Source organism: Limanda limanda, chromosome 13, assembly GCF_963576545.1.
Source record: "Limanda limanda chromosome 13, fLimLim1.1, whole genome shotgun sequence".
NCBI lineage: Eukaryota > Metazoa > Chordata > Actinopteri > Pleuronectiformes > Pleuronectidae > Limanda > Limanda limanda.
In genome coordinates this window covers 18,172,433-18,241,151 of record NC_083648.1, presented here as the reverse complement: position 1 = coordinate 18,241,151, position 68,719 = coordinate 18,172,433, and the positions used below count along the sequence as shown (strand labels likewise).

Below are 68,719 nucleotides of genomic sequence, written 5' to 3'. Positions count from 1 at the left end.
GCTCTCTCCCTGTCCCACCGGTGCTGTTTGCCTGTCCCACTCCCAGGGCTTTGAGTGTAAGTATCCTGAGATCAGGGTCAGTTGTGGCACTCATCCTATTTTAGAAAAAATATATATATATATAACTTTGAGTCAAAAAGAGTCGGTGAGGATGGCACAGAAGAGGTTCCATGCTACAACTAAGATACTGTGTACAGCCTCAGTTGCTATTCCTGCTTGTGGCACGTGAAAAGAGGATCTATGATAAACATGTAAGCTTTTTATTACACCGGTCTATTCCTGTGTTTCCTCTGAAGGGACTGTCTGCAGTGTGCAAACCCTTCACAGCACTCGCTGGTGCAGGCACTGATTAATTAGAGGGAGGCTGATTACAGCAGGGAACAGAGTCTAGGCAGGAAACCTTCACAGGATTCCTCTAAGACGTGGTAATCCCCACTCAGATTAGGTCTGCCGCCACATGTCTGTGGAAGTTCATGATGACAGCACGTCTTCCTGGAGGTGTCACATGTCCACAGAGAGACGAGGAGCAGAGCTGCCTGTCCAAGCTGGTGAAGCAGTTTCCAAACAATCTCTTTTGTCTGTTGTGCTTCAGTTTAAAGGCTATTTTCTGATTTAGCTCTGTGTGTTGACTGATTACGTATTTTTTCTCGTTGGTTTGAAGTGGGCAGTACTCAGAAGGTACAATGCAATGTAACATTCTTCCAATCACTAATATAGACGCAGCAATGTGTGCAACTATTAATCTATTAATCTATTTTCTATGTTACATGGATTGTCGATTTTGTCATGATGATTTAATGTTCATAATAACTCATCCTTATCCCCTAAAAATCTTATCTCTGTTGATCGCCAACTTTTTTTCTCTCACCTGCTGCTGGAGGGGGGGTTTACAGTTTTGTGTGAATAAACTTGTTCAGATATGAAACCAAATTTTCAAAGGGCTTAATGCTCCGCAGGGAGAGCTATCGCAGTTAGGACACTATGTCTTGGAACTGGAATGAATAAAATGACTGGGAAAGCTACATTAAATGCTAGAATTTAGTTTTTGCTCCTCAACTATCTTCTATTTCTTTCCTTCAGGTTTGGCTAATGTGACATTTCGGGCTGACAGCACAGTTTTGCAGTTCCAGAGCAACGGAAAGATTAGACGCAGCCTCACCAGTGTGTTCCTCAGCCTCCGCACAAGACAGTCCGCTGCCACCATACTGCGTGCACAAAGGGGCTCGGACCACCTCATCGTGTCCCTCCAGGACTCTCATTTAGTCATGGAGATCAAGGCTGGGGACGACCAGGTAACCGTTCAAAGCCAGGGTGCAATCAGTGATGGAGCGTGGCGCACAGTGGAGCTCAGCAAGACACTCCCAACCTCCAGGTGGATCATGGAGGTGGATGGGAGCCAGAAGCAGCCAAGCATGTCCCAAACAGCCGCGGGGAATCTGGATTTCCTCAGGGAGGGAGCAGACATTTTTCTCGGGGGACTCGTGGGACTGGATGCCGGAGTGAACTTCTCTGGCTGTGTGGGCTCTGTGGAGATCGGAGGCCTTCTTCTCCCTTTCTACCTGGACACGGCGTTGAACCTGCCCAGGCCCCAGGAGGAGCAGTTTGTGAGGGTGAAGGTAAACGCTGACCCGCAACTGGGCTGCTGGGGAGCCAGTGTGTGTGCATCCAGCCCTTGTCAGAACCAGGGCGTGTGCGAGGATGTCTTTGACCTGCACCACTGCACCTGCCCCTCCGAGTGGACAGGGCCGCTGTGTGAACAGTCGACAGACAATTGCATCTCCGGCCCCTGCATCCATGGCCACTGCACCAACTCCCCCGGGGGGTTCGAGTGTGTGTGTGAGCTCGGTTACAGCGGCGAACAATGTGAGTTTGAAGTGGACATGTGTGAAAACAACAACTGCAGCAAAGGTGCCACTTGCCTCAAAGGCTTCCAGAGCTACGCTTGCCTCTGCCCTCAAAATCGGACAGGCCTATACTGCGAGTGAGTTGGTTAACACTTCATTAATATCTCTCTCACACCAAAACTCACAGCTAATCACACCTATAAGAAGCTAACAAGTTCTGAGTTGTACTGATTTACATATTTCTCTCCTACAGTAGCAGTGTTCCTGAAATCCCATGGTACATCGAGACATATCCGTGAGTGCTTCTACATTAAAGGCCAAAAATAAACATATTTCTCCATTATTTCATCAAATTAACAATATATTTACTTTAACCAAAGTGGAGGGTATTGATATTTCCATGTTGTGTTCAGACTTCCTCAGCTGCCTACATCTACATGCATGGGTTCAAGATGGAAGTACAGCTGCTATAATGGAGGGAACTGCTCTGAAGTGGAAAACACCTGTTACTGCCTGCCTGGTTTCACGGGACAGTGGTAGGACATGTTTAATTGTTTTTAATCTGCAGGGACAGGACCCCACGGCCCGACACGGGGTCATTAGGTATTAATTAATTTTTAAGACTTTATTATTGATTTAACTGCATGTGATATATATCTTTTAAATTAATTTAACTGAAATAATTAACAATGCATTAAATACTTAGATACTTAAAAGTTCAGTGTGTAAGATTGAAGTTAAAGGGATCTATTGTCAGAAATTGAATGTAAATAATCCAAGTGATGTTTCACTAATGTGTTTCATCTAAATTGTACAAATTGTCATTTTCTTAACCCTAGAATGGGTCCTTTATATTTACATACTTTATATTTACATCCAGAGGATTACCAGTAGCCCAAACTAGACAAATTAAACACCTTTTGAGTTTTTATGACAACTGCAGACAGAGTCTCCTTTGTGTTGGAAGGGGGCTGAGGTGAGAGGTATTCAGCTGCAAAAGGCAACTTTACCACTAGATGTCACTAAATTCTACACACTGAACCTTTAAGAATCTTTGGACCTATAATTTGGATCATCAGCCAGAAAATGCTCCCAAATCCTTCACTGGGCCACTGCTTAAAGCTTCTATTGTCAATAGGTTAATATTAAACTAAATAAGTGGATCGAGCAGCTATGTGTCATGTGAAAGGTTTGTTTGACTTGGTGAACCAGGTAAAAATATGATTCCCCTCAACTCTACAGAGCATTTTACTGTCTTTCAGCTCATTCTTTTGGTTTTACGACCAATAACTTCCCTCTCTCGGTTCACTCTCCATTTTCATTTTTAGTCAAGCTTGAAAAGCTAATAGCCCGGTTCCAAATTGCAGGTAAAGTTAGCAAACAACCTTGTTTTTAGAACAAATATTCCCCTCTAGAGTTGGTGGAGCCTACAAATTGAGCTACAAAATGTGAATGTTAGATGATTATTCGTAAGTTAGCCACAATTACAAAATTACAAATGAAATAGTTTCTTTGTGTCATAAGCTACTGCTTGCATAATCTTTCTCCTCTCCTCCGTCCTTCCAGGTGTCAGAAGGATGTGGATGAATGTGCCTCGTACCCGTGCATGAACGGAGGCTTCTGTGTCAACTACATGAACAGTTTTGAGTGTGTGTGTGACATGAATTACTCAGGGATACACTGCCAAATGGACGTCAGCGACTTCTACCTGTACCTCTTCCTGGGCGTGTGGCAGAACTTGTTCCAGTTGGTGTCCTACCTCTTGATTCGCATGGACGATGAGCCGGAAGTCGAGTGGATATTCCACTTCAATGAATAGCCCCTTCCTCGTCGTATTTGACACATCATGAGAGAGGGTCAAATTGGAGCGCGCTTGAATTTTTCATGTGATCATACACACAGCACAACAAAGCTTTTCAAGATAGGGAACAGAGAAACCACAAGCTTTCTCAGGAGAAGCTGCTTCTTCTATGATTCACAGTTTGTTTTCATACATTTTTCTCACTTCCTTTGGGCAGACACGTGTCCACATAGACATTATGAACGAATATATACAACTACCTAGTCTCAGTGGTGAAGTCAAGCTCCTCTCTATTATGGCTTCTTGTGATTTAGGTGGATTAAAGATTTATCTACATTAAATTTCCTCCTGGTTATTTCGGCATTAACAAGATAAAAAACTAAGTGTATAATTTCCCCAGGAACTTGTTCCCTTAGCACGAGAGGTTGTTGGTACCATGTTACCTCTTATTAGATAAATTGAGATTCTCTGAGCTCAGTTCTATAAACGCCAGGAAACAGAAGTTGAGTTTGGACCAGAGGAGACAAGGAACTGTTGCAGTAATTATACATTATGTGTGGAACTGTATTTAAGTAAGTCTAGTGCACTGACAGGGTCACTGATAGAAATCTGTCTGTTGAGAACAGATGTATTTGGGGATGAATATTATATTTTGTACCATATTTATCAAAGTACATTAATGTATATTATCTGGTTCTCATACTGAAAACCACTTTAGAGTTTTTTGTGCCTTAAAATGTTCACATTTTCCAGGATAACTGTTTTATAAGTAGTGATTATTTAACAACTGTTCGGGTGGTTTCTTTTTTACCAATCTTTATTCAATTGTCAGTCAGATGGAGAGAAGGAAGTATTCATTTCACATTCTGATTTTGTAGTGCTTTCACTCAAAACCCTGGGCTTGCACTCAAATATAACCAGCTTGTACTCACATTGGCTCTGTGCTCAAACTGTGCGAATTAGATTGTAATAAATCTAAGCACAAGCAGGGTATATTTAAGTGAGTGCAAGGTTTTGAGTCAAAGCATTAATAAATCTGAATAAGACCTGCTCTCAAACTGAACGACCACACTCTTAAATAAAGATATGAAAGAAAACCCATATTCAGGGTCAGACTAACATAGTTATAATGTGCTGGAGATAAACAAAACCTGTCTATAGCCACAATGTTGTATATGTATAAATATGTATGTAATCTAGAATATATCAATAAAATACATTCTGACTGCAGAGCATACAGCGCATGATTTTGAATGAAAACTTTAAAAAAAATCTTTGTCAACGTCTACTTTAATTTCAAACTCACATTTCAATTATGCAACAAACAAAAACAATGATTTTCTTTAAAATATACCTCTCTAGTTTCTATTTAGTCATGATACTAACAGGAAAACCTGATGCAAAACATCTCAAACCACAAGTCAATAAATTTGGACTTTAAAAATGTGCAAATAAGGTTTAAACATTAAATAATCAACACAAGACATGAACCAAAACCGATGAGCGCCACCTCAGCAGGCAGACAAGTCAATAAGGCTCTGTTGGTGCACTGTAGATGTGTAAACTCCAGGAACAATAACAGCTTTTCTTTCCTTAAATAACATTCCCGAATAAATATCGATCATTTTACTACAAAAATCAAATATCATGGTTTAGCATGAACAGCGCACCACATACAATAGTGACCATCTCCTGCAGGGGGCACTCACAGTGCTGTACTGTAAGCTGGTAGTGAAGCCCTACACAGACTAGAGTATGTGGAACGCTGATTTCAAACCTGAATTAAAAGCAGCACACATTATTATCATTATTATCAGCAATAAACACATGAATACACACGTCCGCAAGACCCTCGTCAGCCCTCCTCATGGAGTTTACAGTCACACAGCTCTTTGTAGATCCTCTTACGTATCTTTGGTATGTCCTCCTGGGAAAACCGCAGGGCTTTTGTGAGAGCAAGGCATCTGGAGTACTGAAATGGAAATCAAGTAATTAGTGAAGAGATAAAATTAAAAAGAAGAATGATTAAATTCGTGAGTACTAAGCAGGTAGAGCTGTTACCTCCAGGACAAAGACTCCACAGTCGTTTTCGTTGGTCTGTTGTGGGACATTCTGTGAGGGACAGCAGGGGGAGACAAAACATCATGTCAGGGAATCTCCAGCAGGAAGAAGAAGCTTAAGAGATAGTTTGATGCCTCCGCTGCCATCAACGTTTAAGTACCTCATCAAACGACACTGACCAACCGTTTTCAAAAGCTGTTAGCTGCTTCTCCTTTGCTTCTGCCATCAAGTATTTCAGGATGTTCTATTATTAGCAGAGCACAAAGAAATACACTTTTATAGATAAGGACTCATTACTTTAGAAGTAATCAGCTCAAATGTTCATGTATATATTGTTAAAGGGACCCAAAAAATCATCAAATTACCCTTGCAACCTTCTGGAGTGCCAGCCCTTGAGAGTCATAAAGGCAAATTTTCTTTTTGACAAAGTCAGCAGTCACCAGACACCAGTGAACCTCCAGGTGGATCGGTACCAAGAGCAAACGCTTCGAAAACAAATCCACCTGTGAAAGGGAGACAGGAAAGAGATAAAGCTACTCACTCTTCTTTTCCTCTCTTTATTTCTTCATGTCATCTAATTTCATGAAGACTTGTATTATTACCTTCGCCAAGACGCACGTGTTTTAATCCCTGTCTTCTCGTTTGTTGGATTTTAAGCAAGATTTCTCAAAAGACTGGACAGATTTCCACGAAACTTGGTGGAAGGATGTGATGTGAGTCACAGAAGGACCCATTAAGTTTAGGTGCAGATCCCAGAGAATAATTCATGGATCTTGATGATAAAAATCAGGCACATTTAGGGAACTGATATCTATGAGTGTATTTAATTTTGTGCAGCTTGTTTGAATTTAAGGAGACCGTTCGACCTAGGCATGTGCTCTACTTTGGTCTTGGATTTTAATCTACATCACAAACACTGATAAATGACCACATTAGACCTGACCTGCTTTGTCCATCTCTTCACACCATCGTATCCTTTAGTCATGAGCTGTCGGTGGAAGAAGCTGTTGAGGAAATGGACCTGTGAGCGGAGAAAGATTAAGGTTACAAAAAGTATCATTATAAAACAGATTTAATGTTTATACAGGCACACGTGTTTTTGATGGTACATTAACTTATTCTAGCAAGATTAGGACAGAAAACATAAAAAAGGACCAGAAAAAATGCACAATTGTTACTGTGTTAAGGTTCTCTATGTTATGCATAGAGTTCTAAAGAATAGGTAAAATATCTGATTGTGTCTAACTTGTAGTGAAATATATTTACTGAAGGAAAAGACAGCAGTTCACTGCCCAAGACTTGGCACTGAGCCAGATAAACCGTTTCCCCCCTGGTAGTTGTTTTTGTATCAAAGGAAGTTAACTACAAGAAAGTAAGCTGATAAGGGATATTATAGTAAGTGCGTAACAGCCACCTGATGCTACGATTTTAGAAGAAAAGAAACATTCAGCATCCTCACATCATTAGATTACCTTGTGATTGGCAGATTCCACAATCAATTCTCCATACATGTTCATGACCTTTAGCAGAAACAAAAATTTATGATTTCATATAGTTAAAAGCAAAGGTTTGACCACTTCCAGGTAAATGACAAATGACCATTTAGTGTTGGATTCTAACCTGGTCATTGAGCCAGTTCTGATCTGCCAGAGTCGACAAATCGTCCAGTGTCAGTGTGTGTTTCTTGTAGACCACCTGGAAGGAGGGGATGGGTTTCTGAACAATTGCACTTCTGTATTTGGTGACCTCCGAGAAGACGACATTTTTCCTGCAGGGACATGAAAGCATTAAATAACTGGGCCGAAAATTGTATCCATTCCAGATACAAAGGTTTTACATGCTGTAATGTTCAGCAGCTTCTCTTTTCAGCCTCTATCTGAAACACTTGGCTTTAGCTCCTGTCTCTTTAAGGCCCCTCTTTCTGATAAAGCCTGTTGTCTGTTGAGATTAGTCAACTGCTTCCAATGTGTCATACACACAAGGTGAATTACGTTCCATAGCTTCCTGAATGAGGGCAGAGCAGGATGGGACACACACAGAATCAGTTGTGTGGTCTGTCATCCGTTACCCATTTAATTTACTTGCATTCAATGCTGGCCGCCTAACTCACTGGCAGCCAGGCAGCCTCTCTTTTGTGGGGCGGTTTATTATTTTCATATCGGACACCAAATACTAACGACTGGTTTGACAAGGCTAATATCAGAATCATTATAATAAATACTTACTGTCTCATAATAAGTATAAAATGTATTAATCATGTCAAGAGACAGAATCCCACGAGTCAATGGGACTCAAGATTAAGATTTATGACAGATTTACCTGTCACTGAAATTTGTGTTAAACTTCCTCTTCAGGTGTCTCAACACGTCGCTCTTCTGAAGTGGAATCAAACTTCCATATATTCTGTAAAACTCATCGAGGAACTCTGGAGAAACAGGGAAACACTCAGTAATGTCAAACAGCTGTGAAAACAAAAACATTAACCTAAAAGTTAAGGTTAAAAAAAATGATAAAAGTGATTAAAAAAAAAAGTACCATGTATGTCCTTCGCCAGGGCTTTAAAGCTGACATTGGTTTGAGACGCCTTTTTACAGGTGATTCTGTCCTCAGTATGTGAGTCTGAAGCCTTTCCCTGACCTGGAGTGACAGTGGTACATTGTCCTGATGTGCCCCCCCTCATCCCCTCACGTGCCTCTGTCCTCAGCGGGGGCTTGACTGTGCGGGGGGGTTTCGAAGGCTCTGCAGTTACACAACACCGTCCAGAGGTCTCTCTTCTTTGAGACGACACAGTTTGAGTGAATGGAGCTCCAGGAGCATTTGTGTCCGTGACCCGGTTCTGAAACGAGCTGGAAGTGAATAAAGTTTCTGACAGACCGACCGGTTCAGGTGGCTTCAGCGGACAGTTCGGCCCTATGAGCATCTCCTCTGAAGCTTCAGTATCACAACACACAAGTGGTGAAACTGCCGCTGAAGTCCTGTCTCGAGAACTGTCGGAGTTTACTGTGTGGTACATTGGAAGTTTCCTTGTCATTTTCAGTGATTGAGCCTTTGAGTTGAAGCAGGGTCCATTGCTGATCCCGCAAGCTCTTCTTTTTGCTCGGAAAATCCCCGAACGGCATTTCTCTCTCCGCTTCCTCCACATCCAGAGCTGTACTTTAAAAAACAAGCGTCTCTTGGCTCGTCTGGACAGATGAGAAACTCCCTTGACTGAAGACATGAACCGCTTCCGTCTCTTGAGGTACTTGGCTCTGCTCCTGCGGCTCTCTGTTCGGTGCATCTGGCAGATAGTGATGAGTGGTCACACGAGAACATGGAGGTGCGGGTATCATAGGCAGCAGAGCTGAATCTAGATTTTATTTTTATCTCCTTTGTGATAAAGGCACGCTCAGTCTCAAGGCCATGGTCAACTGACTCTAATGTTTCAAGAGTCACTTTCCCTTCATACTCCACTTAGTTGTCTCTGTATTCACATCCACTTCTGGTGAGGTGCTCAGCCTGAACACCTGCTGCAATAAAGAACAGAGGTGTTGTTACATTTAGTGCACAGCTTTACATTGTGGAATACAGCAGATAACTAGACAAGTAATATGTAACTGTGTACAATTACTTGTGTAATGAGATATTTTCAGCTCCTCTCGTGTTTGTTTCAGCCACAATCATTAGAACGATCGCCAGAGACTATAAGAGCAAAAGGCCTGGAGCAGTGGCTCCATCTGAAATGAAGAAGTTTAACTGTTACTTGAAATAAAGGATTCTATACGACTGTAGTTTTACTGTTACTTGAAATAAAGGATTCTATACGACTGTAGTTTTACTGTTACTTGAAATGAAGTATTTTTATATCACTGTTGCTTAACTGTTACTTGAAATTAAGAAGTATTTCATATCACTGTAGTATTACTGTTACTAGAAATTAAGAAGTAGTTCATATCGCTGTAGTTTTACTGTTACTTGAAATTAAGTATTTGATATCCCTGTAATTACATTGTTGCTTGAAATTAAGTATTTTATATCCCTGTTATTTTACTGTTACTTGAAAGGAAGCATTTATATATCCCTGTTATTGTTTATGTTCACGGTCACTTAACAATAACCACACACGTTGTAGAAGGATCCAATAGAAAGGAGACCTGTATCAACCCTGATGTGTTTTAAACCTTGACTGCAGTGGTGTGTATCAGTGTGACCCTTCACCACGTGTCTCACACACAGCTCAGTGGTTATTCCTCCTCCTGTCACAGCTCAGACATCTCATGGTCTGTGGATCTTCTCGACACGTGTTAGCATCAGTCACAGAGTCCTCGCTACAGCAGCTAGCTCAGCTAATGTTTACTGACACAACACACACACACACACACACACACAGACACACACACACAGACAGCTCGGTCTCACCGTCAGCGCCTCGGCTCGTGTCTGCGCCTCCGCTCCGAGCAGCTGTTCTCTGAGGAGACTCCTCCATGTTCACACCCGGGAGAAGGAATCTGCTTCTTATTCACTCATGTCTGCGCGCTTCACCTGCAGCACACTGCTCAGCATGTACACAATGCACGGCTCTCTGTGTCGCAGGTATAATGCGTCACCCCGCAGCCGACCAATCACATTTCACTAAGAACGAGGGGTTCAGGTCAGAAGCTCAGAAGGAGCAACACCCTTATACTACTATTAATACTAATCTTCATTCTAATGCAAACACAGATACTAACCCATATACTAATACTAATACTTGTACTAATATTAATCCTTATACAAATGCTAACCCTTATATTGACATTTATACTAATACTAATACTAGTACTAAACCTAATACTAACCCTTATACTAATACTAACACAAATACTAATCCTAATATTTGTGCTATTGTTAATCCTTATACAAATACTAACCCTTATATTGACATTTAAACTAATACTTATACTAGTACTCAACCTAATACTACTACTTACACAAATACTAACCCTTATACTTATACTAATATTTGTACGTATATTAATCCTTATACAAATACTAACTCTTATATTCACATGTATACTAATACTAGTACTAAACCTAATATTAACCCTTATACTAAAACTAACACAAATACTAACCTGTATAGTAATACTAATATTTGTATTATTATTAATCCTTATACTAATATTAACCCCTATATTGACCTCTATACTAGCACATTGCATATTGCACATTGTCCTCCTGTTTTGCATTTTGCATTTTATTTTACTTTTTACTTTACTTTTTATATCTTTAATATCTTTTTATTTTATATATTGTTTTTTTCTTATGTGTAGTACTTATTATGTTTTAATGTTTTATGTTCATTGTATGCACCTTTGACGAAAGCAAATTCCAGGTAGGTGAAAACCTACTTGGCAATAAATACATTGGTGACAGGTGACAGGTCACCAGCTAATCACAGGACCAACACACAGAAACAATCAACCACTCACTTGAATTAACCTGCATGTCTTTGGACTGTGGAAGGAAGCCGGAGTTGCAACCCAGACAGAGGGGGAACATGCAAACTCCACACAGAAAGTCCCTGGGCAAACAAGGACTGGAACCAGCAACCCATTGCAACGACCAGGGCGTGTGAGATGGAAATGAATCAAATCTGTTTCCCCATGTCAGTGTTAAACATCTACTTCAGGTGTCTCAATGCTTCATTTCCTGTAACTTCCATATGTTCAGTAGCCTGACGTTTTCATACTCATAATTCTATTCAGAATATGAGTCTGAGACCGCTCTATTGGGCTGTGATTATGGGGCGTGTTTCAACCGAACCAGGAAAATCTGTCATCTGTCCATCATCGTATAAAGCCCGCCCTGGTAATTTGATTGGTCCGAACAGCTTCTGTTCGGAGATAATTTCTCCCCAACGGAGCGACTCCAGACCGAACTTCTCGACCGAAAATGTTGTGGGCGGGGCTAAGTTGTCTGGCACCCAGGCTATATGTTCAGTAAAGGCCATCAAGGAATTCTAAGGAGGTCTGCAGTACATGGTCAGGTGAAAAAGTCATGACAAAAAGATATGCAGGGGAAAAAAAGATAACACAAAAACAAACTTGACATGAAGATTGTTTGTCAGTGTTTTGTGGCTAACCTCTGTTTGACAGGATGTGTTTTCCTTATAAGACCTGATCAGTATCTCTTTATATCATGGTTCTGACCTGGATTGACACCAGTGCATTCGGCCGACAGTCCAATACAGAGCAAACATGTGCTGCAGCAGTGTGTGTCCGTGACCCTCCGCCGTGCCCCCCCCGCCCTCTCGTTGGCAAACATCCTCAGTCACTGAGTCCCTGCTGATAGTGGGGCCCTGCTCTGTGGCTGATCACTCTCATTGACCTCTGTGGAAAGCAACAGCTGTTTACACAGTACGGCTGTTTGGACGTGAAGTTCGTCACATGTATTTTTATGATATTTTTCCATTCAAGGAACTCTCAGATGTGGGGACAGCTGTGAAAAGACAAAGGAGATGTTTGCAGATGTTTGAGGATGAAAAAAACACAGTGAATTTGGACTGATTTGAACTTCACTGATAGACCTACCAAAGTGTCATTTGTTTTGGCAGCGGTCCTAAAACAGACGTGGGTTGCGTGTCGTCAGGAGGGATGATCCTTGTATTTAACTTGGCTCTGTTTTCAGTTTAAGGTGCAGGATATATACAGCGCAGACTTTATGAGTTGTTTCCTGTCCTCCTTTCCTCTTTCTGCTTCACTACTCTGGTATCTCTTTAATCTCTCGCAGACATGACTCCTCTGGGCATCGCTGTGGTTCTGGGACTTCTGGTGGGGACGTGGGCTCAGGTCAACGTGCTGCGGCCCCCGTGCGACTCCCCTGATGTGGAGGAGGCTGCGACGGTGGCCCAGGATTACCTCAATGGCCAGCATGTTCACGGCTACAAGTATGCACTGAACAGGATCGAGGAAATCAAGATCCATCCCGGGGTAAGTCAGAGGGCAAATGTTGTCTATTTACAGGCAAAAACATGCCAGTAAAATTTGTGTGACATTGCAAAATAATCTGCATTTCCTCCAGTGGACAGTAGGATCACATACATCAGTGGATGAGGTTTGAACTGAAGTATGTGCCACTTTGAATGTCCAACAAAAAGATCACAAACTTAAAATCTGTATAAGCTAATAGTAGGTGGAATTTGTTAAAGATACCTGCTTACTCTCCTTAAACGTTGCACATCCAAACTATATATCTTTCTTTCTTTCTTTCTTTCTTTCTTTCTTTCTTTCTTTCTTTCTTTCTTTCTTTCTTTCTTTCTTTCTTTCTTTCAACAGTTGATGTTTGATCCCTGCCCTTCTCTACTTTTCAGTATCATTACAAACAACATGTGCATGTTTGTCCATGCAGACACCAGAACATTTGGTCCATTCGGTGAACTATCTCATGCCGTACAGTAAAAAAAAATAAAACAGTGTTTTGTTTTTTCTGTCCTCAGGCTGATGGAGTCGACGAATACGTCCTTGAAATTGACCTGCTGGAGACAAACTGTCATGTGATGGACCCCACACCTGTTGCTAACTGCACAGTCCGACCCAAAATGTCGACGGTGAGTCTGCGCACCAACGCTTCACAAAATCGCTCAGGTCTAATGATGATAATAATTTTTCACAACATAGGTGGATGAGAATAGTTAATGAGACTGATTAGCTTTCTACGATCATCTCTTTCCAATTCAGGCTGTGGAGGGAGACTGCGATGTGGTGCTGAAGAAAGTTGCAGGAGTTCTGACTGTGACTGCGTTCAAGTGCAAAACAGACGGTATAACTTTCTGATCACACATCGGTGTCAATCAATCAATTCGATTTTACAAATCACAGTTTGTCTCATAGGGTTTAACAAGGTGTGACCTCCTCTGCCCTTAACTCTCATCAAGAGTGAGGAAAAACTACTAAAGAAAACTGTTATTGTTGTCTGTCCTCTACATAAAAAACCCTGCGTGTGTCTTTTTGCTCAGAATCAAGAGAGGACGTGTGCGTGGGCTGTTACGATCTCCTCCCTCTGAACCACACTTCAGCGCTGGACTTTGTGCAGGCCTCGCTGGCGACATATAATAACAAAACTGTGAATGTGACTTACACCCTCATAGAAGTTGGAAGGATGTCGACACGGGTGGGTTCAGTTCAGATGAATTAAAAGAATTGTATCATGTTGAATGCTCCTGCACATATTATTAATGTTTGTCGGTAAACTCATATCCCCCCAATATGTCCTTGTTTCAGGCTCTGTTTCCTTCCTTCCGTACATATTCAGTAGAATATGTCGTGGTTGAGGCTAATTGCACTGGCACCACCTGCATTCCTCTGAATGACCCCATGGCTGTAAGTACACAAAGCATCAGTTAAATCTTCAGTGAAGAGATCCTGTTTGAGAAGATCACCAAATTATTATTGGAATGAGTTATTGCACATTTGAACCCCGGGTGTTAAGTTTAGTTAGGAACATTGAATGAAAATGAGGATAAACAAACATTTCTTTTCTCTCACAGGAACGTGGCTTTTGTACTGCCACAGGTGACAAAGCTGATCACAATGTGGACTGCAGGATGTTCCCTGCTCCCATGGTAAAAATGCGGCTTAAGTTCTCCAAATATTTTTTTGTGAGCAAAAAGAAGTCCTGGTTTTGACAATCATTCACTGTGTTGACCATTTTTCAGATGCCCGTTGTAGATGCCAACAGCACTGTGGCAGCAGCCCCAGCCGTGACACCGGTGGTCCACGTCCATACAGGCAGTCTGTCACACAAGCACGGGCTGAGACACCACAAGCTGACCTCCCTCCATAACCCTGATCTGAGTGGCCTTCTGTCAGCGTCAGGCGAGTCAGCCGAGTCCTCAGAAGTTGTACCTGTGGTCCCTGCAGTGGTACCTGCAGTGGTACCTGTGGTCCCTGCAGTGGTTGATGCTGCTGCTGCACCTGCTGCTGATCCCACTGCTGATCCTGCTCCAGCTGCTGATCCCGCTCCAGCTGCCGAATCTGTATCAACCTCAGAATCCTCCATTAGTAGAGAGGTCCCTGTTGCTGTGTTTAAGAGAGATGTAGCTGCTGCTGCTGCTGCTGCTGTATTACCAGTCGATATCCCTGTAGCTCCTCCAGCATGTCCAGGAAGGGTCAGATACTTTAGTTGAACAGGTCCCACAGAGTCTCCATCTTTGCCTTCTTCAGCTGTATTGGTGCCACTGTAACTTTAATTGATGCAGAAACATGTAATGTGGTAGGTTGATGTCACGCAATGTTTCCTACAAACCAAGAATAATCAAAATTGTCAAAAGAGCGTAATGTGTTGCAAAACATGAAAATGATAGAGATTTGCATTCCATTCTGAATAAATCTGTCAACTCCAACATTGTGCCCATTCTTTTTTGTCAGTACCTTTTTCTCTACAATGAAACACAGTCAATGAAGGATTTGTGAGGTCATGAGGTTTACTGCAGGTCTGAGGACACATCAATAACCTCTCTATGCAGAGATTTCAATGAACAGACTGGTAGTGGAAAGCATTCAATCTTTCATGCCACATCTTTGATGGTGATTGCAAAACAGTCTTGTTTGCTGATCATGTTTACCCAGGCCAATGAAATTCCTGCAGACCCACTGAGGTTTCCACAAATACTGCTACAGCAAACGTCAGATTTGCTCTTGCACATTGTTGAAATCATTTGAACTTTGAGTTTAAACAGAAAAAAACTTAAACGCTGACCTTGAAATAGACCGGCCAATGACCATAAGATGCTCTCCATTCCATGAATGCAGATAAAATCCAAAGATTTTATCATTGTACATATTTGTTTAATAGTTCTGCACTCTGTACTGGATCTTCCTCTCAAATCCTGTCATTCATACACCATTGTTTGTGACTTGATCAATTACATTTGCTTTTAATTCAGTCGACTGCAAAGCTCTTTGGCTTCCACTGCAAAAACAATTTTTTCTAAAACATGCCAACTGGTGAGGAATGTTTGACCATCTGCACACCATTATGAGTTGGGCCTGTTTTGTTCCACAAACACACTTCAGACTTGGGGATGACAATCGCTTGTTACAGTTTGAATACTGTTCCACCTTCTGGTCTCATTGATACATCAAGTCTACATTAAAACTCTTCTGCATATGACATCAGCTGCTGCATGAGTTCTCCTTTCATTTGTATAGTTGACGTGAAATTGGAAAGCTTAATCACTTTGGTGAAAGTGGAATCAGCGGTCGATTGTTTCTTATTTTTTTACCATTTTAGATGGGAAATGCAATAATTGTGCAAGTATTTCTGTATTGATGGTGTATGCGTTAAGGTATGAAGACAGGTTTTGAAGTTTCAAAAACCTTTGAATGACCTTGTGGGTAAGAAGCTAAAATAAGTTCATATTAAAAAAGCACAATGATTTTGGATTGAATTTAAGGCCACTGTTGATGAATGAACAAGTGTAGCCAATGTTTACCCATAGGAATGGGTCAATGTTCATTAAGCACCAGTTCAGGGTAAGGCAAAACAAATTAGTTCAACAAGGGCAATGCACCTTTTGAGTCTAAAAAGCAGATAAACTCCTCATGCCAACAAGTACAGAGTAAAACAACTTTGAAACTGAGAAAAGAAAAACGGAAATAACTCATTACCACTAATGTCTAAAGAGATTGACTACACTGACAATTCATTTACATCCACTTCTCAAAAACTACTCACCTTTACCAAAACGCAGTGGGGCAAAAACAAATTTCTAATCTTGATGTGAAAAATAAATAAAAAAGCACAAGTTTGGGTACTGTTTTAATCATTTATTCAAATTGAATGCAACTAGTTTCTAGTTCTGATGTTCTTCACCTCTCTGGGCGCATAGTTCCAGTCCTGTAAGGAGACAAGTTTATTAGATTACAAAAAACTGGGTTGAGATGTTAAAGAAATAAAAATAATCAACGCACCCTTTGGTCAGCTGCTGAGCGCCATCCTTGAAATTCCTGTCCAGGAGCGTGGGCTGGAATCCTTTGGTTGTAGCCGAGGGTTCGCCTGAGTTTCCAAATTTTTTCTAATAATTCAGGATTTATATGCGCTGTATTGAAAGACTCCTTGGGCAATGGTGCAAAAGTAGAGTCATCCATTGCAGAGACAAATGGGGAGTTATCCTGTGGGGGATTTGAATTCCCATGATGGGGTTTACGATTTTGTGACTGGAGGGTTGTGTCAGCATGCAGATCTTCAGTGTTGCTCTTGCGCTCCCTACCTGGTGGGCCCTGCTGTAGCAGCACATAACTCTTTGATCGCGCGTCGGTTTGGATTATCTGATCATGGTTGGTAGATTTCTTTAAGGCACTAAGAAATTGTTGTGAGGAGTTTGCAATAGGTGCTCGGGCATCTTGAAGCATGGGGTTAGGGACAAGAAAACGATCAGCTACACTTTGGACTTTAGCTCGCATTGGCTCTTCAGAATCACTGGGGTTCACATTAGATGGTGTTAGTTCGGTGGCTCTGGGCTCCCTTTGCTGGTTTGCCAAATGCTGTAGATATTGAGCACCAAAAGGTAATAGTTGACTCATTTGCGACTGTGGGGGCTGTATATAATATGGATTTCCTTGCCAATTAACAGGAGCCTGGTGTCCAGAGGGTGCATTGTAATTAACTGCTGACTGGCTTTGTGGTGGATAAAGATTGGGTACAAAATAAGGGTAGGTTGGCATTTGATTTATAGGTAAACTGACCACAGGCGCAGCGTTGTTGCCATCTGGTGGCAGGAGATATGGCAGTTGTTGATTCTGAGGTGGAAGGGCCTGTTGTAAAGTGGTTGCAGAGGTGGCGGTTGTGGAAACTTGAGTAGTTGCCTCAGTTGTTGTTGACCCTGTTGGCTCTGGAGAGGGATGAGCCAAGCCCCTATCAAGCCCAGAATATCCCAATGAAGAGAGATATGGCATTGCTGGATAGACTGGAGGAGCATTTCTATTGCCAAGTCCAGCTGGAACAAAATGATGCAGGTGTTGATGAAAAGCAAATTGTGGACAGCAATTAGAAATGCCAGATGGGCAGAATTGAGGGCAGTGGAAAGGGGGCATATTTGGAGAGCCTGGTTGTGGACCTTGGGGGACATTACCACCATCACTAGGTTCTTTGTTAGTTTGTGGTCTCTGTGTGAAGGTAGTAGGGGGTAATGTTATCTGCTGAGGCTGTTGGGGGTAATAAGGGTAATACACATTGCCTTCAGGGTTGACGAAGGGATAGACCTGCTGTTGTACTTGGCCTGCAGGATCTTCAGGTTGTGATGGCACTTTGCTCTGTGGAGCTGAAGGTGGCTTACTGGTTGACAATTTCCCAGGGATTTGGGGCTTTGATGTCCCAGGGTTCAATTGGCCCTTTGGAGCCATTGTAGGGGTTGGCTTTTTGGGGGGCGTCTGTGGCCGGTAAGGGCCTTGAGGCCATGAGGGACTGTAAAATGGGTTTGGGTAGAACGGCTGGTATATTTGTTCCTGAGGTTCCGGAGCAACTGTGGGTAGCGGTTGTGGTTTGTATTCTTGGTTCTCAGGTTTGCTTGAAGTGGGTTCTTGAGGTTTCTGAGTAGGTCCAGATGAGACATATTCAGGGAATTTACCTGGCGGTGGTTTAGTTACTGGTGACTGCGTAGTAGGGTTTTCAGGCATCTGTACGGGATTGAAGTTGTGGGGATTAAAATAGTATGGATAATGATAAAAAGGGTCTTCCACTTCGACTTTAGGTGGTTGGGTAGCTGAAGAGTCTACTGGAGTCTCTTTTTCAACAGGCACTTGTTCAGGTTGAGATGGCCAGACATAAAAAGGAAGGAATTTCTGGGGCATTTGTCCTCCAGGGGCCATTGGCGGATTTGATGGGAGTACAGTTTGTTTGGATTGCACCTCAGTTGTCTTGGTTAAAGGAGACGACAGTGGCTGCGCAGTAGTTTCAGGTTTAAGATCTGGATAAGGGTGGACGAAATGTGGGTACGAAGGATAGTATGGCATTTGAGGACGAGCAATATCCTTTGGCCCCTCGGTTGTTTTTTTGTGAGGTGCCTCTGTGCTCTGAGCAAAAGTTTGATCAGGAGGTGGACTAGAATTATGAGATGGGGTCACTTCAGTTTGCTGTTCTTGACCGTTTGGTGGGCTTTTTGTGGGTTCAGGTTCAGTTGCTGACAGTGATGGACAGGAAATTTTGGTTTCTCCATCTCCATAGAGTTCCAGGGTGTACAGACCATCCTTAAAAATAAAAAGTTGGTTACAAACGCAGTTTAAATGAATTTGCAATTGGATTTTCTGAAAACAAATTTTACTTTACTTTTTTCTTCAGGCAGGGCTCATAGCGAACAGAGATGACAACACCATCAGGATGTACAACTATGGTGAACCCACATTTGGCTGAGGTGCTCATCAGAGGCTCCCAGACATCATTCACTGTAAGGTAAAATTAGTCAGACACGTAAAGTTTTAAAAGTCACCCTCCATCCAAGTTAATCAAATTTCTGGTTAAGGATTCTGCTTAAGATTGATGCAAGCCACATACAATCATGTGTGCCCATTGTTTCTATTCCTATAGATCTGATAAACAAATAGCTGCTGACTTTGAATTGTCGAGCTGAAGCCAATTTGGATAATTAAAACATTGAGGCAATTATTTAAGCACACAGAACAAAGGAAATTTGCTGTGTGAAAGCAAGAAAAAAGCACATGCCATGTAATTTGATGGCAGGAAGCAAGCACACACACTACAAGCGGTCAAGTACAACTAAATGTAGCCATGGTAAAAAAAGTTACACAATTGACAAATCTATCATACAATGCAACAGACATGCGTGGACTGAACTTTAGATATGTCAAATACGCAAAGTAAAAACAACTTACGTTTTACTTTAATTTTAGAAACAGAGATCATCCAGTCGGTTTTCACAACCATGCCCTCAGAGTGGCAGGTGACCATCGGAGGGTTAGGTGCAGAAGGTCTCATCACAGGACATGACATCCTCACCGGTAACCCACACCAACGCAAGGGGAGAACATAGCTGTCCTCCTGAAATTTATAAGAAGTTAGACACGGGCAAACTTTAAAAGTTCAAGTGAGTAAAGTGCTTTTGGAAAGTACATCACCTCATGAGCAACAAAGCAACCGTCATAGGGTGCAACCAAGACAAAATCCTTCCTTGTTGACTGGATTGTGTAACCACAGCTTTGTGGCAAATTGGACAGGGGCAGTGGAGACAGGTTGCTTCCTGGGAGATTATAAACAGAAGAGGGCAAAAAAACACAGGAAAAAGCTTTGCATATAGTAATGGAATTGATCATGGCTGTAAATATATGAAATAAAATCAAACTCTTACCTCGGTCCACAAAGAAGAGGGATCCAGGGGTAGAGGCAGCTCCTTGGATTTGAAGCTTCATGGAGTCTCCTGTACATTCAACCTTTGGTTCCAGTTTAAGGAGTTGTTCCACCACTGCCTCAGCTGGCTTTGGGCTTGACGAGTCTTCACTTTGTCCTTTAGCTGGTTTGGGCTCCGCCCAACCTTAGAAAAAGAATGCAGTTTTTTAAAATGTTTTCATTATTTCCCACAAATTTAATTAAAGGTTTGCATGGTTACAATCAATTAAAAGTCATAATAGGTAAATTTTAAACAGAATTATATGCAGAACTTCAAACGTACCAATGTCAGCTTGGTAATCAGCATGGAAATCCAGGAGTTCCGTTGAGGTACCGATTGCTTTGACTCCTGCACCTTGCAGTGAGTCTTGCCCGATGAGGAATCTTCCATGGCGCAGACCACTTCCTCCGCTGATCATCGACTTTTCTTTTAATTTATCCAGTGCCTTAAGCCTCGTCAGGGGGCTACAACTGCAAAATGAACTAGCAACCACAAAAAGTCCTAAACATAGCAAACCTTTACTGCCCACGCTCCACGCCATCAGAAACAATAGAAAGGAATAATGCACAAGTCTGGGGGGAAAACGTGCTCTCTCACTTTTAAAGACCAGCCACTTGAGGCCTGGTCCCAATTACACCAATCAAACACCCAACCACAGCAGGTGTTACCAGTTGAGCTGGTAGGGGCGGGGCTTAGAAAGCTACATGCCTAAAACTAATGTAGCACTCACACTAGTGTTAGAGAAATAGCCCTAACATGTCATGTCATTCTAATCCGGTTTATATGACCCTGATATGGTTTGCTAAACCAGCGCCTGTAAAATTAATGTATTATATTCTACACAAGACTATGAGAAATGCCTTCAATATCTCAAAACAACTAGCATGGGTTCTAGCTAACGATGCACATGCTCATGGTGACTATGGTTCTTCTTCAGGCCTCACAGGATGATAAATGTACACATAATATGAACACACTGTGACACCTGCCTTAAATTTACAGTACAAAAAAACACATCGACAACACAGATTTAGTGCCAAAATTGAAAAAGCACTGAAAAAACCTTAGCTTCTCTGGGACAATATTGTCCAGATTTGACAAGTTTGGGTGTTATGGTTTTTAATCTGAACCTGGTTCGAGTTGGATGGAAAATCCAAATGAAAAAAAGCATTCCCCTGGCTGCTGACACCAGCTTGCACAACTGCTTTTAAAATATCTTTGTGATCATACATATATACTAAGATTATGTTTGTCTTTGTGTGCTGCTTTCTTTGGTAAATTGTCATATAATATAGTGGATGCCAGCATTTCCATCAAAATCAATTAGGTATCTTTTTTTTGCATTTTCTTACATAGAATGATCAGAGACTTACTTCACTGTGGTATGGATTTCAAGTGCATCAAGTAGCAGCAACCCACTGGTGTGCAGCCAAATATAATTTAAAACCTTTTTTTATTTCTCCATTAACAGTCTCAACCGCAGGGAGCTAAATCTTGATTCCCCCTTAAAATTATTCCATTTAAAAATAATATAATCTATTAGACAGTGAATCACACAATTGAATAAAATAACTGACTTGATCCATTGACATTAAAGAATTAGTGTTTATACACAATTGTACTGAAGAAGCAACAGACGGGACATAATGGCATTACCTCTGGTTGGAATAACTTTTATTTGATCTGTCTGTAAACAAGACATCTCATCAATTCATGGCATTTAAAAGAGCAGATTTTGTGGCAGAAGGAATTTCCTCTCAGAAACAAAAAGACAAAAATTGCAAACATTTTTTTTTTCTGTCGTTTAATTCTGTACATATTCCACAAAGTCTGGAGATTACTGATGCCAAAACATCCCTCAGGAAAGTGCCATTAAAAGTTACTTCTTGCCGGGGCAGCAGCTAAAAATCCAACTCATAGTAGCAACAGATCAGATCGATTTTTATGGCACAGAATACACGGTTATTCTCAGAAAAATTTCACAAGACAACTTACAAATGTTCTTATTCCAACCAACACCATTTTCAATATGTTTAGTGTACACAGCATTTTTTTCTTTTAAATATATTCTAAGTACCATACTATGACATTTTGTGAATACACCTTAGATGACTAAAGCACAAGGCAAATAATTCCAAGGCGCTGGAGCCCAACAGCCTTGTTTTACAGTCAAAATGCATTCACACTGTAGTAAAATGACATTGTAGTTTCATTGGTTAATGGACAGGTTAGCAACAAATCAATTAGTGATGAGACTTTTTAAGTAGTGTTGAAGTCTAAAGAAGCAGTAAATACAGTCATCTGAAGTCATCAATGATTTACAGTCAACAGGTGATGCCAACAATCATTCATCAGAGAAAAGATGAAGCAATTCTGATAATCCTCTTAAACTGACAATTGGTCCAAAGGGGAGGGGAAGAAAAAAAATCCTGACATGAGTGTGTATGTGGTGATTGACAGCGAAATTTACAAAGAGCAGGAGCTGACTGACAAATGTCGGAGCTGTCACCGAGGTGGAATGTCCACTGAGACTCCAGGATGTGTGGAAGCGTCTTGACATTATCTTTTGAGACCTCAGCAATGCTGACCGTATACACTTCACTCAAATAACAGCCCAACACCACACCATTAACTTTTAAGACCACATTCAGGTACAACAGCGAAAGCATGTGATGTGGGGGTGGGGGGTAAAGGAAGCTGCGCCTGATGGTGGCGAGTAGGTACACACATACAGGACTTTGTCAGAGTAAATTTTGTTGTTTCTTTAGCGGAGACTGTGAAGACTTGAAGATGAAGCGGCAGATGAGAAGATGGTTTTGGCTGGAATATTAGGCTGGGACAGAGAGAAGATAGGGCGGGGATCTGAATGCTACAGAGGGGAATGCATGCAACTTTTAAATGCCCACATGCTGATGGAAACAATGGCAGATTTAAGTAATGTGCAAAAAAATACAAAACTATGCACCATTACATATGTACTTCCCCTTGGAATATAAGCCAGTTGCTAAGTGAATGTTACACAAGGCAAATTCAGATTGAACACTTTTATTATACTTTGCAATAATTTTTTTGCAAGAGCATGCCATTACTGCCGTGCCAAGAACATGAGAAGTACAATGTTAAAGTGGGGTAGTGTTCTTTTTTTTTCCTTTGAACAAAAAGAAAAGAAAAGAAAGAAAAGTGTGGGGAGTATATAAAAGTAGACTGCAGAGGAAGTAACTTTGTATGCCATCAAATTCCCGGAGTATTGTCGACACAATGCGGTTGAGTGGGAGTGGGCTGCTAAGTTGATGGATGGGTGGAGAGTTGCTTAATATCCAGACTTCCTCAGGTACTCAGCCATTGAATGTGCTTTGATGTTAAGAATTCCACCATGGACCGCCTCCTTTCCCATGACAAAAACCAATACTGGAGCACACAGGGGAAAAAAGAGAAATGAACAAAATTGAAGAGTCTCCCCCCCCCCTACAGGATGCAGGGGGGGAGGGGGACATAGGTGACACAGCATCTTACCACTCTTCATTGCTATTAAAAGTTTCCAAGACATTTGACTGCTTGCAGGAGAATTCTTAACAGCAATTATTTATTTTCTCTTCTTTTTTGTCCCTCATTTTGATCTAAGTGAGCTCGAAAACATTAAAAGCCTGAATCCCTCAAGTATTTTGCCATTGAGTAAGCCTTCTTATTCAATCCGCCTCCATGGACCCCTTCTTTGCCCATTACAAGAACCAAAACTGAAAGAGAAGAGATAGAAAAAGGGGACAGTTAAAAAAAAGTAAAGAGGGTAAAGGCATTCCAAGTAAGAAGGATCATCACCAGGAGTGTGAAGTGCAGGGATATTTAACTGGGTGTCATACAGTGCTGACTGTCTGCATGCTGCTCTTTACAACTATACACGTTACCAACAGACACAATGAGATGCTGCAGCTTGGACAGCAAATGATTCAGTGTTCCAAACTTGAAAAAGTCTTTAGTAAATGGGAAAAATAATCTGGAGTAAATAACTTAATTTCCCAGCAGAGTCCTGGTGCTGAATTTGCAAAGAAGATTTGCTGTTGGGGGTTCAGCTCTCAAACAGGCACTGGCTCATTCTGCTTAATCAGGACATGACTATAAAGATGCATGCAAGAGACTAAGGTGCAACAAACAGCTGTGTATAGAGATTGAAGCATCTCACTGCATGTTTTGGTACGAATTTACTTTAGTAACATATTGCACTAAAAATATCCACATGCACAGCAGGCGGGTGACAGGTGAGGAGGGAAAAAAGGAAACAGAAAAAGGAGTAATGTTTGGAAAATGAAAGGAAAGAGTTGGATGCAATTGATTGCAATCCATGTTTCCCACTTAGAATTAGGCAGCACACTCAGGTCATTTTCCCCTGATACCCTGATGAAGGTTGAGTGGACGAAAACAGTGTCAGATTTGTTATAGCTGTGGGAAAATGTATAGACAAAAATTGTTTGTGAATACATGATGCTTGATTGTAGCCAATAATCAAGTTTTAGATGTCAGTGCCAGATAAATATTGTGAATACGTGAGAAACACTGGAGCAATGTCAGACAGTGAGGACCACAAAGGCAAACGGACAGTCGGCAATACCATGGCTTACATGAGGTTTTATAATAAAAATCTGACGATTAGGTAAATTAACATATTTCATCTTCAGATGTTTGCATCTATAAGATGGGTGTTCCTGGGACTAAGGTCCATTTCACAAAGCCACTTCTGAGCTTGCATACATGGCTGTAAAAATAATCTCTCAGCAATAGGGCTGCAACTATAATAACCTCATTATTGATTAATCTACTAATTCATTCCATTACTAAAAACAGTGAAAATGCCCTGTGCATCCATCCTTCATTTTGTCCGATCAGCAGTCAAGACATCCTAAGGTATTCATGCACAACAAAGAAAAGCATCAATTTCATATAAATGCCTGACATTTTTTAAAGCTTTAGAAAATGTCACCAAAACTATTTTTAAAATCAGTGCACAATGATTTTATACAAATAAAGACAATAATAATTCTTGTAATACATTTTCAAAGTCATTTCTCAAACAAAAATGTCAAATTTTTGCAGGCAGAATATAAAATTTGATGCTTTTCCATGTCCTTTAAATCTGGACCATAGATCAAACTCAATAGAAAGATATTTGCAGACATCACATTTGCAAATGATTTTTACAACTATATACCAGATACTTTAGGAGTTTTGCTCATGCATAGCTCACAAGTTTGGCAGCAAGCAACAGGAGAAGAAATGTTGCAAATTTGGTCAAATGGACCTGTGATATTCAGTCAGCACTTCTTCATGTCACAAAACTATATGGAAGAAGCTCTGATACCAACATGACACTTTCACAACTTAAAATCTTAAACTATGAAGGCATTCTAATAGCTGAAATAAACAATTTAGGAACAAGACTCTTACCTTTTCCAGCTTTTCCCACAGTGACATTGTATGTAGGCTCTCCTCCTCCGCTCTTTGTCCTGATGTCCATTGTCCAGTCCCCATCCTCATGGAGGCTGTCTCTGAGGACTGAGCATTTCTTTAAGCCCAGAGTGAGACCACTGGTGTAAAAGGTCTCCCTGTCCTTACCGATAAGGATGTCAATTTCTTGAGACTGAAAAACACACAAAACCACAGGATCGGGGACACGTCAGTCAGGTAGATTTTAAATGAATAGGCCTTCAGCTACATGACTTGCATAATGCATCCAAATATGAACATATATAAAATTATTGACTATATAAATAGATATAGATAGGAGATCTGTGAGTATTTGCAGGCTTGAGTCCTGCTGCAGCGGCCACAGGCTCGGTTCCAACCCGGCCCTTTGCTGCACGTCTCCACTCTCTCTCTCTCTCCTAATGTGTCTTATCAATAAAGGCCAATAAAAAATCTTTACAAAATAATTAATCATTAATGAATATTCCAAAGAAAATACCTTAGTTACCTGAAAACTCAAGTTATAAAAACTAAACAAATGACTCAGTAAAGAAATGGATTCCAGCAGCTTTCGGTGTTGCCAAATAGTTAATCTTTTGTAAATTGTAAGACAACAGTGCTCCACACATTCAGGACTAATGTTGGGCTGAAAATGGCTAAACTGAATATTTTACATGGACATAGCTCTCTCTCATTTTTATCAACCATGTCTTGTAGACAACAGGGTGAACGATTAAAGTTAAGTGTAAGTGATCTGAGACTGAGACCAGCCTACTTTTGGTTTTCTAAATTATAAGATGCTTATCATTTGTATCCCATCTTTCCTTAGTTTCCAATTTTTGTGTTGCCTCTGTTTTGCTTTGTTTGTTTGGTACCACTGGTTAGTTTAGAAAGGTATGGTATTTTGGTCTGTGTTACATACTTTTTTTTAAAAAACTTGATTGTGGTAGCCCAGCTGACTGTAATGGCAACCTATCCTTACTGTACTATGCAGCGATGATAAATGGGATATGATGTACCTTTATTGATCCCCTGAAGAGGAAATTCAAAATTGACATAGCAGCAGAGGGGAAAATGTATTAACAAAAAAAAAAGAGAATAGACACAGAATCTAGAGTAAATAAGATAAATCTGAAATATTATATACAATAAATATAGAATTAATATATACAGGGGTGTTTTCCTAAATTTGCAACACAGATACAAGTTGTGTTATTGTGCAACCTGTCCAAATTATTTGCAATATGCAATATACATAATTATAGTACAATGTTGGCCTTTTCATTGTTACTGGTTTCAATTATTTTTCAAGAAAAACGTCTAATACATCCTCGAGAGCTGTGGGAAGAAAATGATAATACAAATTATTGTTAGTTGCAATCCTATTCATTAAGCTACAATTCTGAACGTCCTCCAAACCTACATTTTATTCACTCCTTTTGGACAAATAATGACAGTAATCTGAATATTAAAATGTTTTGCACCATTGATCTGCCATATGTAATGTAATATATGTTTAATATTATTCCAAGTGTAAGCTGCAGCTCTATTCCAAACATTAATGATCCTAGCACCAGTATTGCATATGAATGGTAGCAGAGGAGCTTTGTGAATCGAATCTGTAAATGGATGGATGCCAGCACCACGACTACAGGCACGTATCACAGCCCAGACAATAATAAAAGCCTGTAGGAAGGAGCGGAGGCAAAGTGACGTCCATTAAAAACATAATGTCCCCAATAATGAACCACATGTGCATTAACGTGTGCGAGGAGGAGTGAGGCGGGATCGCGGTAAGCTGCCCGCGGTGAGCCGGTAAACCTGCAGCTTAATGCTTTCTGATCAAAGCGGCCGAGCACACAAAAGCATGCCCGCTCCCTCCGGGCAGACACCGACCGCTAGCTGCTTTTTACATTAGCCTGGTTCGGTTAGCAGCGTGATAACATTCCCGATGGGCATTCGTCCGCATTGTTTGTGTCTCCGCGGTACGTGCCACAATCATCCGGTTCCCCACGCTGCCTAATCCCGCCGCGTTGCCGTAGCAGGAGCTAGCCGCGGCAGGGCCACCGAGGAGCTAGCTGCTAGCATGCTAGCCCCGCTCGCTAGCTCGGCGCTGCTAGCATGCTAATCATTTCAGGGCTGCGAGATAACTGGTTTTTTAGCGCCGTTTATTCTAGTGAGCCTCTGTGTGGGTGGCTCAGAATAACAACCCCCGAGCAGAACCACCCTTCCGCTCCCAATCCGTCCGTCTCACCCCCTCTTACCGTGATATTGTTGAAAGTACCACCGGCATGTGCTGCCCAAACATATTTGGCGTCCGTAAACCCAACAATGGCGCTATCCTGACAGCTGCCATCGGCCATCAGGTTTTCCACGTAGCTTTGCCAAGACATGTTGAAGGAACTGATGCTATGTGTTTGGTTTTTTTGTTGTAAAGGATCCCTACAGCTGAGGAGGAAGGCGGCTCTCCGACAGACAAAGCGTGCGGCCGGATCGGGAGGAAACCTGCAGGCGAATTTAGAGTCTCCAATCTGAAGCCACACTCCGACGTTCAGCGACGTCAAGGCTGGGGCAGCAAAGAAAGCCAGGGAGGGCAGTGAGGCAGCGGCTGGGTGTAGTCCCGATCAGATCCCTCCGCACAATGAGCTCAGCAGCAGGCGGCGGAGGAGTAAACAGGGACTTATCAGCTCAGCCAGGAGTGGACTGTCTGAGGGAAGATGCCGGGGAACACACGAAAAGACACACAGGGAATTATTTAATCATTCATTCATTCATTCCATGAACGTGTTTCCACGATGGAGGCTGAGAACGAGCAGTCGTAATGTGCCCCAAGGTTTATCGAGGCCAAACTATCTCATCTAATAAGATCACCCCTTAGAATTTCATTTTTTATTTTATGGTGGGGGCCTGGTCAGAAGTTAATTTGATAAGTTCCTACTGAGAGGCTATTTACTCCTAAATCTAAAAGTGGTTGAGCTGCATGGAGGCCTGACATTTATGATATTTTTAAAACTTGTATAACTTGTTCCCATACAACAAGTATCTTGTGCGAGCAAGATGATCACCCTGTGACCCTAATTTACTTAATCTCCCAAAAATCAAGCCTGGTTCGTCTGATACATTCCTAATGAGAGTCCATTCAGCCAGAAGGGTTTGAGATGAACGGAGGCCTTGAATTACAAACATTTTCTTGTCTTGTGTGCACACGATAATAAGTCGTTCCCAGACAATTAATATGTTGTGCTTACGAGATAAATTACCTTGTGGCCCAGATGTATTTAATGTCATGAAATCTACTCCTAAATTCTTATTTTGTCCTTATGTTGGGAGCCTGGTCAGAAGTTCCTTTGATAAGTTCCTTTAGAAAAGCCATTTACTCCTTTCAAATCTCTGAAGTATTCGAGATGTGCAGAGGCACTAAATCCCTGCAGGTAACATTTATTTTTCCTTGTTCATGCAAGATAATAAATTGTTCCCACACCATAAATATCTTGTGCATATACAAATTTCTTTTTATCATTATGGTGTGAGTCTGGTTGGCCTTTCCTTTGCATTATCAAAGGAAAGTGGCTTTTCTACTGAATGGCCCTTAATGATTAGGTGATATTTTCTTCTGTTGTGTGTGCAAGATAACAAGACGATTACCCTGTGCTGCAAATTATGTCTGCCAATGACAATCATGTGTCTCTATACAACAGCAGCAAAACATTTTTATATGACATTCCAAGGCAAACATAAAACTTGATTAGCTGAGTCCATCATGGTGCGTCTGAGCTTGTTGGAGATGCATATTAATTGTATTATTATTTTTGTTGTACAAGGTTTTACTATAATTCTGTTATTCTATTGGATAAATAATTGGATTTACACTACAACCAAGATCCAATACATATGATAAAGGATCATGAATACAATGCCAGATCAATGCATTGTTTTTGTTGAGCACTTTGAGTAAAGTAATTTGCCTTTAAAAAAAAGTTAATATTGATATAAACAAATACTATGTGTTTGTGTGCAATGACAGGATATTACCATAAGCAGGCCTACAGTTAGGTTTGTACAGTCAAGGACTAAATATTTTAATATTAGATATTTTAATATCTGTCTACAACATTTAAATATTCATACAGTACATTCCCAGTGTATAATACCAATGTCAATATAATTTAAGTTTAAATAACATTAATATAAATTCCTTAATCTACATTGCTTTTGCCAAAGGACTAATATAAATATTTGACATACAGGAGATATTTGAACCACTGCAGAGAACAAAACAGATGTCATACTATTTATACTGTATAATTTGCAAAACTCTAGCAATGACAGTATGGCCTGGTTCAAAGTTAAATGATTGAATTATGGCTTGAGTTGATGTTTCCATTTATAAAGTGCGTGATGTCATTTCTATTTTTAAACTTATCACTGGCTCAACTATTTTGTGGCTAATCATTTTCATTCTACTCTAAGCATGATCATCAATGATAGACCAGTGGACTTTTGAATTGTCATTTGGTGGCTGATCTGCTGACAGACACGCATAAAACAATACTGCTTAGCAACATAAGATAACTTAAATGAGAAACAGTTCAAGGTTCATCCAATATAACCAAAAAAGGAAAAAGAACCTTAGGTACCCTATCACAGAGAGGTACAGTCACTGACCACTGGGGGCAGTGTTCTCTATGGATTGTGTGTCTGGTTTATTTCTGGCGCAGAGCTGACTTGCCATGTGTCTTCAAACCTGTATTTAGTCTCTATGTAAGGGTATTTTCAAATGTGTATCATTTTAAAGTTAAACTGGTTTATTGGTAAGAACAGAATTTTGCATATGTATAAGAATCCTACAGATATTTTTTCATGCTTTTTTTTGTACTTTCTTAAATAATAAAAGTCCCATATAAATCACTTTCTCACCTCACCTGCTGCAGATGCAATGCAGCAGCAGTAGTGTGATGCTCCTTCAACCACATCACTGTGAATTAACCTCCGTTCAACTCCCTTAAAAATACACTGCTTGTCTTATGTCATGCTTCAAATATCTTTACACTTTTATTAAGAATGTTGGCTGGCGTAGTGATCACAGGAGTTGGCGCATGCTGTGTCATATGCTCGCTGTTTTCCAGAAACACAAGCCCAGGGTGTGTGAGGAGCTGTGCGATTTCAATTCACTTAGAAATGAATAAATAAAGTTACCCCGTGATCCTTCTTAAGATGCCACTGCACAGACACACACTGCTGAATTCTCCCGTGGAGGTTCACTGATAACATCAGTGTATCAGTGACACTGCAGCACACACAAATACCTACCAGTATAGGGAGAGAACGAGTTGATGCGTTCAAGTTCCCTCCAATAAAGTTTGACTCGATGCATAGAATTGATCATTAAGTAAAACCTGATAATTGTAGGTAAAAATAAAGCAAATCATATGTAATGTATGCTACACTTTAATGACTGCTGTGTTTCTGAATGGAAGCATCCTGTGGCTCCTTTTAGCTAGAGGAAGGAAAATGTTCAGCTGCTTTGATTCATTAATGAATGAGTCAAATTAACACAAATCTGTGGTCAGTTAGTCCATATAACAAGGGCCCAGTAGCTATGGTTGTAATTATTTTTATTATCTCCTGATTGTCATTTAAAAAATCAATTAATCATTCGGTTTGTATATTTTAATACTCTGATAACGCCTTTCACAATTTACCAATGTGACGTCTTCAGTCTGCTTATTTGTTCAATCTACATTAAAATATGTTTATTTAATTGACATTGATGTTGAACTGATTCATTTGTTGAATATTCAGGTAATGAGGTCCCGAGCACCAACGGTGAGAGAGAGGCCCCATGGAAATTGTAATGATTATTATTACTTTTCAGGCAAATTAATTGCCTTTTTGAGGGCTTTGACATACTCGAGAATTCACGAAAGTTTGCAGAATTGGTGAAAATGTACGTATTGTGGAGTAATTTGAAATGGGCGTGGCAAAATGGTTGTGTATTTTAACCAACTCCTCCTAGAGCTTTCATCAGATCAAATTCAAATTAGATGAGGGTCATCTCAACAACATGGAGATTAAAACAAAATCAACTAAGTTTTGGGGTTTTCGTCACACTTCAAAGTTTGATTACACGCCATCAAAACACAAGGTTGTCTGTATAATGTCAGTGGTCTAAGATGCCTCTGATATCTTTGATGTGGCAAAGGTGAAAGGTTTATAGGATCTGAGGAGAAACAAGTGTTTTTCTGTATGTAGTGATAGCACCACCTACTTGCAAAAGGAAATAAGCCTTATTTTACAACTTAAATTTGATTTTTCGGGCCACACAGCACTGCTCGCAGCCCTAGTTAACGTTTCTTTTATGAAGTATCAGCAGCCCTTGTTGCTAAACACAAAAATAATCTAAATGTGCACTTTAGGCGAGACAAATCTCTCAGTATGACAATTTGTCTTTTATTTCAATTATCAGAATGTTAATTTGGTATCATGTAACTCTACCTGACCCTGGCTTTGCTTTGTAGTTACATTTTATATGATAGATTAATTTAGGACTTTGCAGCACAGAAGCATGACACTAAAATAGTAAAGAGTAAAGAGCACTTAACACTATCAGTTTTATAATTTGACATAGACAACATACAAATTTGTTCACTCTCCTCGTGGTTGCGTGCGATTTGCATTTTTCAAACGGTTCCCTGAAGGCAGCGCGAAGGGCGATTCACAAACGCTCGGCACGTAATCCCCCTTGCGCAGCAGCCCGCCTACCCAGCATTCAGCGCGGCCGCATACAACATAGAGCCATCTTGTCAGTAGTGACTGCGGGAGGGAGGTGACTGTGGGCGCTGTTTAGATCCTCGTTCTTCTCCAAGCGTGAGGGTTTAACTCACTTTCCTTCCTTCGACCGCACTCAGCTTCACCGCGGAGCCGAAACGGGAGGACTTCCGGCCGGGGAAGTGTGCGGGCACGACGGACTGCTTTCTGGAAGATGTCTCGCATACTTGTTCCGACGTAGGGGGAGTGTGCAGCCGCCAGTAGGCTCGACTTGCTAGCTAGCTGTGTGAGTGGAGGGCTGCGGGCCCTCCTCAGCCTCGGCTAGCTCCTGCAGCTGGGCGACACACCGTGGGACAGCGGCCGCCTGACAACTGCACAGCCGGGGTGTGAGCAGGCCGGCCCGGACCCACCGGAACCCCCCGGGCTCGACCCCCTTACCGGCGCTGGCTCGGGCGGCTGGTAGCGGCGTCTGAACTCGCATCCGCCCGGACAAGAAGACACGGGAGTACGGCGCTGCGCTACGAGCTCATGAAACGAAACGGGAGACCCAGAGAGGAAGAGGGATGGCGCAGATTCATCTCGATTACAGTTGAGTGAAACAGATGAAAGTGTGCTCTCTAACATGATCTAAGCTGCTGCGGCTGCAACCAGCTCGTCCCCTTTTCCCGCGGAGGATAAACATAGACATACCGGTGGGGGGAGAGACTCGGAATCCGGCTCTCAACATGTCGAAAATGCCGGCCAAGAAGAAGAGCTGCTTCCAGATCACAAGTGTGACTCAGGCCCAGGTGGCGGGGATCGGTGCCGCGGACGACACGGAGAGTCTGGACGACCCGGACGAGTCCCGGACCGAGGACGGCTCGTCGGAGATTTACGACGTGTCCCGGGCCGAGTACGAGCCTGCGTGTGACAGGAGCTCGTCCGAGGAAGCGCTGAACAACGCCGGAGAGCCGGAGGCGATCGGCGCCGTGGCCCCAGCTCACATACCTCAAGCCGGTCACCTGTCTGCGCTGTCAGGCACTTCCGCGGGGGAGTTCCGAAAAGTGCCGGGCTCAGCTCAAGGTGGCCAGCAACCCACTGGTTCACCCAGCATCCCTCAGCCGGGAGCAGGGCATCACCAGCCTGCTCCGGCACCCAGCGTGCCAGCCAACCCATCCCACCCTGCTGCGGTGACCACTTCAGCTGCTCCTCCTCCTCCGGCCACCTCCACGGTGAGCTGCACGTCACGCTTCAGGGTCATCAAGCTCGACCACGGTACTGGAGAGCCCTTCCGGAGAGGCCGCTGGACGTGCACGGAGTTTTATGAGAAGGACTCTGAGAGCTCTGGAGTCGGAAGGACTGTAGACAGCATCAGGCATGCCAGTGCCACACTGGACCCTGCTGCAGACAGGGACAGTGGGCTCAGCCTCACCGGGGGCTCCGTGGCGTCCTCAGGTCAGGGCTTGGGCTCCGTGGCTGATGCTTCTCTCCCATCATCCCGCATGCATTCAGCGGAGACACTACCGCAGCAGCAGCAGCAGCAGCAAATCCACCATCAGAACTTCAGACAACAGCCTACTGCTGCTCCGGGTCAGCAACCAGTGGGAGGTCTCCAACCCTCTGCCCCACAGAGTGTGCTGCCAGTCGGACTAAATGGCCTGCCTCTATCTGGTGTCATCCTCCAGAAGACCTCCATCATGCCTCCCATAGCCCAGCCCAGCACTTACTCTCCTCCGCAGCACCAGCTTCCCATTGGCCACCTCTTGACCGGCCAGCCATCTGGACTGTATCAGAACCAGACGGAGTACTATCAGCAGCAGCACGCTGCTTCCATGCAGCCCGGGCTTTCCACCAGCCAGGCCCTCCCGGTGTCCGGATTGCAGCCTGGGAGCCAAGGGCCTGCTTCGGTCATTCCTCCAACCTCTGGAGGAGCGTCTGTCCCAAGTCAGGTGGGAGATCTTGTCGGAGCAGGAGGGGGATCCCTGACCACTGGACAACCAGCTCCGGGACACCTGCAGCAGCAGAATGTTGGAATGGGAGGTGTCGCTGGCTCCATGCTGGTTGGTGGATCCATTCTCCAGCAGCAGACCGTGAGTCCGTACGCCCCCGCTGGACAGCCTCAGCCCCACGGCCTCCACCCTGCATCCTCCAGTGTACAAAACGTGCCTGTCATGGCAGTGGGCTCCAGTGTGCCCCCCACTGCGCCCACCGCTGTGCCCAGTGCCTCCAGTGCAGCCATGCCAAATGTGACAGCTTCCAGTTTGCCTCTGGGTCAGATACCCCACAATATGACTTCCCTGGTGCTGGGGGCGCAGGGTCTCCCAGCACCTGGATTTGGACAGGTGGAGGGGGGCGGTGGTCTCGTCAACGCACAGTCTCCCGTGGTCTCCGGGAAAGAACCGGTGAAGCCCTTCATGCCTGAGGGCCTCCAGCTCACCACTCCAGCTGTCAACAGCCTGTTTGGAATCCACATACCTGTCGACGGGGAGGAGGACAGGTAACCATTTTCCAGATCTGATTGTTTACAGTTCGAAAATTCTCATCTGGGTTCAGTATCATCATCAGATGTGTCATCAATAACTCACACAACGTGATCAATGGCATACAGGCAGTGTCAGGGAACAGAGGGTTCTGACAGCTGACATGATTTGTCTGTTTGCTTTGATCCCGAGAACGTAGAAACCCATAGTGAAGGCAATGGCTTACGTAGTGTTTGTCATTCAGCTTGTCAGATGGGCCCTAAAGGAAGTGATGGGGGAAGCGTGTGAGTAGAGGGAAGAGAAAAGTAACACAAAAGAAGGAAATGAAAAAAATGTATAGTCTCTCATTAGGCACTAAAGGAGTAAGTGGAGGGCTGCACAGTGGAGGAAAACACCTGTGGCTTCCTCAGTGCATGCAGCAGCTTGTTAAACACACACATGACCTATGTCATACCTTCATTCCCTTTGTGTGAGGATGTGTGTTTGTGTTGTGTGTGTGTTAGTGGTGGGGGAAAAAAACGATTCTGTTCAGTATCGCGATATTTTGCGCCCGGGATTATATCGATACTGTAGCACAAAGTATTGCAATATTTAAAATTATATATGTAACAGTCCCTGGCTTGCAAAGCATGACGAGGATAGTTTCAGAGTTTAAAAGATACCGAGTGTGTATGCGGAAAGGATGTTCTCTACTGCAGGAGATATAGTAACGGCCCAGAGGAGCACTTTAACATCTGAGCATGTTGACCAACTCCTTTTTCTGAACAAAAATGCCAATATTCCCAAATGAATTTAACATTTTGGGTCATGAGCTTGCAGGTCTCAATTTGATTGAAGCTCTAGGTTACTCTTATTTATATGATTGAGCTCAGTGTTCATGTGAGAGGTCTCCTATTCAGAAAATAATAACAAAGGTCCTGTGTCCTGAATGTTCAACGACAAAGTTTTTGCACTTCCCTTTCTTAGTTTTTGCACTTCAGTTAATGTGTAGAAGACAATGTTGTTTACAGAATTAAATGTGACATTTGAAGTGAGTTGAGCAGTCTTATTTTCCTCATTTTTTGTAATGCCTTTGAATAATATTGGGGACATGATTCACAATAAATCGCAGAATCGAATCGCAATATTTGCAGTATCGCAATATATCACACAATCGCAATACTATTGAATCGTGGCCCAAATATCGCAATACTATTGAATCGTCAATTTTTTTTCCAATTCCCACCCCTAGTGTGTGTTATAGCATTTTGTTGCAGGTCTTAGGTCTCCAGCGCTGTTGTCCTCCCACTTATCCGTCCCCTCCAGGACAGTGTCGGATGGGACGGCCTTGGCTGCACACATCAACCATGCGTCGCTGGTTGTTCAGTGTGTGTAGAGCTCACTCAGCTTTCCATTTTATTCTCGGGCTTCTCCTGGCCACTCTGCGGACGTGTTGCATGCCTGACCTTCTAATAAATGAGCTCCTGCTGTGGAAAAGATGTTGTAATACAAACACAGGAGAGCGCTTGGGTTTGTGTTGCCACTTGTATGATATCATGGTTTCCACTTGTTGCCACATCAGGTGGCCCTGAGGAAAGTCTTTAAAGAGTATCTCAGATTAAGGAAAACCTGCTGACTGTAATCCACATCAGACATGGTATACGGGTAGGAATTAAAGCACCTACAAGGAGTTTTTAATTGGTTATGAAATGGTCTTATTTAAACAGCAAATGAGACGAGCAGGAAGAGATAGTTATTTTTATATAAACTATTCTCTACTAACAATGTCTGTGGTAGGGACGGATTACTCACGAGGTCAGAACAACGATTTACGGCAGTCGACTGGAAAAGCCTCTGGTTAAGTGGAGGGAGAGGAAACAACACAAAACAGAATCTTTATTTTTATAAGTATTTTGATCTTTGATCCCCCCCTTTGTCGCGCTTTGTTTGTTCGTTCGCCCAGGAATCGCTCTCTCAGACTGCATTCGGAGCAGAGAGAGACAGGGGTCTGACAAGAGGATGTAAACTGATGCAGTCCTTGTTTCTTGTTATATAATTACAGTAAATCAATCCAAAGAGACCTGCACTCTAGTACATATAGATAATAAGACATGTTATCACTGTGTTGCTGTCAATTAGGGGATATGACATTTGCTTCCTTTCCAATCTAATCTTCTCTCAATTCCTGAGTTTCAGCTCTTTGTCTCACTTGCAGTGGAGGCCACTCGCGAGCGGAAATGACGCAGTGCCTGAAATCTCTGTGGTTTCCATTAACAGTCTTCTGACTGCAGAACACTGGCTCGGCTTTACTACACATGTGGTTGGATAATAGACATGAATTAGATATGTTTCAGTTTGTTATGAGCACATCCGGGAAGCTTCCTGTTTGTGCTCGGTGTGTAAAATCCATGTGTCAGAGGCAACTGGACACTTTAGACCACTTAGAGACAAGAGTTTAAGTTCTGTTAGCGTACACTTTCAGTATTTACCGCACATGATATCTTTTGATTTATACAACACCTCAATCAATGTGAAATTCACTTTATTCCCTAAAAGTTCCGTTTTTTCTTGGTGCAAAATGAACACACCAAAAATACTCGTTTTGGTGTGTTCCTTTGTAAAGACAAATACATTTCATTCAAGCAACTTGTGTCATTTAGAACAGTATTTATGTTTGTGACAGTGCTCCTGACTTCAGGCTGTACAGTACCCACGTGTTGCTTGTGAGAAGACCCAGCTCCCGGGCTGATAAGAGCGGGGGTCTCTCACGACAGCCGAGCACTATCAGACATTGAGCAGTAGTCTTTCCACTGTGCCCACAATGTGCCGATAAGCGACCTGACAGTGGGGTGTGTCGGCAAACTGTTCTTGTCACATTGTGGCCTTTTTTCTTTTGCAATGCACGCTTACTGTATATCCTGTGTAGGCCCCTTTGGATGTATAGGAGGAACACCCACTCCCTCTGTTCTTCACTCACCGCCCGAGCTGGCATTAGCTGTTGTTTGATGGTGTTTTCATTTTCTTACCACTGGTGCAGCACCAGTGCTTTGTACCTACCACCACCCCACAGACTGACTGACAGACAAGGCAGGGCAGTTGTTCACGTACAGCTAAGGTGCTGAATGACATTTCTTTGCAGCAGCAACTGTGGTACGTGCACTGGAGGTGGAGGAAGCTGCAGAGTGACTTGCAGGCATGTGAGCTATGCTCCATACAACCCTTCCTCCCTCCCAGCTTTTTTTTCTTTTGTCTCTTGCTTAATTTCCACATTTCCTCACCACTGTTTATTTTGTCTCCCCAGCCCCCCACCCACCACACACACGGCACACAACAAAAACACTCACATTTTATCCTCAAATGGACGACTTCAGCAGCTACAATATATCATCTGTGTATGTACACGCATGCAGCCGCTCGTGATTTAACAGGGTGAGGACTTCAAATAAGTTCCACGACCTGGAACTAACTCTGGGCCATTTGTAGGAGCCAATGTTCGTCCCTTTGATCCTCCACTCAAAACAGATATACACTCGAGACTGAATTTGATGTTCTCATACTTTGAATATCATCTGCTCAGCTTAATGTTTCCTAGATTGCTTCAACAACTCAGGGCATAAAACAACATCGTTGGGTTGTCATAATGTCGGTGTTGCTCCGATTTTTGCCGGATAATTTGCATGAATGTAATGCATCTGTGGTCTGTGTATAATTGTAGTCATGCCGGGGTAGAATGGTTTATTGGCCCTGCATATCGGGAGCTTATGTAAAATTGTACTCCTCAGGCTGAAAGGGGCAGGGGGGGTTGAGCAGTTAGTGCCACTGTGAATTGAGGGACTGTCTCTGTGTGGGTGGATGAGGGGGTGTGTCGTTAAAAGGGGATGGGTTGACTCCGCTTGTGCTCTTGCAAAACTATCCATGCTGCGGCTGAGTGGGTTGTGGGGCTCTCTCTGAGGAAAGCTGCGTGGCCGTGCAACAGTTTTGGACAAACTTGCCAGTTTAGTCGTTTCTAGTCATGGCGGAGTTGTGTGGGTGTAGGTGAGGGGAAGAGAGAGTGTGACACAGAGACAACATATACCACAGGGTCTTTCCCCTCCCCTCCGCGACCTCTGGCGTACTTCTACATCCTGTTTTCAGTCCGCCCCTCACACTGCCACCTTCTATTCATTTAATATTCCTTAGCTCACTCCACGCTTCCGCAATGAGGCTTTCTGGTCATATCATATGACTTTTTGTGGGCACACTTCATCCAGAGTGCCTCACAGGGGTAGAAGTGAACACCTATCTCAATCACAGTTCTAAACCTGGCCTTCCACCATTAATGCCGTAATACCTCACTGCACCAAATTGAGGATCTGTGCACAAGCACTGAATATAGCAGTAGTATAATTAGTCATCTTCTGCTCTTTCCTGAACTCTGTACCTGCTCACTGTGTATGGTTTGTGTGTCTTTGTCCACTTTTTCATCATCTGTGAACCCAGCATTCACTTAGCCCTGAAACTATTTTAAAGAGAAAGTTTTTAAAAATGTTTTTCAAGCCTGTGTCTGTAGGATTTGCTTCAGTCATCACCTGTGGAGGCCCTCCATTGTTCTCAGAAGAACATCAACTCCAAGACGTTAATGGCCTGTTTAACTGGGGATGTGCTGTACTGTAGATAAGCTAACTGAGAATGTCCTTGTTATCAGGATTTTTGGAAAGTGACACTTATGTGACGTGAAGGATTACTAACAACACCATATTTCTACTGTCTTGGCTTTTCACTGGCTGGGGAGAAACCACTTATTGTTAATATAATAACTTATGATTAACTTTCTATAAATTCATTTTTTGTTTCTCACTTATTTACTATTCTTAAAAATCTGAAACATATTCTTACACATAGGTTATTTAAGCATAAATATATTTCTTCAATTATGTTCTTTCAACTACTTACCTGTTGTTTGAAAAATAACCCAGAATTAATGTGAAATTAATGCAGAAATGTGTAATATATTGATTTACCTATAAATGTAGTTTATTTGGTGTGTATGGAGATAAGTATGGCCTAACACCAAAGCCGCACAAGACACATTGGCACTTTTTGTCAAATAGTGCAAAGATTAGGCAAATCAGACAAATATTAATAACAGATTTAAAAGCAATTTGTTCTTGTGATGAGCCACAAGAAGGATTAAAGTCATTGTTTTGCGGATAACTTGCAGCTGTAATACAATCACAATATTTGTTTTGAGAAGGAGGAATCCAGAGCAGGAAAGGGGCTTTGAAAAAAGCAGAAAACAAGATGTTTGTCTCATGCTTGTGCTTATACTACTCCACTAATATGCGATTGTACTCCTTTAACACTGTCAGACTCACAATGGACAGTAAACCAAAAAAAGGAAACCGCATTGATGCAGCAGTACAAGATATAATCTCTTTCATTCCACACATTCTTCCTCCTCTAAAACCTGGCACCTACAGTACCCATAATGCAACGCTATGTTCAGCAGTGTGTTTCAATTTTAAAGTGTGCTATGCTTATAGCGGCTAGCGCAGCTGAGATGAGGAGGGACCAGACTACAGAGGTCTGCTAAGATCACTTCTTTCTCCCCCAGATTGTGTTTTTTCAATTCCAGATGTGTAGTTCTCAGATCCAACTGACACTCGCTCTGAAACAACAACAAGCTTTTACAAAACTTGTTTTATACACAGTGAGAATTTGTAAATAAAGTGAAAGGCTCACTGTAGTTTCTCTCACTTTCTATCTTGCTCACTCAGTTTCTCACCGTAGCTCTCCAGTTTTTGGTTCTGGGACGTTCGCTGTATATTGTTTGTTGAAAGTAGTTTCTGGTCTTCTCAGGGTTTGTATTTTAATGCTCGCTTGTAGCCTTAAAGTATTTTTTACGCAACACTTTTGTCAGCTAGTTTAAACCCTGAAACTTCTTGGGGGGCTTCCAAGATACTTCTTGGAAGCCCCCCTCAAATACCTAGAAAGTATGGACTCTATGGAGAACAATGGGCCACGATCCAGAAGTTGAACAAGATTCCTTCGGTCGTCATAGCGGTAAAGATCTTTATGTCCCTGGCACTCATCATGTGCTAATCTCTCCCCCAGTGGCCATACAGTATTCAAGCAGTGTCTCTGAGTGCTCCCTGTACTCCATCTCCCCAGCCTGCAACCCATAACCCGCTGAAGGAAACTCCCAAAGGGCAGCTGGAATCTAAATATTTTTGACCTACTTCTGCGCTGTGACAGATGGATTGATGGTGCTGAGAACCTGAAGCCTCGAAAGCAGCAACCGTGAGCGTTTAGGCTACGTCATAACTGTTTCATAGGTTTTTGTTTTTAAATTGATTATTGTAATTATATTTAAGCCTGGCATTCACACTACTTAAGAGTTCTACAGCACCTTGAACAGAGACTTTTGGAAATGCTACTGGTACCATTTTTATTTTTGAAAAGTCGGGGTCAGCGTTTCAGTCTAGAAGTACAGGAACTGAGACTTTTTATAAACAATCACCAACTTTTCCTCCTTGGTTGGTTCTTATTTGTTGTGACTTGACTACTAGGGCAGGAGCAAAGTGTTGTGACCCCTAACTTTCAGTAAAAGCTCCTTGTTCTTTCTCTTCACCATTGCTTTTTCTTATTTGTAGTTTTTTCTACAACTATGCAGCCTACAGCAGATAAACAAGTGGCTTCCAGTTTACAACAGCATGGCATGACCAGTGAATGTGAAGGGTCATGTGATATATGGATGTTTTACTGTGGACTGAGATTATTCTTACACAGGACTAAAACATATTTCTTGAGATCATTTTTGTTTAATAACCTCTCCCTTGTTGGTGTCTACAGTATCCAGTTATACTGCTTTACTCCATAATTAGGTAAATGCACGTTTCATGAATGCGACTAGACCTGCTAAAAACACGATTGACTTCCTTTCCATAGCCAGAAGAGGAATTCACCTTTCTGTTCGGTTCCCCAGTGCGTCATGTTCGATGTCACAAAGGCGCTGCCTTGCCAAATTACCGTTTTCCCCTGGGTGTCTAGTTTGCATCGCTGCCGATCAGAGCCAGAGCCGATTTTAAAACCTGTGTCTGCAAAGTCATTTGACATGGTAGTAAAAGCCGATTGTATCCTTTCCCATTGCACCAGTGGAAAAGGGGCTTTAATCATCCCTCAGCCCATTTGCCCCAGCACAGCAGAATGAGAGGGTTTGGACTGAATACTTGTTGTTTTATGGTATCTCCATCGCCTCAAGTGTAGCACATGCTTGAGGTCACCACAACAACATAATGCAAAAGTACAAATCTATTTTGACACCACATGTTTTCTGTGTATTTACCTCTCTCCTCTTCATTTCTACTGCTTTCCTCCAACCCTCCCCCCCGCTTATCAATTAAGGCTCGTGTGGGTTTTCATGTGCTCAAATGAGTTTGTGTGGTTATCAGAAGGAAATAACCGTGAACCTGAACTTTTGACACAGCAGCTGGTTTGTAGCACAGGCACACTGAAGGAAAAGCCATGTGTCATGCTGCGGCGAGATGTGTGATAGCAACCAGCAAGAATTTACCAAAAGGTTATTTTTGTCTGCTGTCAGGTTATAATTTTTGCTTCAGGGTACTGTCGGGCAAAGCCTGGGCATGTGCAGCCAGCTATGGAGTTTGTGTCAGGTTAGCTTATGTGCTCTGAGAGAGTGGTTCAGAAAAAGAAAAGGGACTTTTTCTTCTGTTATGTGTTCCCTCTTTCTGTCCGCCTCACACTCCATACTCTGGGGTTTATGGGGGGAAACGGCTCGACTGCCGAACGCACTGACTAGTTGGTTTACAAAGAGGTGCTTTCATAGATGGATATTGACATGTTTCATTTTAGAGTTACAAAGAGCGCCATTGAGAGCTGAGTGTTTGCTACTTGAAAACAGGGAATGATGACTCCTCCAGTTCTTACCTCTTTCATGAAGAGGCTGCTGGACTCCAAGTCATCTGACCTCGATGATTTCAGCCCGTTGCTCACTCGCTGGCACAGAGTAAAGGCCGTGGCCAAAAACAGAGGCTTTTCTGTGGAGGTGTGCGCTCGCACACATGTGCAGAGGTTTTTCTTGCACCATTGGCCGCAAAGTAAAATTAAGCAGGAGGCATGGGAGGAGGATGTGAGAGTGTTTAGTCATGAGGTAATGTGACAAAGGGAGTTTGTGCCACAGATTTCTAGGAAAAGAGCCTGGGCTGCTATAATGTGCACACACATGCTGTAAATCAAATTCCCAATTCCCCTGTGCTCTCTTGCTCTCTCTCACTCTGTGTGTGTGTGTAAGAGCTTTGTGTTGGCTCACTCCTCTGTGTGCATATGGTCATGTCAGTGTGCGTTTATATTTGTTTGTATAATCCCGAAGAAAAGCACTACGTTTTGAAAGGCACAAGCTGGGTGTAGATAAAGTGAGGGTCAGACTGGAGTTTCCTCTCCCCTTCCCAACATACCTCTTTTTGCATGGAACATCATATACTTGTAGCTTATGGATTGCAGTATAGATCCTAATGCATTTCTTGACGCGAGGGTATTAAAAAAAGTAACTGTAAGCAGTTTCCCTCTTTTTTTCAGCTTGTATTTTGAAAACAACTTAAACATGGGTAAGTGCCACCAGACTTTCGGTGATTGGCCTTAGGGAGGACTTTCAACTTTATGAAGCTGTCCCCACCGTTTGAACACACATTCCTGCGTTTAGGTCAAGACTCCCCCTTTGCTTCGCTGATTGAATGTCCTATATGTTGCAGTGAAACCTAAGAGCTTTTTCTCCAGCCAGTTCAAGCCCACATGTTTTGTGCGGTGGAATGAAGTTACGTAAGGAAACCTTTCTAGGAATCATAACTTCAGTTTTTCTTTTGCTGTTTCAATTCTGCCCTATCTCTGTCGTCTCTCCCTTTCCCTGAATCTGACACAGGAACCCCTCCAAGGCTTTCTACCAGGCCTTCCAGTCTGGCAGCAGATTAAGAGACTCAAAGGCTCACAGTGATAGGTACCGTACTATACTGGAATGGACTGGACAGGCCTGCAAGAGTGTAATAACGTGTGCTGTGTTTAGTAGCAGTGAGCCTTGCTCTTACACGTGCATGGATTGAGAATGGAAACAAAGCCTGGCAGCAAGCACAGGATTGGCCAATCGTCTTCTCAGCCATATCTCTGTCGCTCTCTCTCTCTCTCTCCTGTTTTCTCTCAATCTCTGTCAGGTTTTTTTCGACTGCCTCCTTTTGTAACGTTATAATTTTGCCTGCGTCGCTTCAGAATCCAGGTTTGTTTACAGCCTTGGTGTCATTTCCATTTGTTTGGACACATCTCTAACGTCTTATGCACCAGTGTAATTGCTGAGATCTCGGGCTGCAGAGACAAACAATCAAATGGAGAAAGTTAAACAGATTGTAAACAGGTCTAATCCAATAACGGGCGCAGCTAACGGTTATCTTGCAGCAAGCTATGCAAGGTCGCCCAGAAATCCCTTTTCCACAACAACGTCTTATCGTTCCTCGTGAGGGATCAAGAGAGCGTTTGGTCAAAAAATGTCCCAAATTTCAAAAGAAACTGCTGATAAAAGTTTTTCAAAGGGAGGTTTTTAAATTACTCCTGTTGTTGGACCAACAGTCCAACACCAAAATAAATTCTGTTTACAGTGACATTGAAACTGACCTAAGATATGTTGAGTCATATTAACCATTTGTTAGCTAATAATATATCGGAATTGACGTTTGTAATTGACTATCATGAAAATCTACGAAAGAAATGGAAACTAATGTGATTCCATCCAATACTCCTATGAGAATGTGAGGAGTTGGTTTACTGGTGGAGAGGTAGATGAAGTAATTAAATGAGCACCAGTCAAATCCTAACTTACGAAAACAACTTAGAAAACAGGATGCAAACAGAACTGGAGAGTGGGTGGAGTTTTTCATTAATAAAGAAACTGTCTGAGGATAAATTTGAGGTCTAAACTTGTTACTTTAAAAAGGGCTTTACATTTTTCTTAACGCCTGCTATGGACTTGCCCTGAAATGGACGACTGGTCTTGTTGAGAAGAAGAAGCTGCAACTGGCGTAACTATGAGGTTGGACTTATAACGCCAAGTTACTACAGACTTAGCTTGAGACCAGGCATTAGACCAGTTGGTGCAACCAGCCACTATTGATCAACTAATCCACTCATTGACTAAACGTTTCAGCTCTCAACCCAATTATCTAATTTACCATACCTGTATTTGGAATCGCAAACAGAATTCTCACAGTATGCATATTCTAATTGGTCTTTGTAAAGAAAAGCTTAAAACAAAAATTCAAATAACATGATGACAGTTGAAGTAGGAAGTAGTTTAGGGACTAGTTTTAAACAGGCTCTTGTGGTTTATAATTCGCTTGAATTCTCACTTGAAGTTATGTAATAAAGCAAACAAGACACACAATGTCTGGTCATATGAATGTTAATGTTTGTTTAAGCCCTTGTGGAGATGTTAGTCCCTGTTAATTCATTAAGTAAAAAGTAGTTGTTCATTATTTAAATCTTGAGCACCAGTTTTTATTCAGTTACATTTCTAAGTTATGTTGGATTATTACATGGATAGAAGACCCTGTAGTACGTGGACTCACACAGACACCAACATGTAAAAACTCTCACCCTGTCGCTGTATAATGAGCCTGAGCGTATTCATAGTGCCTTTTACAAAAATGAAAAGGGAAGCACAAGAAACCATATCCAAGTGACAGGAAATGAAACAGATTTTTGAGAAATTAACAGCTTACACACCATCACCAGTCACCGAGAAATACACGCACAGACACATAAAACACACAATTATTTGTCCATTTGCTGCCCAAGCTGCATACAGGTAAATCAATGTTGTGATGTCATGAGCTACACTGGCAAGTGCCTCCAGACACAATATCTGATTGACTTTAATTCACTCTCAATGTTTGGCTAGTTCCAGTTCCACTCTCAGGAGGCATCATACTAGTGAACTGGCACCAGCAGGGCTGATATGAGCCACATGCTTCACTTCTTTTCTTTGTTTTGTGTATTGCTGTTGTGGATTCACTGTTATGCCAAGGGCTGCTTTTGTTTCCATGGAAGCAGAGATAACCAGTGCTTTGTTGAAGACTGTTTGGCAGATATTGATAATGGCCTCAGGAGTTGACCCTAAGTCTGTTTTATTCAGCTTAATTTAGGATCATGTTTGAACCAACCAGATTAAGATCTGAGTGATATTTGGGCAAAAGTAGAAATCCACTATGACTTTTTTACAGGTCCTTTTCTTCATAGCTTTTAAAAAGTCATACATGAACTTACTTTTTTAATGAAAGATCTCCGCAAGGGTCGGCTATGTAATAAAACCTCTCCCGCAATGTTTAGAAAATTATATTAACAGTAAAGTATGTATATGCAGAAATCTGTCTGTCGACAGCAAATATTTGTTAAATCTCCCTATAAAGTATTTAACTCTACACTAAGTATATCATCATATGATTTTTCAGCCTCACTAAACGGCTCCAAAAGTGGAACCGTGCAAGATTGTCAAAATAAAAGCCCCCCGCTCAGAATCCTTGTGGGTCACTTGGCACATGTGCCTTGCATAGGACCTTTTCTAGTATGTTATTTTCAAAATGTACATGTTTTTCTAATATTCAGGGATCCAAGCATTGAAGGTTAACAGTACTATAACCAAAACCATATTGGTGTTGGATTTTCATGTTGACATTTTTTATGTGTAACCAGCGGAGACTGCAACCAGCCAGAAACAGTCCAGTACATAATCAATAACATGGAGTAGTTTTTCCACTTCTGTTTTTATACAGACTAACAAACATGATTTAGGATGATCATTTGTGCACTTTAGAGATGCTGGTATGTGTGTTTTTTCAGCTTTAGACAGAGCCAGGCTAGCTGTTTCTACTTATTTCCAGTCTTATGCTAAGCAAAGTTAGCCCACTGCTGCAATAGCTTCATATTTAGCGTACATACTTGAGCAGAGTCAATCTTATCATTAAAGGTTTGGCAATAAAGCAAACAAGTGGATATCAAAAATTGACGGCAAAAGGCTACCAAAACAAAACTGCAAATTGACACCAATGTTGAGATCTTTAGAACTACTAACTTTTAATGTAGATTACATGAAACAAATCAGATTCTCACAGACTATCAATGTATGTGGACCAACGACAGAAATCATTAAAAAAAAACATTTTGTTAGGACCACACTCAGTAATTACTTCTCTGTTTGCTCTCCTTAAGTTTTGTTTGTGCAGATGCAAATAAATTTGATTAGACTGTGTTAATTGATCACATATACTGCTTCCTTATAATCGACCAATGTCGTGCAATTCAGATTTTTCATGCACGCTCGCCTGTAATTATATCACTTCCTATGTTTAGTCTCTGCTGGTTAACTTCCTGCATGCAAAGCTGTGTAACGTGACATTGACAGTGGGAGGTGTTGGATTAAATGGAAGTACATATGCTCATTTTAGTGTGAAAAATAGTTTTTTCTGTAAACAGCTACATGCCCAGATAGAAAACAAGATCCAGATTGATAAAGAGCAGAGTTAATGCTTTACAATGACAAGCGTTGCATTGCAGGTGCCATGGTTCGACTGACTTGTGCACCTGCTGTCCTTGGGCAATTGATCAGACTTTCCCTGGTAATCCCTGAACTTGTTTCAACATGTCTCAGCCAGGTTGACTTAAACAGTCTTAGCGTTGTTCTTCCCGTGTAGCTTTAGGAAACCTGCTACTCTTGAATATGCCAGCAGCTCTTCCAGAGTCAAGGAATGACAACAATTCAGCTGAGTTAGTCACCGTTGCCCACAAACCTTTCTGCCTCAAATGGACTTTTTATAGACATTCCTACTTTACAGCTCCAGCACTGTATGGGGAAAGAGCCAAACTCTACCCGGAGCCTATAGACGTCAGTTCAGTTAACTGAAGGTGAAGTTTACATAGGCGTTGGTTGCATAATCAGTGTAAGAGTAAGTTCAAACCCTCATTAGCATTCTTTTTTATCTCAGCCCAGCCCTGAGGCTTGCAGGTCCTGACCTAACTCGCATCACCAGATCTATAGTGTTTGTTTTCTAACGCTGGAGAAACGGAGGAGGCCGCTTCACCACACGTTCAACGGCTTTTGTTTTGTAGTCCGACGCTACTCTACATAACAGCTTCTTGACTTGGACTTGAGATCCAGAGGCTTAAACAAGTTCATGTGCACCGGGAGCCAGGCACACTCACTATTGAGCTCCAAAACACTACTCACTCATGCTGCGGCTTCCAAAATCTTCCCCCAGTGCCAGTTGTTACTGGAAGTTGTACTTGGAATACCAGATGGTGTCCTAATATGGCTTTGCCTTAATTGTTGTTCCTGCTTGTTTCAGGGTAACTAGTGCATTTACAGCTGAAGTAAAGAGAAGCTGCCTGAAAACTTCATGACTTAACAAAGTCATCTTTACCCACTTTGACTTCAGGATGCAGAACTACAGTTTATCACCCAGCTCTGGGCTTCGTGGAAATCTGCCTTGCACACTCTCAGAGAAGCATTATTGTGTTATTGATGTTTTCCTGTCTCCATAGTTACAAATCTATCTCTGGCCTGTCACATGTCCTGACGCTGACGGTACACTCGGGGGCTCTTGAGTTTTCCTCTACTGTTATTCACTTGTTGTTCATCCCACCTCACTGTTGCCTCCACTGAAACCAGCTGGAGGAAAAGCTCCAGAGAAAATGCTTCACGGCATTAAAGGAATTCAGTGATTTGTCCTGGTCATTAGGACTATTGGCTTCAACACAGCATTGTATTAAAGCTTAGACGACAATAGAACTGCAAATAGTCCGCAACTGCTCTGATAATAAATTTGTTTAGTGAATTCCTGGTTTCGTCTTTAAAGAAAAGTTCAATTAAAGTTTCAATTTTAAACTAGGGCTACGTTGTAGCACTAACGGGCCCGAGCACACGCGCGTTTCAAGTCTGTCGCGGTCGGGGAAAAGACAGCGTTCGATGACCAAGCGCTCGTCTCCGCGTTGCATGGGTTTTTTTGCACTGTGGCAAGGATAAACGCTTCACTTCCTGTAGCCAGCAGGTGGCGCTGTGATTTTAAGTCATGGTGTCTCTGTAGATGTCATCAGGTCGCGACTCTTGTCTTACATGCTTAGTTTGGACTTGATTGAACCAAATATGCCTGAGATACAGAAGCTCGTGTTTCGATGGCGTGTAATCAAACTTTGACGCCAGGCTACGGTCACAGGGAAAGACGAAATGTTAAAATTCCAATAACTTTAGATCTCCATCTTGTTGTGAAGACACTCATCTTAATTTTAAGTTGATCTGATGAAAGCCCTACGACAAGTATGTCAAAGTAAATATGCTGAATATGGCCAAAATGGCCACCAAATCCAAAATGGCGGGCTTCCTGTTTACTCTAACATATCTATCCAAGAGACTTATTTCTTTGTCATGAAAAGACACATGTCCCCGTCGATTTTCGTAGCTGTAGGCCAATCATAGTGCCAGGGCTGCCCTTTAGGGGGCGCTAGTCAGTTATTTTGCCACGCCCATTCCTTAAACCCATCTGACAGCTTTCAGGGGGGGGCTGTTGACACACACATGTAGTTTGAGGGAGATTGAACCTTGAACACGGAAGTTATAGCAATTTCGTGTGTCATGGCGAGTTGATGAACTTTGATGCCACGCCATTAATATGGCGTTTGACGAAAAGTCACAGTAATCTTATATCTTCATTATCAATCCCTTGAGACCCATTCGCCACAGTTTGACATGGTTGCGCAAAGTGGATGAGGAGAAATACTTCCAAGTGTAAGACGTACAAAAAACAAGACATTTCCTGCTGCCACCAGGGGGCGCTGTGCTTTTAAGTCACGATTTCTGTGTTTATGTCTTTGGGTCACGACTCTTGTCTTATGTGTCTAGTTTGGACTCGATTGGACCAAATATGTCCGAGATACAGACGCCCGTGTTTTGATGGCGTTTAATCAAACTTTGACGCCAGGCCACGGCCACACGCTCTGGTGAAAAGTTGATCTTTTGATAACTTTAGATCTCCATCTTGTTGTGATGACACTCGTCTAAATTTTAAGTTGATCCGATGAAAGCTCTACGACAAGTACATCAAAGTAAAAATGTGGAATATGGCAAAAATGGCCACTAAATCCAAAATAGCGGACTTCCTGTTGCGTTTTTCATAATGCTCCAAGAGGCTTTCTTGTGCGTCTCGTCATGATACACAATTTTCTTTATTTTCGTGAGGAACGGTTAAAGCTAACTGAGGGGGCTTTCCGTAGGTGGCGCTGTTGAGCTATTTTGCCACGCCCATTTCAAATTACTCCAGAATACGTCAATTTCCACCACTCTTTAATTTACTGCAAACTTTAGAAAGTTTTTGAGCATGGGAAAGCTCTCAAAAAGCCCTTTCACTACGCTCAGAATAATCCTTTCAATTTCAATAGGGCCTCCCACCGTTCCGGTGCTCGGGCCCTAAATACAATCTTAAACTTAAACAAGTATGACTAGGACTGTTGAAATCTTTCAGCAACTTACAAACTGTATATTCCCATCTCCTGAAGCCACCTCCACCTGGTGGTTGGCTGCAGTATAGGTCTTAAGCCCGCCTTCTTCAAAAAGTGGTTTTAATTTGTTAGTTGATTTTATAAAAACCTTGGAAACCGTCATGATGGACCGCTGAGACTGACTCATGATTGGTCGAGCATGTATTGGTGGGTTCGATCCCCCTTTACTGCCCAGACCTCTGGCTCCACATGCACAACATGGCATTGATCATACCTAGGATATTTTGGCTTAATTTCTTGATAGTGGGAGGAAGGGGAGATGTGTAGTCCATCTTTGTATACTGGTCGTGATTGATTTTACGTATGTAAATCAAGTGGAGAGCATATGAATCTTTAGAGAACATGTCAGATTCAAGTTATTACAAATCTGCTCTCTATTTAACAGCTAAATAAAAAGGTCAGATTCAAGCAGGTGATTACTGATGACTGCATGACTGATAACATCAGGTCTGTACCACATGTATACATGTACATGCAAGAAATACTGCACACAATGTAAAGATTTAGTTGATAGAGGCATGTTTTGTCTGGTGAAGCAACAAGGGTGTAGCGTATAGACTCCACTCAGTGTCTGCATTTTATAGACTGAGAGATTCCTCTGGGCACAGGCATGTTGAAACGTCCTGATAGGGAGGAGGACTATGGGAGGGTCTTTAAGTGACGCCTTGTCTGAATTAAACACACATTTAGGGTGAAGCTGAGGTTGATGCTGTTTTTCTTTCCATTTGGTTATGTAACAACTTGTGGTGGGGCTCATAGAATATGGTCTCTGAGGGGGAGACACAGAAACTAATTTAGCTCATGCTAGACGCTGTCATGTCGGACGGAGTAAGTAAGTCATGTGGATGTGAGTGACAGGGTTTCTTAGCAGTGGAGCTATGAGGAACATTCCTTCCCCCCGTACTGCCTGATGTAAATCAACTGAGTGCTTCCGCTGGCCTCACACACACAAATTGGATGGTGTGGAGGAACGGAACATTTTGTCCTAGGGGCTTCTTGGTCAACCTGTTCTCCACCACATACACCTTCCTACCACATGGTGGCATTGGTCTGTGCAACAAGGGGATGGTTTTCCATACTAATGACTGAGGAGAGTCTTTGAGTGTTCATGTTATACCACCATAAGGTTCTGTGGCTCAGATAAAATGCCATTAAATTATGGTCTAGGTGTTCAAGGTGTCCAGTGGATGAATCCTAGTGGTTAAACCTTGGATTACACCTCTACAGAGTAATTCAGTTATTGCGGTGGTCCATTGGATTAATTAAGAAAATAAATTGACCGACTGATTTATAATTTGAGAATTTATCACTATCCCACACTTTGCAATAGCATTAAAGAGACAGACGTATCAAAGATTTGAGAATAATTTAACATGTTATATCTACAAATTACTTTTTTTGTTTATTTGATTACAATATTATTGTATATTTGCCGTGGAGCAACCATCTGTTTGCTAATGTCTGACTGGATACATGAACTGTGTTAAATGCTTGTACTGGCCCCACCGGGCTTCCATACCGCCTCCCCCTGCAGCTGTAGGGTGCAGTTGCTTGAGTCACCGGTCAGCAGGAGGGGGGCGGGGCCAAGAATCATGTCAGACCCTCCCTCCGCCCCCCGTCACGCCCTCGGCCCCTGGGTTCATGTTTCACTTTTCTAAAAGCGGTCACCTTCGCTCCGTTAAATCGTCTCCGCGGCGCCGCGCCGGTCCTTTCTCTCCGCCGACACCGATGTGTCCACAGCCCCGGGCCGCGCCATGCCGTGCACGTTCTCCTTCAAGCCTGCGCGCTGCCCCGGGGCCCCGGCGGAGAGCGCGACCCCGCTGCTCGCCTACTACCGCACCCGCCGCAGGTAAAGCGCGCGGCCGCTGCTGCGCTCCGCGTGCACGCATCGGTAAAGTTAGTGATTGGGTCAGAGGGAAGAAGCTGAGTTATGGTCAGAAGCTGAGTCATGAGAAGAAGCCATGGTGGCTGCAGACAGTAGAGCAGTGTGTGGACTCTCTTTATTTCTCTGTCACCACACCTCCAGTGATAACTCTCTCTCTCACTGTATCACCCCTTCTGGAACCTGGTGTGTCTCCTGCAGCTCAGCCTCCGGCCTGCTCCTCCTGTGACCTGACCTACATCTGAGTTATAATATTCATGTTCGGACCCAACGATCGGTCCTGGATTCCTGTGGTTTGATTCACTGAGCTCTGATTTCTCATTTACTCTTTGGCTCATGTAGATCGTTGTTCTTTTTCATGATTTCTAGAGTTCTCTGATTATACTATCTGTCCAGGGAAAGACGAGCAACCTTATTAATTCTGCTTTCTAATACCTGTCTTCTCTTCCCCCCCACAGTGCCTCTGGAACCAATGTCGTTGCCATTGATAATAAAATAGAACAGGCTATGGTGAGTAATCCATTCACCCTTCATCTTACATTTCTTTAAATACAATTGTCTTTCTTTTAAATTGACAATGTTTGAAGTATACATTCAGTTACATGGAGGGGAAAGTAACATAACTGATTATTAACACATATTCTGTATTATGCTGCTGCATTAAAGTGAGTCTGGGCTTGTAGAATAAAAAGCACATGGCTGTCATGTCTGCCTTAACTTATCGTCATGCTCTAAGAGCCTTAGGGTCTTCAACTGCCATTTTTATCTTTTACCTCTACACATTAACCCAGTGAACACACGAGCAGCTGTAGCCTTGAACCGCCCTTTAACATGTTGCAACATGATAAATCAGCCTGCGTGTGACTGGTCGTCTTCTGGTTACATGCCGCTGAGTCATGTCGTGCCCTTGCTCCCGTCTCTCTTCAGGACCTGGTGAAAAGCCATCTGATGTATGCAGTGCGTGAAGAGGTGGAGGTCTTGAAGGAGCAGATCAAGGAGCTGTTTGAGAGGAACTCTATGCTGGAGCGGGAGAATGCCGTGTTGAAATCTGTGGCCAACAGCGAGCAGCTGTCTCAGCTGTCCACCCAGCCGGCCGCCAGCTCGGGTGCCACGCCTCCCCAGCAAGGACTCAGCCACCACCAGCAACAGGCCCTGCCTCCGCTTCAAGCTCTAGTTCCGCCACAGTCGCAGCCCCAGCTCCAGCACCAACCCAAACCCCAGCAGCTCCAGACTCAGCCCCAGCTCGACCCAGGCCAACAACAACAACTGCAACCCAATGTCACCTCTGCTTGAAGTGCATCTGCCCCATGCGACGCAAAAAGAGCATCTTCTCTACAGCTTATTACAGTTAGTGTATGTGAAAATAAAAAGAAGAAAAAAAACTTTGTTCTTCTTAGCCACCAGCTTGACCACAAAGTACAGTGCTTGTGTGTATGTGTGTGTGCGTGAGGGTGAGTTAGCAAGGACGTGTGAATTTGGTGTTGGAATGTGTATGCATCTGTACTGTGGGCCTTTCCAGTGTTAATGCAATCATCAAGAGAGACCGAGACGGAGAGACTTGGACAGAGGAAGTGTGTGTAGAGAGAGTGTGTAGAGACAGAGTGTCCGGGGAAGGTTGGGCTGGTTTCATCGTGTCGGGTCGGCCGCTGGTTCCGGGCTCATACAGACCACGTCATGTATCGGACCGGGCCTCGGAGACGACCTACGACTGGACCTGAAGTCTGCTCTGCCTGCGGGTGTTGGAAAGGGAGGAGTACACCTCACATAAGGAACAAATGAGAGTGATTGTCAAAAAAAAAAAAAAAGAGTGATTATTTTTTTAAACAAGACAATTGGGTGGGTAAAGAGTTATTTTTAGCCTTGCTGTTTCATGTAAAGTAAGAAGTGGGAGAGAGAGTCTGTTTTTCTTTTTTGAGCGCCACATCGCTGCCGTTACTTTCACATCATGTCCATCTCTGGCATCGCTCTTCAGAGTCTTACTGTCAAGTGTTTTATTTATTACGGGGCTGCTATTTTCATTCATGAACAATTATCACGAAAACCAGTAGCCCTTTGACTTCGTTCCTCTTTTCTTTTACAGTGTTCAGCAGATTGGCCACATGTCCCAGGGGGCAAGGCTTTATATTGGGCAAGAGTGTTGCCAAAACCAATTCTGACAAATGTTTAACACTAACTCCGAATTTTGGGCTGCGATCGCCTGTTCAGAGCTCCAGTCCAGATCCAGAAGGTACATTTGTTTAGTATAAAGCATCATAACTCCTGTCGACAGCAAATCTAAACGTGAGCCTGCACACACAACATTTGAAGATTCGATTGTCTGTAGTTTATATAAAAGTGAATTAGTATTGCCACACCCCCCATCATTGTTCCTCCATTGTTTTTCCTGAGGGGGGCATGGGGGGAAAAGCTGTGAAATCATTCATCCTACTTTGTAACCAAAGATGCAAAGCTGTGTAAATGGATTATTTTTAAATGCACACATGTATTTTTGTTTTTCGTTTTGTTACTTCCTCTTTCACAGAATCTTTTTTTGTTGCTGTTCGGCATGTTCTGCATGAGCTGTAATCTTCAAACCACTTTCTTACCTCATTTTTATTCAGCACTCTTATTGTAAGATAGTCTGTGAACAGTGTAAATGGGGGGGGGGGGGGGGGGGGTAAAAAAAAACCGATGTGGCACCGAAAGAAAAAAAAAACCCTAGTGTTATTGACACTAGTCACAGAAAAATGAAGTGAGCCATGTTTTGTTCATTTAAATGGTGTTTGAATTTCATATGCCAATAGTTTTGTTACATTGCAAATTTTAATGTATTTAAATAAAAGCAATATTCAGATTCCATAATAATGCGTGCAAGTAAAACACAGTTCATTCTTAGGACATTTAAAACAATGTTCTGTTGAATATGCACCAACTTCTTGAAGCTCAACTTCCTCTGATAACGTACTGTATTTAAATGCATCCTCTTTCTACTTAATCACAAAACTCATACGAGAAAACCGTGCCAAATGCAGAGAGTTTTGTATATAGGTGAAATACTTCATATGAACATGCAAAGACCAGATGTCTGTAGAGCAACATGTCGGGGGGGGAGTTAACACTTCACAGGCAGCTGCCACTGTTTGATGACAAGAGAAGATGGAGACCTGAAACATGTTCGTCATCGGTGTGCTGAAGACTGAAGCTAATACAAATATCACACTTTTAAAGAGACTCATTTATTTGAAGAAACATTACAAAACTATTCTCAAAAACGAAAATCGGAAGGAATCGGGGAACATACGTGCCATCCGCGCAAATACATAATGGCCCTCTGAAAAAAATACTCTTCACAATCGTAACAGTCCAGAGTCCAAAGGGGGGGAAAAATATCTCTCCTTCCGAGTGTAGGACGTCCACAATACAAACGGCTCTATACAACGATATGAATTGTGAACAGGAAACCTTCCATTGACATTTGAGCGGTTGTGCACATTTGTACCACGATCGGTTGCCCACTCACCACTTGCAAAGTCAAGAAGCAGGTCGCCGGTGCCACCCTCACTCAGAAAAGGTGGGGTTCGCTGTGGGGGTCTTCACAGGACAAAGGAGCTTCCGTGTTTTTCTTAGTCACTGTGTTTTCGCCAGCTAACCCACCGTGACAAATCGGCTTCCTTTACCGCTTTGTGCCATCGTGGTGCGCTGGTCTTTCATGATGCGGAATCGCTCGTTCAAAGTCATCGACGTTTGCTGTGAAAAGAATCGGGTGAACAAACGTTTAACACACTTTCATGAAACTACAAACATGACCTACGCTGAGCCGATAACTGAAAGTCTACAAACACCCCATGTCAGACCTGATCTAATTAAACTATAACTATTAATACCTACTGCCTGCCTTTGAGATTTGTGGGGAAGTGTAAGTAATTCTGGGACTTTAATATTCTTTCATATCTGGCTTACTTGTCATACGCGTTACATTTTAATCACTGTGGTCTTAAAGTCCTAAATCTGCCTATGACTGTATTCAACAATATAGAATGAATAACGTAGAATGCTCTCACCGGTTTGCCAACACTGTTGATGTCAAACTCTAGAGGAACACCTTTTGGTATTTTCTTCTCTACTGGTTCTATCTTGACCGGAACCGGAGTGACAGCCGGGGGGTGCAGGGTCCAAGCAGTGGGAGGCCTGTGAAGAAGTGGCAGAAACGGTTTGTTGAATGTGGAGGGGTCTAAGATCAATATCAACATGTACAATTCCTCAGAGAGGATACAAAAGCACACACACACAAACTTGATCAACACTAGGTGCCGGAGAAAAGACCACATAAACCTCTTTATTTTACCTCACAGGAAAGTTAAGTTCCTGGCACTGCCACTGTTTGACATGTAAAATCCCACATGTGTAAATATAATGAATACAGAAAACTGGATTTTATTGAAATGATGTCTTAAACTATGTGAAAAACCAGTGGGTTTGTGTTGAGTGGTACTAACTCAGGCTGTGTCCTGGCTGTGGGGTTGTCAATTGAAACAGTCAAGATCCCGTTGTTGGCTGCCGATGTGCGCCACCTGGTGGACAAATAGATGCTGTATCAATATCACGAGCACAACAGACACTGACCCTAAGATGGCAAACAATGGTCCCCCAACCCCAGCTCGCCAATGATTCACATCCGTAGTGGGACTTCCTCTCTCCCTGCACACACACAGCAGAGGAGCTGCTACTACCAAAACAGGCTGGTGCCTACAAATACTCACTGGCGAGTTCTGACTGGAGAGGGAGGACTTGGCTTCTGCACCTGAGCTTGTACCTGCCGAGCGACATGAAGAATAAACAGTGGTGCATTGACAGTTGGATTAGGTCTGGAACTACAGAGATAAACAGTTATAACTACATATACAAACAGAGAATGTTCTAAAAATATATTCAACAATGACCTGTAAATCCATAAATAAATAGCACGTGCCTTGAGTCCCCTGCGAAGAAGAAATGTGGCCTGGCGTGCTTCCCTCCGAGTCTGCTGGACAGGGGGCAGTGGTCTGAAGGACGGGAACAAAACACAGAGCTGAAATACAGCTGAGCCATCGCTGCAGGTTTAAACAAGTGTACTGTGAACTGTACAGTTGAACACATAAGCCTTCACTCATCTAAAGAAGTTTAAAATCAAACTGCTTTCCACATTCCAAGGCTTAAACATATGTTTTGGGCCATAAAACGCCCTGATGTGGGTTCTTACAGCACCCCCCCAAGTTTCCATGCATTAATAAACATCATACAATAGTACATAAGCACCCATTTGACTGTATGAGTTGTTGTAAAGAGGTTCTCACCGTCGTCGCAGCTGGAACGGTCTCCTGACTGATGTGCCCGGGCCTCTCTGTGGATCCGGCTGCCTGTACGGTCGCCTCTGAACCTCCGGCTTCCTGTACGGGGCTTCAGTGCGTTGAATGAAGGGCCTTGTTTTCTGTCTTGTTTTCTGAAAGAGGACGTGGAGTTATAACCGAGGCAAAGCATCCACAATTTACCCTGCAGGGGAAGATACTTTAAGGTTTTGTTTCAGCGTCAAAATACACATCAGGAATGGGAAACCTCCATTTTCCTTCGGTTGTTTTACCAACATTCACACAATAATTCATCCATCTTTATTAAGCCTATTTTAAAAAGGCACAGAAGCAAAAATGACAACCCTAAAATACACCACGCTGATTATCTGAGTTAATGTCTGATATAAAGTGAGGCAGTTTGATCATTTAAGAAAGAAGAGACAGAAATAAGAATGTAACTCTGATAAGAATGAGATCGAATCTGTGGCTCACACTGAGAGAAAAAGACAGAAAAACAACAAAAGATATTGTGTTGGTTCAAAGTTATGATCACAGCTGACAAGGCTTCTGTCACAATTTATAAGTGATTGGGGAAAAAAGCAGCAACATTTCTAAAATTGTCTGGAGCAAGAGACCATGTCTTGTTGCCAGGTAACAGGATGTGACTGCTGCCTCTGGGCGTGAAGAGGCTCGGCCAGAGCCAGGTCTGAACAGCAGGAGAAGTAGAGTTTGTTTAGTCTCGCTGTGCAAGCTGGGAGGGGTTTGTTACCAAGGTAACTGCTCTGTCTTCTTTTAGTCTTTCTTGTTCAGCAAGTGAAGATACATTTAAGTTAAAGAAGTTGTTTAAGCTTCAATATCAGTCTCAAATAGCTTCAGTCTCACTGTACACTGGATATTCAGTGATTCATCTTTAGTTTAGCTTCTTCTCATTTTTTTTTTTTTTTGCTTTGTGTTTTCTAAACAAAGTTTTTAACAGGAGGAGAGGACACAGCCTTTCTCCCTCAATCACTGACATCACAGCGTCACCCCACATGAAGCACAGGAGCAGAAATCCAGCAGTGAAATAGAGCACGTGACAGAGGAGAAACAAATATAAACAATAAATAAATCAATATGACAGAAAACCCTGCTGATGATAAGAGAACAGTGATCTCAATCCAAAACCAACCCGAAGAGGCTGAGAGCTTTACTGCAGATTCTCAACATCTAACATCTTAATTCAACTGAGAGGATTCCTATGACCTGAGCCATCGCTCTTCTTTATTCAAACTAACCAATACACCTGAAGAATCTCAGCCATCCAGGTCAGGGTCTCTTCAGAAGTTGTACAGGTGTGTGTGTGTGTGTGTGTGTGTGTGTGTGTGTGTGTGTGTGTGTGTGCCCAATGCCCATAGATTTTTGATTTAGAGACGAATCCCCTTTATGAGACGGTTCATGTTACTACATACACTTCTACAGCTTCTGAACAAACCCAACAAGGTCAGTGAATAAGATCTGTGACAAATACCAGTGATGCCGATGGGAAATATTGCAGAGCAGTGTCGGCATGGACCATCACTGGCATGGTGTTGTCCCACAGTGTGTCCTCCATTACCTGGTTGATCGCTGCTCTGTTCAGGGTGCCCACTCGTTTGAGCAGGGCGGTGGGTCTCCTGGCGGCCAGGCCTGTGATGACCCCCTGACCCCGCCGTAGCCCCCCCTGCAGGGGAGGGACCCTCCGGTTTCTTAATTTAGGCGCTCCTCCTCGCGGTGCGCCACCTGCTGGTAGAGATAATAATAGACGCGTTACACACGTACAGGGCAGTTTAGAAGAGGACAAAATCACAGACACACACACACATAGACACACACACAGACACACACACAGACAGACACACACACACCTCTCTGAGCGGGTCCCACAGCTGCAGCAGCCCGCGGGGACACCTGTGCTAAGCGGCCCTTCTTCTTCACGGGTCTCCGGCTCCCTGGGGCCTGTCTCCTCCTCTGCTGCTGCTGCTCCTTCTTGTTCAGGCGAATGATGTCATCTGTTATAATAAAGAAACAATTACACGAGTAAACGATGGCGTCTGAGTGACACTCCGCCAGCCAGCTGCACGCGCCCTCCCATCACTGAGCGCCGCTAGCCACCGTTAGCTCGGGCTGTGTTTTGGTTCCGTGACGGCCGGCTGCCGAGGACCTTACCCAGCGACATGTCGACTTTATCGGGCAGCGCGGGTCTCCTCTCCCGGCCCTCCGCGGAGCCGCTGGTGTCCATGCTGTGGAGCCCGGGGAACACGTAGGGAGCGAGGCGACGGAGTGAAACAGCTGCAGGGTCGGGCTATGGTTCCCTCTCTATAGCACACACGGCGAGAAACCCATAGATATCATATATAAAGGCTAGATGTCTCGTCTGCGTTGCCGGCCAACGGAGTCGAACGTCCCCACATGGCGTCCATCTTGCTACGGGGCTGCTCGCTCACCCATAACATTGTGTTGGTAGTGGTAAATAATCATAACTTGCTCAATTTTCAACCGATTTTTAAACGGTTTGGTTAGTTATAAACGTCAGAGATGTAGATGTGACACTGCGTACTAATTAATAATTATGTTATTTTCTTTAAAAAAATGAATAATTTATGCAGTGTCATATCTACATCTATATGTACCATGTATGTATATCTATATGTAGATATGTCAAATCCCTCTGACGTTTATAACAAACCAGATCGTTTAAAAATCGGTTGAAAATTGAGCAAGTTATGGTTATTTACCAATACCAACACAATGTTATGGATGAGCGAGCTGCCCCCTAGCAAGATGGCCGCCATGTGGTGACGTCCGGCTCCGTTGGCCGGCAACGCAGACGAGACATCTAGCCTTTATATATGTCTATGTATGGCTCCCTCTCTATACACACACAGCGAGGAACCTCCTCCCAGCGTAAGCGGCACCGCGCATGCGCCGCGGACGCAAAGCATTGTGGGCGACGTAGTTCCAGCTCACCGACAACACCGTGTTACAAAACCCAAACACAGGCGGGAGAGTGTATCTCGGACCCAGACGCTTTCAGACGTGTGTGGAGACTCGAGGTCCCTCGTTGCTTCGTGGTTTACATCGAGAGTCCAGTGAGTTTCCTCCGCTACACGGCGACAGGAGAACTACAGGATTCATTCGCTGCATGTTCTGCAGCTGGAGGAGGTGAGTGTGTTGTCTCCATTCATTCGAGAGAGGAGGTTGTGCAGCGTCGTCGTGCTCCTGGTTTGTTTCCTTTGATCCGTAGAGTCAAGATTCAAGAGTTTATTATCAAATGCACAACAACAACACTAAGCAGTCGCTGGCAATGAAATGCTTGAGGTACAGGCTCTCTTCTAGCAATGCTCAAGGAATTACAAACAATAACAAAAAAAAATAGAAATAGTATAAAGTAGAATATCAAAAATTTAAAATAAAAAAGAAACATATATCTATATTTTTCTCTCTCTGTCTCTCTCTCTCTCTATATATATATACATCTGAAAAAAAAACAATAGTGCAAATATGCCTTGGTCCTGGTTTAGTGGAGTTATTGCAGTTCGGAGGAGTTTAAAAGTCTCATGGCCTGGGGGATGAAACTGTCTCTGAGCCTGGTGGTGCGAGCCCGTCGGCCAGACGGCAGCAGGCAAAATGTTTAAGGCTGGGGTTAAAGGGGTCTTTAATGATCCGATTACTCTTCTTCCTACACCGCTGGGTGTAGAGGTCCTCCATGGATGGTAGCTCCGTCCTGGTGATGTGCTGGGCAGACTTCACCACCCTCTGTAAAGCCTCACGGTTCAGGGTGGTGATGCAGCCAGTCCGGATGCTCTCTTGGTGTTTTTTCCTGTATTCAATCCTCTTTGTTACTCGTAATGTTTGTGCAGTTCAATAATTTCCTTGTTTTGTTGTGATTTTCACCACTTTCCCTGTTGGTCCCTCGCAGCTCTCCCTCTGCACAAAGGCGACTCCTGACGCTCAGAAACCAGAGATCACCAAGTCCACTTCTCTCCCTCTTCGCCGGCTCCTTCTCCAGTGTTTCCACCATGTCAGATAAGAAACGTAAGGCTGCTCCCGCCGGTAAAGAGCGTTCCGCCAAGCAGAAGAAGCTGGCCCCCATGAAGCAGGAGGAGGAGAAGAAGCCGGAGAAGCAGCAGAGGACTGGGGGCTGGCTGCAGGACCTGCTCGTGCAGCAGAGGTCAGAGGAGAAGGAGACGAAGTTCAGTAAGATGCGTCTTCGAATTCTATCTAAAGCTGAGAAGATGAAGGAGGGCTCAGAGGGAGTCCTGTACTGGATGTGTAGAGACAAGAGAGTACAAGGTAAACACCTGCACAACCAGCACTGAGCCATTTCCCTTCTCTTCATGTGTCTAATAGCAGTGTGTGTGTGTGTGTGTGTTTCCTCTTGTGTTTCAGATAACTGGGCTCTGATCTATGCACAGAAACTCGCGGCGAAGAAAAACCTTCCTCTGCACGTCTGCTTCTGCTGGTTTGTCCCAAAGTCAGAACTGTCTACGCTGAGACGTTACAGCTTCATGCTCAAAGGGCTGAAAGAAGTCGCTGAGGTGACTGAAAGATTTAGTTTGGATGAACATATTACATCCAATAGTTCTAGTAGTGCACTAGTCAGTTTATCAATATGTTTTGATTGCTGGGAAAGTCACTACAGCGCATAATTTATTTTCAAATAAGTAAAACAACTAAACACTTGTATGCTCTTCTAATGTATTTTTCTTGTTTATACTTTTACTACTTTTCTACTAGCTAGAAAGTCGACATTAAGGGTTTAAAGGAATCTACCGCTGGAACTCAGATCAGTTAAATGCAGATTGGTATTTGTATTTCAAAAAATATATTCAAATCAATACAAAAGCAACTATGTACAATTTACTAAGAGTTGCAGTAAGTTATCGAGGAAAATTCTGTCCCTTTTAACACTGTTGACCTCAATCAACAAGCAACTTTAAGATGTTGCCCTGGTTTATGGTAGCCTAATCATGACCATTTTGTTTCACTTTATTTAGATGTTTAATAGAAGAAATTATTAACTGATCTCTTAAAGTGTTAGATTGGATAATGTTGGTTTGAATTCAAGTCAAAGACAAATCTCTGCTACACGTACAAACTCAAATCTCATGCAGGTTTATGTTACACGTTACAAATTTTGAATTATGTGTGAACATCACTTTTATAAGTACAAAAGAAAAAGAGATTATAAAAACAGGTTCATCTCGAGTTAAATGAGCAGCAACATATTTATATTGCACTGTACAGTCAGGGGAAGAGGGTGAACGTGCATAAATGTTGCTTTCCTCAGTGATGTGATCCACATTGTTAAATTAAACTTAGTCAACTAGTTTAACTCTGTTATTCTACTTTTACCAACCAGGAATGTAAAGCCCTAGACATCCAGTTCCACTTACTCCATGGATCAGCAGGGGACGTTCTCCCCGGCTTTGTGTCTGACCACAGCCTGGGGGCAGTGGTGACAGACTTCTATTCTCTCAGAGAACCTACGCAGTGGCTAGAGGACGTCAAAAAGAAGCTTCCAGAGGACATCCTCCTCAAACAGGTAAAAGCTCCCACTCAAATATGTGATTGACTGACAGAGTTTGCTGATTGGCTGCTCTGCATTCTTTAAGTTTTTGTAGTATATTTAATATTAGAGTTTGACCCTACCTCATGCTTACTTGGGTCCGTCCATTTATTTGGAAAGTTTAGCTTAATCCTGCTAAAGAACTAACACAAACGGTCCCTGTATGAAATATTTAAGTTCACATAATCCAGAATTGAACACCTCATTGTCCTTTTTATAGGTTGACGCCCATAACATTGTTCCCTGCTGGGTAGCGTCACCTAAACAGGAATACTCCGCCAGAACTTTCAGAGGAAAAATCACCAAACTTCTGCCGGACTTCCTCACTGATTTTCCTCCGGTAGAGAAACATCCCGTCACGGCTAAAAGAACTGCTAAAGTAAGTGCTGCAGTAACGCTGAAGGGAACATTCACACTGCTGTGGATCTAAGTTAATGTGTTATTGAAAGGTGGAGACGACACCAAGTGGTTTTATGTCAGATTCAAGGACTTTTGGCTCGGTTGAAACCACGCACACATTTTTGGTCTCATCCTGAAAATATGATTTGCTTTTGAAGTGTTAACTTAGATCAATACAATGTGAAATTAAGCTGTCAGAGAGTCAGACTGCTGAAATTAAATACTGCATTCAATCTGTAGCTCTCTCCTCTCCGCTGCACATCATTTATTGATGAGTGAACATAAACAGGCGTCTCTTTTACGACTGTGAAAAGTTTAAAATTCTATCTCAGTAGCAGCTTTTACTGCTTTGCTGTGATGGATAAGCCAATCACTTGTGTGAGAACTCTCATAATTTGAAGGGAGAGATTCAGAACTTTCTCTGCTTTAGTAGTTTGCATTTCACTGTCACAACACCGCCGCTGTGACCTCTGCTGACTGGTTCTGGCTCCTCCTCTCTTCCCCTCACAGCCAATAGCGTGGGACAAAACTCTGGCCTCGCTGCCAGTTGACAGGGAGGTCGTGGCACCGGAATGGGCCAAGCCTGGCACCAAGGCGGGGCTGGCCATGTTGGAGTCCTTCATTGATGAACGCCTCAAACTGTTTGAAACCAAGCGCAACGACCCAAATGTCAACGCCCTCAGCCAGCTCTCTCCCTGGCTCAACTTCGGTCAGTAATCTATATAATAATTCAGAAACGTCTGCCTGTTGCTCGCATATCTTGAAAACCGTTCATATTATCGTCTTCACACTTGGCATGTGTATTGTTAAGGGGCCATGAAAGTGCGGTGTTGAATTTGGTGCGCTCTGGACATGTGATACGTTCAATATTAATGAACAGGCAACCAGCAGCGGCTGGGACTCATCAACGATGATCCAGATGATCGTGTTCTCGACAGCTGATTCTCCTGTTAGGGGCTCTGTGTAAAAGATAACATAAAAGATAGCGTAACAGGTTATTGATCCACACACTGGGAAAATTCAGTTCTGACAGCAGCAGGCAGGTTAGAATGAGGTAGAGAAGAGAATACAAATATAAAAGGAAGGCAATAGACTGAGTTGAGCTTAACTGAACTCTGAATAAACAGGTGAACAGCTCTGTGTGCAGCTTCAAGGTTCTGTGGACGGACTCCAACAGCCAGTCTTGACTTGGTGCGGCTCAGTTAGTGCAGTTGACTTTTACAGTTTCAGAGAAAAAGCTGCAGCCAGCATCACAGAAGACTAAGCCAACAGCCCATTCTAAACAGGCACGTCCCGACCGGCCACTGCACTAGTTCAATGAAAAGAAAAATACTGGGCATAAATGTAATTAATGTTATGGGGGAAATGTAAGATTTGTTTTTTGCAAAACTTTGCGGTAATATTACTTCTTCTTACCTCATTTACATTTGTGACCTAATCCACCGCTAGAAACAGATATAACATTATACTATCCAGTATCCACACTGGATGATGACCTTCAAACAACTCCAACCATTATGCCATTCACTTCATTACTCAAGATATTGATTGTACTGATCACTGGGTCTAAATATTAGATGCTCATCACTTACATCCAAGATGCGTCAACCATATCGGAGTCTTAATTTACTGGAGATCGCTGTCAAAGTGGCTGAGATATTGCAGATTCTCCGCTGAGTTCAAAGTGAACAGTAGTGACGCACAGATCCCAGAATGTGTTTGTTTTCAATTGTCCTCTCAACACTGAACTGGGGAAGAATGTCTCCTCTGTTTGCATTCTCATCTAATCTTTAAATTCCTCTGTTCCTTTCCAGGCCACATCTCCGCTCAGCGCGTGGCGTTGCAGGTTCAGAGCAGCGGGAGAAAGGCAGGTCAGGCCGTCGCCTCCTTCATCGAGGAGCTGGTGGTGCGTAGGGAGCTGACGGACAACTACTGCTACTACAACAAGAAATACGACAGCGTGGAGGGTCAGTGGAAAATGAATCGGTTCACTCTGCTGTAACAGGTGGCCCATAAGCGAGATCAGCCAGATGAGTCATCAGCTCACAATCTGAATTACTTTGTCCAAATTACACGTTTGTACTGAGCGTTTGATCGGATTCAGCTCTGTCTTTTGTATTTTCACAGTTTCTGGAAATGATGTATTACGTGCTTGTGTCTCTCAGGTGCATATGAATGGGCTCAGCAGACGTTGAAGGACCACGCCAAAGACGAGAGGCCTTATCTCTACACACGGAAGCAGCTGGAGAAAGCAGAGACACACGACAAACTGTGGAATGGAGCTCAGGTAAAAACACTGAGACTGATCAGGTCTCGATGGGTCTGATGTAAACCTACATGTCTGTCTGGTTTGTGCTTTGTTTCCAACTGCTTGCCATTACATGTCTCTTTTAGTACCAGCTGATCACTGAAGGGAAGATGCATGGTTTCCTGAGGATGTACTGGGCCAAAAAGATTCTGGAGTGGACAACGTCACCAGAGGAGGCGCTCTCCATCGCCCTTTATCTAAATGACCGCTATTCGCTGGATGGCCAGGACCCGAGTGGTTTTGTTGGTAAGCTCATACATTACATAAAGCAAGTCAGACACTGATAGACTGCCTTGTTTTCCTCACATCTTGATTTTCCTCCTGTAGGGTGTATGTGGTCTATCTGTGGCATCCACGACATGGGCTGGGCACAGAGGGCTATTTTCGGAAAGATCCGCTACATGAACTACAAAGGCTGCACCAGGAAGTTTGACGTCCCCAAGTTTGAGCAAAAGTACTGTCCCAAAAACTTGTGAAGCTAAACTGCATTGAGAAAGGGAAGGAAACGCATGATCTGGACCATATCATCTATTACAGATTCACCTTAGGAAGAGTTGGTATCTCTAGTGGCCGATTTTTTGTTTTGTTGTTTTACCCTTTTACTGGGTTAGCATGTTTAAGGATTTTTTTTATTATTACTACAACCATTCTCTGGTATTTGACAGAAGTGTGTTATTTTTTTAACTTAACATTAAATGATTATCTGTGTTTTTTCCTTTGTTGTTTTGCTACTTTTATACAACAGCTTCTACTTTTGATTTTTACTGTTATTTTACAAAGAAGTTGCCTTGTTTAGGACCACAGTGTTTAAACAGATTCCTCTTGTTCTCGGAGAACTTAAAACAAATTAAAGTCATAAACCGTTTTCTGTTCAGCAAAGTCACTGTGTCATGATTCATTCACAGTCCTCCCATTCTAACTTGTCACTGAAGAAAGCCACAAATCCACTTTATGTTGCCTTTTAAAAGACTAGTTTGATTATTTTTCAATGAAAAGCAGACATCCCCCACAGTCATTTGAAATAAATTGCATTCAGAGTTAAGTAAAGACAGACTTTAAAGTTTCATTTGCAAACAACTGTGAAAGAGCTGTGACCTTTTAAAATGGCATTGATCTTGAATGGCACTCAGTACACAATAGAGAACACTTACACCAAGATTCACATTAAACCGTCTTCCATTATGTGTCAGTGATGACGCATGTTGGCCACTGACGTGACGAGAAATCCAAGCAAAGCCTGAGAAAACTGATTCTATTAGAAAAACATGCAGTTGACTCCTCTGTGAAATGAGCTGAGATCAGTCAGGAACACTTTGTCACGATTTAACCATTTATTGCACAAATGGGAATTCAGTTATGGTTCCATTCTTTGGTTGTTCCCTGGAGTAGCCAAGCATCATGCTAAGATTAAACAGGGAGAACGACAAACCCCCCCCAGTGGGCGTAGCAGGCAAGAATCATTTGTTCAAGATGAATTTCGTTGACCACAACCATGTTTGGGCTCAGTGCTAAAAGGTGGAGGCTTGGGTGGTGGAGCCCAGTTGCCAGCAGCAGGGTGTGGATGGCAGTGTAGCTGAGCAGGGATCAGTGAGGAAGAGGTCGTATTTAAAGGGACCGCCTTGTCGAGAGGAAGGGCTGTGATTGGTCACAAGCACCCATGAACCTATCGGACAGCTTTAAGACAGCTGAGCAAATGACTCCATGTCCTGCATGAACTAACTCGATGCTTCATTTGTGTAATTTTGCCAGTTATGTGTTAACCGCAGAGTGGAGGCCGACTAAAAACTCGACTACAATTTGTGAATATCTGTGCACATTTTCAGGACAATTCACCAACTCCTATATCAGGTGAAGGAACCAAACCACCAACACTGACATCATAGTCAAGCTGCTAGTGAAGCTAAAGCTGTTCTCTGGAGGGAGTTTGTCTGTCTCCACTTTGCAGATGTTTGAGGTATTCCAACACGAGAGTGCGGGACGTGTGAACCGCATGCAATTGCAGCAGCTTGTTAGTGTCCTGGGATTCACCTGTTTGAGTGGAGAATTAATCACTCACCCACTGTGAGACCTTTTGAAAGAGGAGAAAATGAAAACAGTGAAGCAGTGGTGATGGTTTATCCATCAAGAGGTCCCTTTTATCTTTAATATTTAATATTTTCAGTCTCCAAAGTACTTTTTGCAGACACTGACATCCACTCTACTGTTGTAAATATGTGTTTCTGTGTGTGAGCTTATCCCAGCAGGGGTTTTTCAGGAGGAGGAAAATGGAAAACACCTTCATATTAGGAAAATGATTTCTTCATATACCGGAAGACATTTGCCCTGGATTCTGTGTTCAATTGTTAATATTCTGGCAGTGGTTATTTTCCAGCTATTCAGTCTTTATACAAGCTCATTGTGTTCATTGTGAGGTGACGGCAGTGAGGGAGAGGGCACTGTGCTTCACCTTTTGTTGAGCTTTCTAATTAACCTAACCTATATGTGTTTGCACTGTGGGATGACACACACACACACACACACACACACACACACACACACACACACACACAGAAGCTAGGGTGGCCTTGAATAATGCTTATTCCGACTCACTATACAATATGAATACATCCATTTCCCGAAAAGTAGCTGTAAAAGAGGTGGAAATATTGTATTTGTGTACATTTAAATTAGTAAGTTAAAGGTCGAAAGCTCCATCATTGCAGATGTGTTGCTTTTACCCTTATATACAGTATATAAAGCCTGGATGTATTATAAGTATTATATATATATTTTTTTTTTTAAGTATAAATGATCGCTACAGCGTAGACTCTGACTCCAAACGTCGCCATTGGTACAAATTGAAAAGATCACATCCAGGATATTTTGCATTACTGGATAGTGGGAAGAGGTGAAGACATGTCCATCTTTATATACAGTCTATGCCTTAACCACAA

General features: G+C 42.7%; 7 protein-coding genes and 1 long non-coding RNA gene across 12 annotated transcripts in view; 4 read left to right on the top strand and 4 right to left on the bottom strand.

The window, feature by feature from the left end:
- LOC133018629 (protein crumbs homolog 1-like) overlaps positions 1 to 3,787 on the top strand; it is an 8,066-nt gene extending 4,279 nt beyond the window's left edge. Inside the window, exons 4-8 of the mRNA XM_061085038.1 lie at positions 1 to 56; positions 1,081 to 1,981; positions 2,098 to 2,139; positions 2,258 to 2,380; positions 3,411 to 3,787. The exon at positions 1 to 56 is cut by the window's left edge and continues 110 nt beyond it. Of these exons, the coding sequence (XP_060941021.1) occupies positions 1 to 56; positions 1,081 to 1,981; positions 2,098 to 2,139; positions 2,258 to 2,380; positions 3,411 to 3,663 (1,375 nt within the window). The 3' untranslated portion in view covers positions 3,664 to 3,787. The remainder of the gene's footprint in view (positions 57 to 1,080; positions 1,982 to 2,097; positions 2,140 to 2,257; positions 2,381 to 3,410) is intronic.
- Positions 3,788 to 4,934: 1,147 nt separating this feature from the next.
- On the bottom strand, positions 4,935 to 10,241 carry LOC133018055 (sentrin-specific protease 5-like). Of its 3 annotated transcripts, none has more exons than XM_061084339.1 (10): positions 10,102 to 10,241; positions 8,242 to 9,212; positions 8,026 to 8,131; positions 7,327 to 7,474; positions 7,179 to 7,226; positions 6,650 to 6,727; positions 6,072 to 6,209; positions 5,867 to 5,950; positions 5,707 to 5,757; positions 4,935 to 5,617 (listed from the first exon to the last, which is right to left on the bottom strand). In XM_061084339.1, exons 2-10 carry the CDS (start codon positions 8,981 to 8,983, stop codon positions 5,501 to 5,503), a joined length of 1,512 nt encoding a protein of 503 aa, XP_060940322.1. In that variant the 5' UTR covers positions 8,984 to 9,212; positions 10,102 to 10,241; the 3' UTR covers positions 4,935 to 5,500. The 3 variants fall into 3 exon arrangements, with proteins under 3 accessions (XP_060940322.1, XP_060940323.1, XP_060940324.1); XM_061084340.1 differs by having other exon boundaries at positions 8,242 to 9,209; XM_061084341.1 differs by lacking the exon at positions 10,102 to 10,241 and adding an exon at positions 9,314 to 9,389.
- Positions 10,242 to 12,360: 2,119 nt separating this feature from the next.
- On the top strand, positions 12,361 to 15,064 carry ahsg2 (alpha-2-HS-glycoprotein 2). The gene is made up of 7 exons (XM_061083824.1): positions 12,361 to 12,653; positions 13,160 to 13,270; positions 13,401 to 13,482; positions 13,679 to 13,833; positions 13,944 to 14,042; positions 14,210 to 14,284; positions 14,378 to 15,064. Exons 1-7 carry the CDS (start codon positions 12,456 to 12,458, stop codon positions 14,846 to 14,848), a joined length of 1,191 nt encoding a protein of 396 aa, XP_060939807.1. The 5' UTR covers positions 12,361 to 12,455; the 3' UTR covers positions 14,849 to 15,064.
- A 1,411-nt stretch (positions 15,065 to 16,475) lies between these two features.
- Positions 16,476 to 17,549, bottom strand: LOC133018523 (uncharacterized). Its single transcript, XR_009682814.1, has 2 exons — positions 16,635 to 17,549; positions 16,476 to 16,560 (listed from the first exon to the last, which is right to left on the bottom strand). It is a non-coding gene; the product is annotated as an uncharacterized LOC133018523 (long non-coding RNA).
- A 4,170-nt stretch (positions 17,550 to 21,719) lies between these two features.
- Positions 21,720 to 28,143, bottom strand: LOC133017809 (profilin-2-like). 2 transcript variants are annotated; one of them, XM_061084014.1, is made up of 3 exons: positions 27,781 to 28,137; positions 25,499 to 25,691; positions 21,720 to 23,470 (listed from the first exon to the last, which is right to left on the bottom strand). In XM_061084014.1, the coding sequence occupies exons 1-3, from the start codon at positions 27,907 to 27,909 to the stop codon at positions 23,373 to 23,375; spliced, it is 420 nt and encodes a 139-aa protein (XP_060939997.1). In that variant the 5' UTR covers positions 27,910 to 28,137; the 3' UTR covers positions 21,720 to 23,372. The 2 variants fall into 2 exon arrangements, with proteins under 2 accessions (XP_060939997.1, XP_060939998.1); XM_061084015.1 differs by lacking the exon at positions 21,720 to 23,470 and adding an exon at positions 23,477 to 23,796 and having other exon boundaries at positions 27,781 to 28,143.
- Positions 28,144 to 32,326: 4,183 nt separating this feature from the next.
- Positions 32,327 to 54,828, top strand: LOC133018096 (TSC22 domain family protein 2-like). The gene is made up of 3 exons (XM_061084399.1): positions 32,327 to 34,760; positions 52,645 to 52,696; positions 53,114 to 54,828. Exons 1-3 carry the CDS (start codon positions 33,010 to 33,012, stop codon positions 53,477 to 53,479), a joined length of 2,169 nt encoding a protein of 722 aa, XP_060940382.1. The 5' UTR covers positions 32,327 to 33,009; the 3' UTR covers positions 53,480 to 54,828.
- A 557-nt stretch (positions 54,829 to 55,385) lies between these two features.
- LOC133018095 (UAP56-interacting factor-like) lies at positions 55,386 to 59,823 on the bottom strand. Of its 2 annotated transcripts, none has more exons than XM_061084397.1 (9): positions 59,677 to 59,823; positions 59,376 to 59,519; positions 59,087 to 59,253; positions 57,499 to 57,644; positions 57,135 to 57,207; positions 56,926 to 56,978; positions 56,662 to 56,736; positions 56,227 to 56,353; positions 55,386 to 55,912 (listed from the first exon to the last, which is right to left on the bottom strand). In XM_061084397.1, the coding sequence occupies exons 1-9, from the start codon at positions 59,747 to 59,749 to the stop codon at positions 55,811 to 55,813; spliced, it is 960 nt and encodes a 319-aa protein (XP_060940380.1). In that variant the 5' UTR covers positions 59,750 to 59,823; the 3' UTR covers positions 55,386 to 55,810. The 2 variants fall into 2 exon arrangements, with proteins under 2 accessions (XP_060940380.1, XP_060940381.1); XM_061084398.1 differs by having other exon boundaries at positions 59,087 to 59,250.
- A 735-nt stretch (positions 59,824 to 60,558) lies between these two features.
- On the top strand, positions 60,559 to 66,665 carry cpdp (CPD photolyase). Its single transcript, XM_061084711.1, has 10 exons — positions 60,559 to 60,672; positions 61,430 to 61,803; positions 61,900 to 62,048; positions 62,873 to 63,055; positions 63,300 to 63,458; positions 63,989 to 64,187; positions 65,293 to 65,445; positions 65,644 to 65,765; positions 65,873 to 66,032; positions 66,114 to 66,665. Exons 1-10 carry the CDS (start codon positions 60,653 to 60,655, stop codon positions 66,260 to 66,262), a joined length of 1,668 nt encoding a protein of 555 aa, XP_060940694.1. The 5' UTR covers positions 60,559 to 60,652; the 3' UTR covers positions 66,263 to 66,665.
- The last annotated feature ends 2,054 nt before the right edge of the window (positions 66,666 to 68,719 follow it).

Excerpts from the sequence above, each read along its gene's own strand:
- LOC133018095 (XM_061084397.1), bottom strand. The coding sequence starts at position 59,749 with ATGGACACCAGCGGCTCCGCGGAGGGCCGGGAGAGGAGACCCGCGCTG. Across the intron at positions 56,737-56,925 it reads TCTCCAGTCAGAACTCGCCA|GTGGCGCACATCGGCAGCCA; the intron begins GTGAGTATTTGT and ends TTTGTCCACCAG. Across the intron at positions 56,354-56,661 it reads ACAGCCAGGACACAGCCTGA|GCCTCCCACTGCTTGGACCC; the intron begins GTTAGTACCACT and ends ACTTCTTCACAG.
- ahsg2 (XM_061083824.1), top strand. The coding sequence starts at position 12,456 with ATGACTCCTCTGGGCATCGCTGTGGTTCTGGGACTTCTGGTGGGGACG. Across the intron at positions 13,271-13,400 it reads TCCGACCCAAAATGTCGACG|GCTGTGGAGGGAGACTGCGA; the intron begins GTGAGTCTGCGC and ends TTTCCAATTCAG. Across the intron at positions 13,834-13,943 it reads TTGGAAGGATGTCGACACGG|GCTCTGTTTCCTTCCTTCCG; the intron begins GTGGGTTCAGTT and ends TCCTTGTTTCAG.
- cpdp (XM_061084711.1), top strand. The coding sequence starts at position 60,653 with ATGTTCTGCAGCTGGAGGAG. Across the intron at positions 60,673-61,429 it reads ATGTTCTGCAGCTGGAGGAG|CTCTCCCTCTGCACAAAGGC; the intron begins GTGAGTGTGTTG and ends GGTCCCTCGCAG. Across the intron at positions 63,056-63,299 it reads AGGACATCCTCCTCAAACAG|GTTGACGCCCATAACATTGT; the intron begins GTAAAAGCTCCC and ends TCCTTTTTATAG.
- LOC133017809 (XM_061084015.1), bottom strand. The coding sequence starts at position 27,909 with ATGTCTTGGCAAAGCTACGTGGAAAACCTGATGGCCGATGGCAGCTGT. Across the intron at positions 25,692-27,780 it reads GTACTTTCAACAATATCACG|TCTCAAGAAATTGACATCCT; the intron begins GTAAGAGGGGGT and ends TGTGTTTTTCAG. Across the intron at positions 23,797-25,498 it reads TGTGGGAAAAGCTGGAAAAG|TTTTGGTTCTTGTAATGGGC; the intron begins GTAAGAGTCTTG and ends CTTCTCTTTCAG.
- LOC133018055 (XM_061084339.1), bottom strand. The coding sequence starts at position 8,983 with ATGCACCGAACAGAGAGCCGCAGGAGCAGAGCCAAGTACCTCAAGAGA. Across the intron at positions 6,728-7,178 it reads TGGAATCTGCCAATCACAAG|GTCCATTTCCTCAACAGCTT; the intron begins GTAATCTAATGA and ends CTCCGCTCACAG. Across the intron at positions 5,758-5,866 it reads GGTCAGTGTCGTTTGATGAG|AATGTCCCACAACAGACCAA; the intron begins GTACTTAAACGT and ends TGTCCCTCACAG.
- LOC133018096 (XM_061084399.1), top strand. The coding sequence starts at position 33,010 with ATGTCGAAAATGCCGGCCAAGAAGAAGAGCTGCTTCCAGATCACAAGT. Across the intron at positions 34,761-52,644 it reads GTCGACGGGGAGGAGGACAG|TGCCTCTGGAACCAATGTCG; the intron begins GTAACCATTTTC and ends TCCCCCCCACAG. Across the intron at positions 52,697-53,113 it reads ATAAAATAGAACAGGCTATG|GACCTGGTGAAAAGCCATCT; the intron begins GTGAGTAATCCA and ends GTCTCTCTTCAG.